The sequence below is a fragment of the Musca autumnalis genome, unplaced genomic scaffold (assembly GCF_047663935.1).
Source record: "Musca autumnalis isolate F117 unplaced genomic scaffold, ASM4766393v1 scaffold_1, whole genome shotgun sequence".
In the NCBI taxonomy this organism is placed as follows: domain Eukaryota; kingdom Metazoa; phylum Arthropoda; class Insecta; order Diptera; family Muscidae; genus Musca; species Musca autumnalis.
Genome location: NW_027411644.1, coordinates 104356356 through 104428444, shown reverse-complemented (window position 1 = coordinate 104428444; position 72089 = coordinate 104356356). Strand labels below are relative to the sequence as shown.

The 72089-nt window shown below is 36.1% G+C and overlaps 1 protein-coding gene across 1 annotated transcript; it reads left to right on the top strand.

Moving 5' to 3' along the window:
• Positions 1 to 28482: 28482 nt before the first annotated feature.
• LOC141390715 (synaptic vesicle glycoprotein 2B-like) lies at positions 28483 to 53056 on the top strand. The gene is made up of 10 exons (XM_073963652.1): positions 28483 to 28684; positions 43575 to 43944; positions 44024 to 44202; positions 44295 to 44476; positions 45571 to 45788; positions 45845 to 46010; positions 52263 to 52380; positions 52455 to 52614; positions 52706 to 52833; positions 52893 to 53056. The coding sequence occupies exons 1-10, from the start codon at positions 28624 to 28626 to the stop codon at positions 52940 to 52942; spliced, it is 1632 nt and encodes a 543-aa protein (XP_073819753.1). The 5' UTR covers positions 28483 to 28623; the 3' UTR covers positions 52943 to 53056.
• Positions 53057 to 72089: the final 19033 nt, after the last annotated feature.

Below are 72089 nucleotides of genomic sequence, written 5' to 3'. Positions count from 1 at the left end.
AGCTCAGTTTACATTTTTAGTTTTTTTTTTGTTAGGGTTTCGCGAATTTGCTTGAATACGGTAAGTCGTATCGACATGTGACCTCAGAAAATCTTAAAGCTGTGAAAATTCTCTACAAGACTGGCTTATGTAACTTATCCATAGTTGTAACATTTTTTTAGATATATAAGTTTAAGTTGGGAATTTGCAGTCATGACATTGTTTTATAAGGGGGCGATACAGAATTGAATTGAATTTGAATTGTCCCAATTTGAACTTCTATATCTCAAAAACGGTAAAACCGACGAGAATATCATAAAGGTCAATCTTGTAGAGAATTTTCATATCTACAACATTTGTTTTAGTCCCATTTTGATAGGAAATGTGGTTTCTAAGCAAAATCGCGAAAACCTAAACAACCCCTAAAAATGTCAACTTAAATCGCGATTTATTTAAAAAGCGCTCCGGCGATTTTTTTTTTTGTTTTTTGATTGTTCTCATCTATAAACATTGTAGTTTCAGAATCCGCAAAAATTTCCGAGGTGTAAGCACCTTCCATTTAAAATTGTTTCAAGAGCACCGTGTATACAGCTCACAACTTTTAAGATAGAGTTTTGTAATTTGATATAGAAGATTCTTTTACCCCTAGGATATTTGGTATTGAAAATGGGCTATATCGGTCCACGTCTTCATATAGCCCCCACAGAACGGTACCTCCTGATTTTCGGTATTTTGAAGGTTTTAGTCCCATTATCACGCCGAAATGGCTGAAATTTGGTATTTAGTCTTCCTTGGGGGTACCACACTTTCCACCTGAAATTTGTTGGTATAGGTCCACGTCTTCATATAGCCCCCCCCCCTAGAACGATATCTCCCGATTTTCGGTATTTTGAAAGTTGTGAGCTGGTATACAATTTTCCACCTGAAACTTGTCGGTATAGGTACATGCCTTCATATAGCCCCATAGAATGGAGCCTCCCGATTTTCGGTATGTTGAAGGTTGTATCCTCGATATAACACCGAAATTACTGAAATTTGGTGTTACTTTGTTGGACGGTACCTCCCGATTTTCCGTATTTTTAAGGTTGTGGCCTCAATATCCCACAGACATTGCTGAAATTTGGTATTTAGTCTTCGTTGAGGGTATACAACTTTCCACCTGAAATTGGTCGGTATGGGTCCTCGTCTAGCCTCAATATCCCACAGGAATTGGTGAAATTTGGTATTTAGTCTTCGTTGAGGGTATACAACTTTCCACCTGAAATTGGTCGGTATGGGTCCTCGTCTTCATATTGCCCCCATTGAACGGTGCCACCAGATGTTCGTACATAGTTTTGAAAGTCTTAGCCACATTATTCAACCGGAATAACAGAAATTTGGTTTTTACTCTTCGCTAAAGGTACAAGACATTTATACAGGTAAAACATCCCTTGCAAAAAATCAGACAGTACAGGTTCACGTTTTTGTATAGCCCCCATACAAGCGTAGCTACCATTTAAAGTTTTTTTAAGACTTTAGTCACATTTTTCTACGTTTATTTGATTTTTGTGTTCCCAGAAGATAGAAGAAGGAGCTTCTAGATTAAACTTACTCGCAAACAAACTGTCCATATAAGGGAAATTTTGCCAATTCTTTCACATTCAAATTCCATCCAAAAAATTACATAGGTTCAGAAAAAATCCACAGTACAAATCGGCTAACGAGCAAATTTTTGTTGTTGCGGACAAATGTTATAGTGGTTTTACTTCTGCTTATAAGAAAAAAAAAATTATTATAAAAACGCTAATTATTTTAATGAGCACAATTGTCACTAAAATGTTACACAGTACAAACTCGCGAAGTGTACAAAAAAAATTTAAATGTAATCCGATTTTTTTCAAAACATAGGTCCATTTTCCCATCAAAAATTACAAAAAAAGAGTTTTAAATCTAAAATTCACGGGGAATCAAATGATCGGGATAATAGTTTTGGTGTTATAGCCAAAAGAACCAAACAATCACAAAAAATAAATTTTGGTTTGAAAAAAAAATAGTTTTCATATGCATGCATTCTAGAGTTGAAAGTATTGGAAAACTTCTTTTATTTTTCTTGAAACTCCCTAGAAAATGGGAGGATTTTGCTTTATCTAAATTCACATAGAAGGTTTCCCATTGAGGAAAATGATCGGGTTGTTGAGATAAATCATTAGGCTTCTTAAACGGAAATAGAGTTCAAATAAACCGTTTTAATTTATATGCATTGTTAAAATATGTGTAAATCGCGTTATTATCAAAATCATGTTGTCCGCATCTGATTTTCATGTACAGCAAGACCATATCATTTAATTTGTATACATTTTTCGAAATATAATTTGGACGCTAAGATGTAGCATCGGCTGCATCTTAGCATTAAAAACCTATAAAACATCGCTATTTTGAACAAAGTGCAAAGTGCATACAATTGCATTTCATGCTGAAACGGATCTACATAAATATAGGGTAAATGCACCAGTAGTCGGCCTCTTAACTTATTTTTCATTTTTAAACTGATGTAACAGTTTATAGATTTAGTATTTTCCGGTAAAAAATTAATTTTACACTTCACTAAGGGCACGGTGCTCTTGAATCAAATTTAAATGGAAGGTGCTTACACCTGGAACGTTTTTGCGAATTCTGATTCTGTTCATAGATGAGAAAAATCAAAAAAAAAAAAAATTGCTGGAGCGCTTTTTAAATAAATCGCGATTCAAGTTGACATTTTTAGGGGTTGTTTAGGTTTTTGCGATTTAGCTTGGAAACCGCAAGTCCTATCAAAATGGGAATAAAGAAAATGTTGTAGCTATCAAAATTCTCAACAAGATTGACCTTAATGATATTTTCGTTGGGTTTACAACTTTTGAGATATAGAAGTTGAAATTGGGACAGTTCTGTATCGTCTCCTTATAAAACAATGTCATGACTGCAATTTCCCAACTTTAACGTATATATCTAAAAACAATGGTACAACCTATGAAAAATTACATAAGCCAGTCTTGTAGAGAATTTTCACAGCTATAAGATTTTCTCAGGTCCCATGCCGATAAGACTTGCCGTATTCAAGCAAAATCGCGAAACCCTAACAAAAAACCTAAAAATGTAAACTGAGCTTCTTTATCTCAAAAATGGTACAGCCTGAGAACAAATTATAAACGTCAATCCTGTATTCGATTTGTCGAATAAATATTCCGGTATCCCTTTGGAGCTAATATCTTTCCGGTTTTGGACAAACAATAACTGGTCTCATTGTTGTTAATGATTCTCGATGGGTCATTCAAAATATCAAAACAATTTTAGTCGAATAAAAACTGCTCAAGATCTGCGAACAATTTTCGGATGTTTTAATCCGTTACTACAGACCGCCCTTCGCTTATGACTTCGGCTTCCCTTTGCGTTAATCCTGGTTTTCAAAACAAAGGCCATCACTTCCGTCCAGGTCTACCATGACGTAGGACGATAGTCATCTTGTATAATTGCTTAAATCGTATCAAGCAACTAATATTTTTTGATGGCATAGGTATGCCGACTATTGGAACAAACCGTGAGTTTGATGTTCCTTTCAGATTATTTGTTTTAGTGAAACCAACTATGATATTCACACATTTTCCAAAAAAACACGAATTAATACGATTTCTTGCCTATTTTCCATTTGCTTACAAACTGGCAAATTTCTTAAAAATGCCCTTTTACACGCATTGGAAAAACAGTACTTACAGAATCGGACATAACTTTGGAAATACTGTTCTTAAGACCTTGAAAATTTGTGTGAAGGGAGAAGACATGATACAACAAGAAGGTAGAAGCAACTGCCGTTTTTGGTAACATAAGATGTCAAAATTTGACATAAATTCAATGCAATTGACACATTATGTTACCAACAGCTGGGCTTCAGCTGGGCTGATAATACTACCTTCTTATTGTATCATGGGAGAAGGGAATATGTTTTATGTAAAAGTGATTTTCCTACCTTGGAATTTGGAATAAGATGGAATTTCACGAGTAATGATTTATTAGATCCGGAACGTAAAAATCTAAAATTTGCAATCAAGTACGAGGAAATCGAATGACAATTGTAAAAATTAGGCCCGAAAAAGTTGGTTTTTGTACAAAAATTTTCGCACAAAATTTTCGTATTTGGATGTAGATTTCTATTAAGCTGTACAGACTACATTCACAATACACGTATCAAGTTGGCTTTTACTTTGACAGGAAAGTCGTCAAAAGTGTGGTTTAATCACAAATTGAGAGAAAACAAAAAAGGACACGTTGGCTTCAACCCATATTACCCATTTTTATACCCTACACCACACAGTGGTAAGTGGTATTATGTCTTTGTGCATTTGTATGTAACATACAAAAGGAAACGAAATAGACCCACAGTTCCTTTTGGGGATATACATATAATCACTTTCTGAGTCGATTTATGCGCGTCCGTCCGTCTCTCTGTCTGTCCGTCTGTCCGTCTGTCCATGTATTTTTGTTCGCAACATACAGGTCGCATTTTTTGTCCGATTCAGCTGAAAATTGGGGACTACAACTTTTTTAGCCATAGCTATTGCTTTTGGTGAAAATCGGTTCAGATTTGGATATAGCTCCCATATATATTTTCGCCCGATTTCACGTATTTGCTGCACCAAACACGCTATATACGTCCAATTTTGATGAAATTTTGAATGTGTGACTGAATTTTGTCTACAAATAAGTGTGCAAAATTATATTGAAATCGGTCCGGATTTGTATATTGCTCCCATATATATTTTCGGCCGATTTCACGTATTTCCTGTACCAAACACGCTATATATTTCCGATTTCGATGAAATTTGGAATGTGTGACTGAATTCGGTCTGGAAATAAATGTGCCAAATTATATCAAAATCGGTTAAGATCTGGATATAGCTCCGATTTATATTTTACATATTCACAGTGTTGGCCCCGCCCGACTTTGATCCTTTCCTTACTGGTTTAACATAAATATAGCCACAGCTACCACGCAAATTAAATTCTAAGCCCTATTTTTTGCCAACTTTAAAAACATTTCATTTTATCCAAAAGAATTAAATTTGTATAATATACAACCACAACTCGCGAGTTATAAAAGGGAAACAAACCTTGGCATCAACTATGCAAAATTTTAAAAAATATTGGCCATATATCCAGATATAAGTCTAGCTGGTATTACCCAGATTTATGTATTTCGAGGGTTTTTTGTCAAATTTTCTTACCGGTGTTGCTGTAATTTAATATTGTTGCCAGGAATTCCAAAGCTCAACTCGTAAAATTGTAAATATTGATCCGTGTTTTGGAAAGAACTACGATGACGCCCCATATGAGCTCTCTTGCAAGTGCTTGTTCCTATTCACTACAATAAAGTTCATGGTGGTAACGCCGTTCTTACTTATATAGCCACAGCTTCCACGCAAATTAACTTTTAAGGCCAATATTTTTTGCCAAGTCTAAAAACATTTAATTTTATCCAAAAACATTAAATTTATATAATATACAACCACAATTCGTGAGCTATAGAAGGTAAACCTTGGCTTCAGCTTTGTTAAATTTTCAAAGATATTGCCATATATAAATTTTCTCAATACAGAAAATAAGAAATTTTAAAATATTTGTCTTTATAAGAGAATAAAACCACTATAACTTTTTTGCGCATACGCCAATTTTGTGAACGTGAACAGATACGCATTTTTTTTTCAAATTTTTAAGATGGATTTGCAAAAGAAATTTGATTATTACCATATTCAGCATGTTTGCATAAATGTGTTTCTGTTCAATTTCGTTTCGTAGTATCGTATTTTGCTTTGAAGGAATTAAACGTGGGTGAGGTATGCATTCATTTCATTCGATTCAACATAAATACTAATTACATTTTAGATTACATGACAAGAAATGTATAATTCCTTGCGACTGTTGCATTATGTTTATGTATGACATATACACATGCAATATTAATTAGGAAGCATCATATGAATGAAATGTTCGTTAAGATTATTTTATTTGATTTTCTAGTTAAAATAAATGTAAAATATTGTATAGCAAATTTTACTTTTAGGCGATGGAATTGGTCACGTGTGATAATCTCTTTAGCTGTTGTACTTGAAAAGTATAAGACCGATGTTACTGCCATATATGAAATACAATGGATTGGGAAAGGCGTCATAACAGCACCTAAAGGTGACTCACTGTATTATAGCTGCCATGACATAAAGCATGAGTTTAGTTGGCCGGAGGTTAAAACATCTGGTCTCCAGCTTCACCCCAGTGAATGAAAAATTTGCTACAATTCGGATAAAAGCTAAATTTTTCAACATCAGCTTTATTTGCGCTCATGCTCCCACTGAAGACAAGGACGAACATACGAAGGAAGGACGAAGGACGAACAAAGATATATTCTACGTGTGCTTAGAAGAAACGTGTGACCGTTGTCCTGCCCATGATATTAAAACTATTGTAGGCGATTTTAATGACAAAATTGGAAAGGAGATATCTGCCCAACAGTTGGGAAATTCACTCTCCGCATAGACTTTGCAGCGCAAAAACCTTGGCGTCTTAGCGTTCTAAGTCACCATCAACTTGTCAAAACTTTCGTAGAAAAAGAACAAATACATGGTTATGTGTGTTAGACTTCGATAGACTCCTAACTTAATGTACCATTTAGATCATAACAGCTTAACTCGAAAGAGAATTAATTAAAAACAAGTAAGGACGTATCAGTCGGCTTTGCCGACAGAGATATACCCTCAGACTGTGTGAATTGAAATTTTCACATATTGACAATATTGCGTCTTATACCGGCTACGCAACCTAAGTCCTTTTCTGTATTTAGGGGGTTTTCAGATGTTGTGGATGTATGAACTTGCCGACAAAAAATATATTTGGATTTAATCTCAAAAGTATTGCGGAGGAGGTACTTGAAGGAATGGACGGACATAGTCCATTGTGGAAGTGATCGTATTTTGGGAGTCATTCCATTCGATAGATATTACGCCCACCAGTATGACTCAGAGGTTTTGGACCACAATCCCCACGAAAAACATAATATCGCTGTAAAAAGGGTAACAAGGGATAACATCGGTATAATTTCCAAAGTAATTTCGAACAACATATTACGAGATCCAAAGTTTGCGACATTTAAGCGACATTTTTTAAGTGTGGTCTGATATTAACCATCTTCGAACTAAATCTAAGATTGAACAAAATATTACGAAGGACCAAATCGGTTGATCAGTGCGAGAGTTATCGGGCTGGAGTCATTACACATGATGTCATAGGCGTTTTGTACAACGTTCAGACTATTTTTTAAGGAAGTATGGACTTACCCCTGAAAGAACTTGTACCGCCGTAATTGGGACTGCGAATACAAGATGTTACAACAAAAATCAAAATGATTTGAGAGCAGGATTAAACTGAAGATGTGGATTGATATCGTCCATATTGGAACCTCATCTATGTCTTTTAGAAATTTTACTCTGTTCAACGTATGGATCAAATCGGTTACTACCTTCAAGAGTTATCGGTCATACAATTTTTCCGAACATTTTTGAACTTTTGTGGGGGAGGTACCAGAGGAGTGGACCGATATGGGTCATCTGCGAACTTAAACTAAGTTTTGACAAAATATTACGAAGTCGAAATTTTGGGCCAAATCGGTTGATCAGTTCGAGAGTTATCGTGCGCTCCAGCCAGACAGACAAACGGACGGACGACTCCAAATTGCCTCAAACGGATTTCGTCCAAACATACTTGGGGTCTAAAACCATTATTTCGATGAAGCACATTTTGCCTTATGAAAGTGTATATACCCTCGTTAGCCTAAGGACTACACAGCACAGTGGCAAAATATTGCTCACTCCATGCAAACAGCTGCAAAATCCACACTTGGATAACAGAGAACTCGACCCATGGTATGACCCGGAGTGTTGTGCAGCATACAGGGGTAGTCTACAATCAGTAGCAATGCGTAGCGCACGAGATAGATATCGGGAGAAAAGGCAGGAGGAGAAACATATTGTTACGGAATTAGGTTTAACTAATTTCCGTGTAGACGTTGTTTTATTCCCCAGTACGATTTGTACCAAATAAAACAGGGTTCGTTTTAGATTACGTTTCTACAATGCTTTATTTACTTTATTACAAGAAAGAAGTAGCAACTAAACGATAATTACATGATTATGGCAAAACAAAATAAAAGCACATTAATGAAAGGTAAAGTAGCATCTAGAATAATGAAGAGAGTTCTACATGGTAGTTGTTGTTGCTTAAATAAAGTAACTGCGTAATAAAACTTTACGTTACAATTCAAATTTTTAAATTATCGGAAACTAAACTAAATTAACTTAAACCTATCAGTTACATTCGTAACAATATTTTCCGCAGGAAAAAGAGAAAAGTGGAAAAGCGCACGGAGTGAAACATTAAACTGATTGCTTTGGTACAGCACCACATACTCCTGTAAAGCACCACATACTCCTGTAGGTAATTTGGTAACAGATACAGATAGTGTGCTTAGGATATGAAAGACCATTTTCCCAAACTGTTGGTATCCAACAATAGCGGAGATGATGAAGATACCACAGATCCAACACCAGAAGATAGTAAAGACAGTAATAAACCTGCTGATGAATAATAAGGCAGCAGGAGTTGATAGCTTACCAGCGGAGCTGTTCAAACCCGGTGATAATGTGTATGCATCAGCTAGTTAGCACTATCCGGCAGAAAGAACGGGTACCCAACGATTGGAACCTAAGCATCCTGTGTGCTATAACTATCTGGCAGAAAGAACGGATACCAAACGATTGGAACCTGAGCATCATGTGTGCTATAACTATAGGGGCATAAGTCTTCTCCAGATCGACAACTACCAACTTTTTTCGATTTTCCGATTCGTCAGCTCCATACGTTCAAAGTTATTACAAACCATGTCTGAATTCGGTATCCCCGCAAAACGCATTCGGCTTTGTAAAATGACTTTAACTGTTACACAGTTAAAATAGGAAAGAACCACTACGAACAGTTCACTATCAAAATAGTTTCAAGATAAGGAGGCAGCCTTTCGTGTGACCTCTTCAACATCCTGCTGCAAAAGTTTATACGAGATTAAATCGTCAAAATAAATGGAACAATATACACCAACAGCCACATGTTACTTGATACTTTTTGTTGGGGAGGTACCCGAAGGTATTGTCTGACCTTCTTGGAAATTGATGCACGTTGGGAAAAAAATTTCCGTGTGTAAAGTTTCGGCCAAATCGGATACTCAAGTCGTATATTAGGCAAGGGTTTTAGAATGTTTGGGCCATTACCTCAGGAAGAAGGGACTTGCTCTTCAAAAAAAAAAAAAACTGTTCCATCGTAATAGGAGGAACGCGAAGATAACCTGCTGCAAAATAGTTTAAAACTATCCGAGACATCACTTTAAATTGTACTCTTGCGAACAATTTTGAAATGTTGTGTGAAAGGTTCCCGAAGAAGTGGATCGATAAAGTCCATATTCGAATATGTTGTATGTCTGAAAACATATTACGATTTGTAAAGTTTGAACCAAATCGCTAGATCCCTTCTAGAGTTATTGTGAAACAAGTCAAAATATCAGTCGGCTTTGCCAACAGAGATACACCCGAGAAGGTTCTTCTATGGACAGATGGATTACCGGTTACACAAACAAAATCATTTTCCCTTAAAATTATGTATTAAGGAGATTTTCAGAATTTTGTGGCTCTTTTTGACGTATGAACTTGCCGGCAAAAAATATAGCTCTGTGCCACCGTACTCATTATGTAGTAAGGAGTAAAATAAATAGTTTTGGCTAGCACAATTTTTAAATAAATAACCCATTATTTTTTAGCTTACTGGTTATGTGGAAAGTTTACATTACTTTGTAATGGGTTACATAACGACTAACGGATCCGAATTTTTGCTGGGACATAGTCCATTTTAGAATTGGATTTTCTTGGGAGTCATTCCTTTCCATAGATATTGCGCCCATCAGTCATTTCAGTAGGCCACCGTATAATTTAGACCTTTTAGACCATTATATCAATAAGCATGGACGTGCACACGAAAACATAATATCGCATTATACAGAATCACAAAGATCCTCGAACAGACCTTAAACTGCACTTGAACAAAAATTTTGAACTTTTATGAGGGAGATACCCTAAAAGTCGACCGATATAGCCAATTTTTGAACTTAAACTAAGTTTGGACAAAATATAACGAGATCCAAAGTTTGGACCAAATCGGTTGCTCCATTTAAAATAACTTTTTTGTGGGAAAATTTAAATTTAAATATTACGATATGCAAGTTTGAACCCACCCAGTATCCGGCGTCAAAGCTGTCGTGCGCACCAGCCACTATACATGGTGGCCGTAGGGGTTTTTTTATAGCTTTGGCCAATTTTCTCAGGAACTTGCCACTGAAAAAGCTTGTACCGTCGTAATAAGGGCAGCGAATTCAAAAATGAAAAACTATTTAAGAGCAGCTTAAACTGCACTTTTCCGAAATTTTCTTGAAGAAGTAAACCGATATAGCCCATATTCGATTTAAGTTTGGTAGAAATATTACGATGTGCAAAGTATGAACCAAATCGGTAACTCTCTTTGAGTTATCGTGCGCACCAATTCAGCGAAAAGTTTTGAACTTTCGTGGATGAAGTACCCGAAGAAGTGGACGATATGACCCCTCTTCCAACTTGATCTAAGTTTGGACAAAATATTACGACATCCAAATTTTGGACTGAATCAGTTCGATTTTTAAACGAATTTCGCCCAAACATACCAGGGCCCTAAAAGCATTATTTCGATGAGGAACATTTTTATTATATTTTTCAATTAACCTAAGGCTGAGGGTTTAAAAAATGTATTAACTTTTGTGGGGGAGCTATACGAGGAACTTGATCTAAGTTTGAACAAAATATTACTTACTTACTTAGCTGGCTTTTTACAGAACATTTGTTCCATAAGCCGAAATAGGAAAAGATATTCAATCCTCTCTGTTTGCTGCTGTATTTTCCCAATCTGGGATATGTAGCTTTCTGATATCTCGTTTTACTTGTTAGCTCCAACGAAGCTTTGACCTTCCAGATGTGCGTGAACCTCCATGCGGCCCGTATTTATACGCCTTTTTAGTGGCTTCGTCATCACTCATTCTTATAACATGGCCTAGCCATCGCAATCGTTGTATCTCGATTCATTCTCGATTGATGTCGTTGTATAGTTGACACAGTTTTTCATACGACGCACAGTGCGAAATATGGCAAGTTTAGTGGAACTTTAAGGAATTTTGAAAGTACATAAAATTAATTAAATTTTAATTGAATTCGTTAGCTAAGTACTCCACTGCAAATGACCCATACTCAGTATGGTGATTTACTTCGCGAAACGACTTAAAAATGCACTTAAAGTTGCACTTTTGTTTCACAATTTTTTTTCTAAAAAATATAATTTGTATTCATTAAAAAAAATAGCGTGACGCGGACAAAGGGTAAGTTAGTAAAATGCAAAAACTCTTATTGTTTTCGTGCAATTTTAATCGGAAAGTAGTGCTTTTTTGAAGTTTCCAAAATATTTTTTTTTTATTTTCCGTGGATATTTCAAAAGTGATTCCCGTACATTCACGTTTTAAGATATATATGATCTGAAAGATTGGGGTCTCCTCTGTTCGCAAAGCCATAAAACAGCTGCGGTAACGTGCGGTCTTCGGAGAAATTCAAGTTTTTTCAAATGACTTCGGAAACTTCATATAATTGCATTTTCGAAAGTGGAAGGTAAAAGCGGCGATGAACGCCGTTGTTGACAGTGTTTTGAAGAAATGGACTCACTAATATTAACAAATGATGATTTCTGTTAAATAGGGAATCCTCTCGCAATTTTTAATAGTTTTGACCTGTAAATGTTGGTGATTTATATATAGTGCAACATTTTTGAATTCTGTGGTGCAAATACCAATATACGTTAAAAATAGTATTGCAGTTCCAACCTGAACTTGATCTGCGAGACATTATTAATAAAATTAATGGCACAGATCTGCTAAATAGACCGATAAACATTATAGATACAAATGAAAACAAACAGTTATTGACATTTTACACCTTAATGGATGTGTAGGGTTGTGGGACTTCGCCCAGGAGTGGACCTATGTTGACAACTTTTATGTGAGGAGGGTTTTTATTCGCTATCATCTTAAAATTTACATTTGCATCAAAATCTGTTGCAATTTTTGTCTTGAACATTTAAAATACATACCTAACCGTCATATGGGGGCTATACCCAAAACGCGTACCTACGATGTTAATATTTCGCACAGAGGTTTTATATCTACGAAGAACATAAAATGCCAAAATACAACCACATACGTTGGAAAATGTGTCTGTAACATTTAAAATATGTCCCATCGAACGGTACCGTTCAATGGGGTCTATACCAAAACGCGAACCTATATTGCAAATATTTTGTACATAAGTTTTCTATCCGCTGAAAACTCAATATACCAATTTGCAGCAAAATCGATTGAAAAATAAATGTAAAACGTAGAAACGACAGCCGCTGTTGCATGAACGCTACGGGAAACCGCGGGCCTATGTAGCCCAATTTGAGCCCCACAATAACCACTAATATAAGAAACATTTTTGCAAAATTTTAGGAATCTACACCCTTTACTTTAAAAGTTATTAGTAAAGTTCCGCTAAAGTGCTCATATTTCGCACTGTGCGACGTCGATATTCGCTTTCAACGCAGATTAACCCATAGATTTTTCGAAGAATTTTTCTCTCGAATACACGAAGAACTGCCTTATCTGCTTGTGCAAGTACCCATGCTTCGGAACCGTACATTAGCACGGGCAGTATCAGAAGTGGACTATATTTCGTCCAATCTGGTCGAGATTTTCAATGCTTGCTTAAACTTTGCGTATACTCCATTGGCCTGGCAAGAGGCAAGGGTAGTATTCATTCCCAAGCCCGGCAAGTCAAGTTATGCAATACCAAAATCTTATCGTCCGATAAGTTTAACTTCATTCTTACTCAAAACAATGGAACGGACGGTCGACACCATGATAAAGAGTAACATCCCTAACGATATGCTCAAGTACAAACAACATGCATACGTAAAAGGTAGATCAGTGGAAACCGCATTACATGAGGTAGTACACCACATAGAGAGAATCTTCGAGATGAAATTGTATACTCTCGCAGTTTGCATCGACATCGAAGGAGCGTTCAACAACGTCAGCACTGAAACGCTAATCCACTCCTTAGACGAGTTTCAGGTAAACCGGGCCTTGAGGCACTGGATAGACCACATGCTAAGGAATAGATGGATAAGCTGCGCGCTACAAGACGTAACAAAAAGAGACAAAGTTGGTCAGGGGACGCCACAGGGAGGAATACTATCACCTCTCCTATGGGTTACCACCATAAATAGTCTACTAAGGAACTTAACCGACGAAGGATTTGAACCCATCTGCTATGCAGACGACGTTATAATACTTCTTAGGGGAAAGAATCCAAATATACTCTGTAGAAGGGCCGAAACGGCTCTAAAAATAGCATACAACTGGGCTAGACCGAGAGGTCTAAATGTCAACCCGGAAAAAACAGAATTATGTCTATTCACTAGGAAAACGAAAATAGGAGCTTACGAAGAACCCGTTTTCCTAGATAAGATGATAAACATTTCTCCAACAATTAAGTACCTGGGAGTAATTCTAGACAGGAAACTTAAATGGAGAGACCATATTCAGGAAAGGGCTAATAAAGCCCACAGATGTTGGTCAACCTGCAGAAGAGCTATAGGCTCAAAATGGGGTTTCAATCCTAGGATGACACACTGGTTATACAGAAGCGTAATTAGACCGATTCTAACTTACGCTTCTGTGGTATGGTGGACAGCTACGGACAAGAAATGCAACGTAAAAGTACTGCAAAAAGTCCAAAGAACGTGCTGCTTAAGTATTAGCGGGGCAATGAGGACTACACCAACTAGGGCTTTAGAGACAATTTTATTTGTCCACCCAATAGAAATTCAGGTAAGGTATGAGGCAGCCATCGCAGCTATAAGACTTAAGTCGATGAGCGAGTGGATCGTAAGAGACCACCAAACATACCACCAAAACATATTACAGGTTACAACGGGTGAGTCAATAGATCATATTGTATCAGACCGTATACCTGAAACAATTGAATCCGCCTTGTGTGAAATTTTAATACCAGACAGGGACATGTGGATCGATGGAACCCTAGAACGGATGCCAACTGGAAGCTGTGGGTTCACAGATGGGGCCGTTCTAGGGGGGAGAACGGGTCTGGGTCTATATATCGAAGACCAGGAAACTAGAATCTCCCTTCGACTGCCGGATCATAATACGATCCTACAGGCCGAAATCCGAGCGATCACAGAGTGTCTGAACTGGTTTAAAGCTAACACAAGGCCAATCACTGTAAACATCCTAACGGACAGTAAAGCAGCGATTAAAGCAATAACAAGCAAGACGGTGAAATCAAAAACTGTCCTGCAGTGTAAAAAATCAATCAACGACTACTCCCACCATGGTTCTGTTAACATTATATGGGTACCAGGACATAAAGGGATTAGGGGTAACGAGATAGCCAACTCCTTGGCAAGGCAAGCCAGAGAGCAAGCTACGATAAGCCTAGATAATGCTAAGCCTTTAAAAGCGACGCGTCTAGAGTTAAAAGCATGGGCAGAAAACGCCCATACATCCCTCTGGAACACTGAAGAGAAAGGGAAAAATACAAAAATCCTCTGGGGAAACCCAGACCAGGATAAAACAAAGGAACTCCTGCAAATGAGTAAAAAAGACATTAGTAGACTGACAGGCATCTTTACAGGACACCTAGGGCTACAAGCACACCTGCACAAAATCGGTTGTGCAGAAAGCAGCGAATGCAGAGCATGCGGAGAGGACGACGAAACGTTGGAACACTATCTCTGTCATTGCCCAGCCTTCGCGACGCTAAGAAACCAATTTCTAGGAAATAACACTATACCAGAACTCCACCAAATTAGGGCAAGCGAGTTCAAAAACTTAAGAGATTATGTCAATGGCACAGAATTTCTTAACTGATAAATTTATTTTCTTTTCAATAAATTAAGCAATAAAAAATTTATTCCCCTTAGGCTTCCGAAATTAGAGCGCACAACAGGCCTATACTGGCTTAAGTGTATGCCCCATACGGGCATGTGGCGATTCTTATATTCGCCCCTCTTTTCAACCTAACCTAACCATCAGTGTTTTGTAAAGTGTTACTTTTGTTTGACGAGATGTGGCTTTATTCATAAACTGCTTACTCAGCCCAAAGTAGCATCTATTGGCCAACACAATTCTTCTTCGTATTTCACAATGTTGTGGTTTATTGTGTTTATGGCGGTGCCGAGGTAGGCGAAGTCCTTTGCTACCTCAAAAGTGTAGGTGTCAACATTCACAGATGATGCGAGATCTGTGGACGTATTACGCATCGATACCATCAACTTGGTTTTATCGCCGTTTACTGCCAGACCAACTTTAGCTGATTCATTTTCGACTTTTGCAAAGGTGTCAGTTACTTCCTTACCCGATCGAACCATTATGTCAATGTCGTCGGCATAAGCAAGTAACATATGGCTGTTTGTGTATATTGTTCCACTTCTTTTGACCTACGTGTCTCGTATGACCTTTTCCAGCAGGATGTTGAAAAGATCACACGAAAGGCCGTCTCCTTGTCTGAAACCTCTTCGTAGAGGTTTTTTTCCTATTTTAACTGAGGACCGAGTATCAGTTAATGTCCTCTTACAAAGTCGAATAAGCTTTGCGGTAATATCAAAATCAGACATGGCTTGGAACGCCTTTGAACGTATAGGGCTGCCAAAAGCTGCTTTATAATCGACAAAAAGATGGAAGGTGTCGACCTGCATTTCTTGGTTCTTTTCCAGGATTTGTCTCAAGGTAATTGGAGCACACAGTCTTATCTCCCTTCTTGTGGACTGGACTGCTCACGTTCCAATCGTCGGGTATGCGTTCTTACTGCCAGATGGTGCTAACTAGCTGATGAATACACCTTATCAGCGTGTCGCCTCCGGATTTGAACAGCTCGGCAGGTAGGCCATCTGCTCCTGCTGCCGTATTATTATTCAGCCGATTTATTGCTGACTTTACCTCATCTTGGTCGGGCGGTATACATTCATTACCATCTTCTGGGATTGGATCTGTGGTATCTTCGCTGTCTTCACTGCTATCGGATACCAACAGTTTGGAAAAATGTTCTTTCCATATTCTGAGCACACTATCTGTATCAGTTACCAAATTACCTTGTTGGTCTCTACAGGAGGATATGCCTGTACCAAAGCCATCAGTTTGATGCTTCACTCTTTGGTACGAACAGTTCACTACCAAAAGAGTTTCAAGATAAGGAGACAGCCTTTCGTGTGACCTCTTCAACATCCTGCTGCAAAAGTGTATACGAGATGAAATCGTCCAAATAAATGGCACAATATACACCAATAGCCACATGTTACTTGATACCTTCTGTTGGGGAGGTACCCGAAGGTGTTGTCCGACTTTCTTGGAACTTGATGCACGTTTGGAAAAAAATTACCGTGTGTAAAGTTTCGCCCAAATCGGATACTCAAGTCGTATATTAGGCAGGGGTTTTAGAATGTTTGGGCCATTATCTCAGGAAGAAGGGGCTTGCTCACAAAAAAAACTAGATGTGGCATATTTTTGGTCGTATCAAAGAGTATTTACCCTGCTTAGCCTAAAATCACGGTATTATGAATTTGAAGACAAAATAATGAAATACGGATGTCACTTAATATGACAAATGTTCCCTAACGGGCCTATGAAGGCGTTGCACAGTGTCACGACCGTGGCCAAAAATTTTCAAAATCAAGTACTTCGGAATACAAATTTATTTATGAGAATTTATAGTAAACATTTCAATTTGAAGAAATTTAAATTATGGTATTGATTTGTCAAGTAGTTTTGTCCATGGGAAGGTACAAATCCGATAATTTTTGAAAATAGTTATTTTTGTCCTTATTTTACTAAAATTAATAACTTGTAAAAAAAAATTAATAACTCCAAAATTTTAATATTTAAAGTAATTTATCGTTCTAAAATAAGTTTTTGTAGTTGCTTTGGATGTAATAATCATGTATTTAATTTTGTTTGGAAGTAAATAGTGATCATATCGTGTTTAAAGCTACCCAAGCCTGTGGTATTTAGTACATCGATTTTGTGAACCAAATTGTAAAATTAGTGGAGTGGGAAAAAATTGTATAAAAGTGTATATCGATGTTATTTGTTGTTTAAGTTGTGCAAAGTGAGTACTTATAACGTATACAGGTTCCAGCTGCAGAGGTTTGCAGACGAACATTTTATTTCTCTTTTTCAGCGACCACCTGACTCAGGGATTACCCCCTATTTTAACAAAGCGCTTTGCGGTGTTGGCTGTAGCGCGAAAACGAATGAACCTATCTGCATATATTTTTGTAGGCTTATTAAGTACGTAATAATCTTGCTTTAAAACGAGAGACTTTTAAAAGTATAATTTTTTTCGAAAGTCATAATTCGATTTTTTTACAAAAAATTTACCGGTTTTGACCATTAATGATCAAAAACGTTTTTAAAGGAAAATTCTCGAATTAAGATATCTTGGAATCCATGCATTTCACATATATAGTGTCTTTGGCAACTTTACTCAGGAGGGTATGGGGAATATCTTTTATAAAAATTTTAACCCTCATGCGGTTCATCAAAGGGGTCTTTTTGTCCTTTTTTTGAAAATCTTTCAAAAACTCCTTAAAAATGTGATCGTATCAAATCCAAATATTCTACAAAATTGTTCGCCATAAAATTTTGCTATAGATCTCAGAATACACCAAATCTGTAACTCTTGTTTAATCGCCAGGAATCTCTAAAAATGAAAAACACGTTTTAGGGTTAAAGTCGGACTTCATCTGAGTTTATTCAAAATTGTCCCACAAAACATAATTTTAGAGAGATGATGTCAGAGACAAAAATATTCTTCATCAAATTTCACTGTGGGTCACCAAAGAAATGAAATGTGAGTTTCAAAATAAATCATATATCTATGTATACTATTTCCTTAAACAATTGATTACAAATTTATATATATTAGGATGAAATTATATGTTTCAATTTTGGACTGTTAATTTTACATAATTCCATACTGGATCAAAATCTAGCAAAATCCTTTACTTTTTGGGAATATTGTTAAAGAAAGAAATGTTCCAAAAGAAATTTCATTGTGAGTCACTGAATAAAATAAATATGTAACCATAACGTATAACATTCTTAGCAGCAATTGTTTTTGGAGTAGGGTTTAGGGCCGTATTTTAAAATTTTTAACCAGATTGTCGTTGTGGTTAAAAAATATAATGGGACTCACTCCTACTTTGGTGGCATTTACGTAATTAACTATAGCAATTGGCGTAAATAGATGTATCATGAATGACCATAACGAACCCAGTTAGGATATATTCATTTATGTCAATTGCTATAGTTAATTAGTATACATAGATAGTATACATAGATATATGATTTATTTTGAAACTCACAGTGAAATTTTGTGTAGAATTTTTCATCCTTTCACACTTTTCACCTATAACCAAGTTTTATATTACTTCCATGTATCAACTCGAAAAAAAGAAGGACAAATTTTTCATCAAAAAAATTGGGAAATATTTTCATGTTTTTTCAGCAAAATTGATACTGATATTTTCATGCTATAAAATGTAAATAGACATTTTATTTCTTTGGTGACCTACAGTCAAATTATGTTTTGTGGGACAATTTTTAATAAACTCAGATGAAGTCCGACTTTAACCCTAAAACGTGTTTTTCATTTTTAGAGATTCCTGGCGATTAAACAAGAGTTACAGATTTGGTGTATTCTGAGATCTATAGTAAAATTTTATGGCGAACAATTTTGTAGAATATTTGGATTTGATACGATCACATTTTTAAGGAGTTTTTGAAAGATTTTCAAAAAAAGGACAAAAAAGACCCCTTTGATGAACCGTATGAGGGATAAAATTTTTATCAAAAATATTCCCCATACCCTCCTGAGTAAAGTTGCCAAAGACACTATATATCTGAAATGCAAGGATTCCAAGATATCTTAATTCGAATATTCCGACGAAATTAAAAATGGGCGGAACTTGCCCCGCCTATTTTGGTTACTTTCCGACGTAAACTTTAAAAACGCCGATACACGTGTCTCATGTTTTTAGCTCTACTTTCATAATCTACTCGATTTTCCTTGTCATTTTTGTTGTCGCACAGTGATATTGAAGCCACAGCATTCAAAATACCGAAAATGGGGAGGTACGTTCTATGGGGGCCATAGGAAGACGAGGACCTATACTGACAGATTTCTGGTGGAAAGTTATAAGCCCCCAACGAAGACTTAAACAAATTTTCAGTCATTTCGGTGTGATAATCAGGCTAAAACCTCCAAAATACTGAAAATCGGCAGGTACCGTCCTATGGAGGCTATATGAAGGCATGGACCTATGCAGACAAATTTCAAGGTGAAAGTTTTATGTCTCCAACGAAGAATAAATACCAAATTTCAGTAGTTTTGGTGTAATAATGAGGCAAAAATCTTCAAAATACCGATAATCGGGAGGTACCGTTCTATGGGGGCTATATCAAAACGTGGACCTACACCCAAAATTCTCAGTTGAAAAGTTTCATACCTCTGCTGAAGACTAACCACCAAATTTCAGTAATTTCGGTTGGTCATTATGACTAAAACTTTCAAAATACTGAAAATAAGGAGTACGGTTCTATGGGGACTATATCAAAACGTGGAACGACCATCCCAGTTTTTTGTCCTGAAGATTGTAAGTCAATAATAGGCACGTGTACCAAAATTGATGCACGTACAGTAACTCCTTCAATTTTTGGCCACAGTTAATATGAACTCGCGACACAGTGCGTTGTATACCGCACCAACTTCATCTAGTTTGATTAATATAAAATATTTGCCGTTGTACAAGGTAATATATTTTCGCATAGCAGTTTTTAAATTCACTCTTACTCGTTTCTATTCACGTGCATTCCATCATATTTCATTAAACCCACGTACGTGTAACTCTTAAAACTTTATATTCCAACAAAGTAGTTTCATGCATTTAGTTTATGGGTTTTCCCTACATTGTGAACGTTCGCGTTTAGGGACCAATTAACCCATTTTGTAATTAAATTTCTGCTGCATTTAAAAAGTTTACTGTTACAGTTTGACATGCCTCCATTGCAAAAATTGCTGCTTAAATTGTATCCTTTGTAATTGCACCCTGTGGAGCAATGCTGAAATTTTTACTTTTAATGAATCTAAGAGCGAAATGCTTAATAATTAAGAGACTATGTAGTAAATATTCTAAACTGCAATGAATTCTTTAAAGTTTGGTACGATACGGCGGAATAATCCCAGCAAACCAAATGGAAGTTTTACAATGTGAAGTTGGTATTTCACTATGTACTCCAATTTGGTCATGAACACATTAAAGTTGATGTATTCAGCGCTATGTACATATAGAGTACTACCCAGTTAAGTAAATTTATCAACCAGTGATCGCAAAGTCGATACCTGAATGTGTTGGTCTACTAAAGTCCATCTTCGAATGTGATCTATGTTTGGAAGAAATGTTACGATGTAAAAAGTTTGAACACAATTGATTTTACGTTTCGGACGTTGGCGCGCATATTAGCCAGATACTCAGACATAGCTACAACAACTTCAACATATGTTAAAGAAGTGCTCCTGTAAAAGAGGGTATCTGCATGTGAATCGTATTGCATCCTTATCATCAAATCTAAATTACTTGCACAGATGACAATATGTTTCATTGGGATCAAACATTTAGCTGGGAAATGTTCACTTTGTTCGTGAGGTTTTTTGTTCAATGACGAGAAACTTAAACTTTTAAATTGCTTGTAAAAGTCTTGGAAAATGTTGCAAAGTGCATTTCAAAGGAATAACGCTTTAAAAAGAACATTTAATATATGACGTAGGAAAATATATTTTTACATCGGATTGGATTTAATGGAAAGAAAATATTACCTACAGTTCCGTAAAAAGATAAGATAAACAGAAAACAGCTGCCACAAAGCTAACAAACTGATAAGTTGATACAGACTGGGGAAGATTTTTACAAGTGAAAAGATATCTGAGAGAGATTAATTATAACATGTGCATCTGTTTCGAATACCATTATACTGTTTTGATTAGAGTTGAAAAATCAAGTTTCTAGTTCACTGTACTAGTTCCAAAACGAATGAGTAACGTCATACAGGCAATGTGGACGAATGGAACTACGTAGTAAACTAGGTCGTTCCATATTGTTCAATTGGGAAATAATGTTGCAAAGTTATTACAATACCTATAGAAGACAGGAACATGCTTGTTTGTTTTTTCTACGCGAATATCTAACAGATAAAGTTTCCAAATTATGTCCAAGTAAATTGGGAATATGTACACGCTATTCCTAACAAAATAAGCGGGATGGGACCAGTGAGAACCGTTTTCTCCTCGCGCTCCTAATATCAAATAAAAAAATCTCAATCAGCTGTGCCGACAGAGATATGTCCGCAACCTCTGACCTAAAGAAAAGAAGCAAACACAATATTTCTGACGACCACAGGGATTTTTTGAGTTTTTGAGCCAATTTCTCAGGAAGTAGGGATTTGCCCCCGGAAAAAATTTTACCTACCGCCTTAACTAGGGCCGCATACACAACATGTTGCCAAAGATTTAAAAAACGATCCCAGACGAGTCCTTAAACTGCACTCTTTGCAAACTTTGTGTGGGAGGTACTCGAAAGAGTGGTCCGATTTAGTCAATATCTTACGTATTACCCAGTTTAGTTGGTGCCGGCAGGCTTTTTGGAGATTTTAGGCTGATAACTCAGGAACTATGCACTTGTCCTCGAAAAAAATTGCGCCGCGGTAACAGAACCAGAAAGAAGAACTTTTTGGAAAAAATTCCAAAACGATCCGAACGAGACGAGCTGTTATACTGCACTTTTCTTAAATTTCGAAGGAATGGACCAATATAATCCATATTTCAACCTGATACATGATACGATGTACACATTTTAGACCAATCAAAAACTCCCTACAAGAGTTATCTTGATGATTTGCCATTATAGTTGGTGCCGTCAAGGTTTCTTGGAGCATTTAGGGCATTATCTCAGGAAGTATGGACTTGTCCCAAAAAAAAAAGCATGTATGGGCGTTACCCGAAGGACTGGACCGATATATTCCATATTCCAACCTAAATAAATAATACGATGTGCATTTTAGTTGGTGCCAGCACGGTTTCTTGTAGCTTCTAGGGCATTATCTCAGAAAGTATAAACTTGCCCCCGAAAAAATTGTACCGTCGCACAATGGTTCAGGAATCGATTTTCCTGGCCAAAAATCAAAATTTGGTTTTGTCAAAGATATTTCATTTCTATATGAGATTCGATAGTAAACATATTGAAACTAAGGAAACCAAAAAATTAGGCCCAAATATTGGTAGGTGTGGGCGTGGCGTGCCCCTAAAGACGAGCATTTTCCCCATTTTTGGGAAATACGTCATATTTGCAAATTTCTGGAGAAAAACGAAGCTATTTCTCTGAAACTATAACAGTTATTGTGTTCATTGTTTTTTTGTAAGGTAGGTAGGATTGTTGCCTTAAGAAATCGTTTTAGTAAATTACCGTTGCGTTTACACCAGGGTTTCGGAGTCGAGGTATTTTTGGCTCGACTCCGACTCCGACTCCAGACGAGTTTTTTTCACGACTCCGGCTCCGACTCCGACTCCGGGTCGACTCCGAGAGTGAATTCCTATAACTCTAAAAATGAATAAAATGTGCACACATATTTAACTTTTGCCTATATTTTGGCCTATATAGTCTAATATGTTAGTTTTTCCTTACATATTCATTAGAAAGGACATTCGTTCGAATACATTCGAACATATCAATATTGTTTCTGCCGAATCTTACATTGAAAAAAGCAAATTTAGAAAGTTTTTTTTTTTGTTGAAAATTTTGCCTTTTTAGTATTAATTTTTAATTAATTTCTCGTTGGAAATCGAGCTTAATGATCAATAATGCTGCTGAAAAAGGAAAGCCGACGACTCGAAAGTTTTCGTCGGTTTTCCTTTTTGCACGAGTATATTCTGGACGGAATTCTTCCGCGTGAGAAAATCTTTAAGCTTTCAAAATATGTGAAAATGAAGAGGCAATACAAATCATAAGGACTACATGCAATAAAAATTATAGGCAATTCAAACTGGATTTAACCCAACATTTTAGTGCGCTTAGCCTTAAAAGGAGACCCCCAGTTGTAAAGTTCAATAAAATCCATTTTTCATGATTTTTTCCGAGAAAACTACGTAACTTTTTGCGTGATTTTTTTCTTCATCTGAAAGCGAAAAATATTACAAAGTTTTGAGACCGTCTACGAACTCCGGTTTTATTAAAGCATTTTGCCATTTGATAAGCCAATTGTCATATACTTTGGTGGCCGATTTCCAGAAAAACACAGTTTATTTGCTGCATACAAAATAAAATAAATTGTTCCCATCCAACGCTTATACTATGTCAATATAGTTCCGATCGACTTAAAAATTTGATCACATTTTGAACATTGGTGTGGAGCGGATAATTTTATTAAAATATTTGAGATATATTGTGTAAACAACCCATCACGTAGGCAGACAGATGTTTTCTGGATCTGAAAAATTAGCACATGAAAAAAATTAGCATGAAAATATTCTACAAAAATGTTGCTAGGAAAATTTTATGTAGGGTCGGTCCACTAAGACAAGAAATCGATATTGTCATGTTTCCATTGTCCTTTATCACTTTTACCCGGTCCTTTCTCATGAAAACTATATGGTTATGTATTTCATTGAATTTCGTATATGCTTTTGATTGTGTAGAAAACTCGGATACACATGAACTATGTCTGTTCCTGGCGGACAGATCCCGTTATTTGAATGTCTACACCTAATGCCCTCAGATTCGCCGTTTGTCAGATTCACCGTTTGTCAGATTTCTGAGTTATGGCGGGATGAATCTGTCGTTGACAAACAACGAATTTAATCTGAATTTCATATATAGTTAAAAGATTATACGAAATTTACCGAAATATATAGAGACCACAATGTCTTTAATAGAGGACAAGGATGATTTCTCATAAAAAACAGGATGAGAATACCAATAGACCTTTGTGAGAAGACCAGTAAGACTTCTGACGAAAGATGTTAAATGTCCAATCTTAATTTTATTGTCATAGAACTTTACTTTTGTTTGCAAAAATGTAAAGAATCATTTGGATCAACAAAATAGGGATAAATAGACTGCACTTCAGAGGATACAGATAGAGGATTAGTATAAAATACCGTTTGCATATATTTTTTCTTATAATTTACTTTTAAAATAAATAATGATTTAAAAAATATGTTCTTGTTCCAAATTTAATCTTATGTTTCTATAACGTGGAAAAAATTTTGCCCGGAGTCGGAGTCGAGTTATTTTTTCCGACTCAGACTCCGACTCCAGCAAAATTGCTCGACTCCGACTCGTAGACTCCGACTCCGACTCCGAAACCCTGGTTTACACAACATGATCTATTTTATTTTTTCTCGGGTACTAAATTTTATGAAATTCCAAATTTAGTGGACTAGAACTTTAGTGAAACAAAATGGAACAAAGTTCTGTTTTCACAGAAAGATGCCCGAAAGTCTCCTCTTCCAGCCCATATATACTTTTTTACCCGTCCCGTTCCGTCCGTTTAACACTTTTTTCAATTTATTGCAATTACATGGGTAAAAATGTGTGTTTTTCTATACTGTTTCCATATGAATTACAGTTTTTTTGACACAAATTACAACTTTTTTGAGTCTATGAGTTTTTATACGAGTTATATAAGTTTTATTAAAACCCAAGGAGATTTTTTTTAGTTTTTGAAAAAATTTAAATTTTTTTGTAAAATTTTTGAAAAAAAAAAAATTTCGACATTTTTTCGAATTTTTTTTTTAGTTTTTTTGGTAATTATTTTGTTTATTTTTTGGTGTTTTACCAACTTTAATACATAGGAAGATATAAAAACCACAAAAACACTCATATTTTGATGAAAAATAGTTAAAAAACTCAAAAGTTTAACTTTGACCTTGAATTTCTCTGCAACTACCGGACCGAACTTGACTGCTTATAATTCGTCTGAAAACTGATTGTGTTATCCGTCTAACAAAAAGAGAATTATGAATATATCTCTATCCGTTCACAAGTTACAGAATTTTGACCAGGAAAAAACGATTCTGAACCACTGTGCGTCGTAAAGAAGGCCGCAAGGACAACCTTTTTATTTTTTCTCGGGTACTAAATTTTATGAAATTCCAAATTTAGTGGACTAGAACTTTAGTGGAACAAAATGGAACAAAGTTCTGTTTTCACAGAAAGATGCCCGAAAGTCTCCTCTTCCAGCCCATATATACTTTTGTACCCGTCCCGTTCCGTCCGTTTAACACTTTTTTCAATTTATTGCAATTACATGGGTAAAAATGTGTGTTTTTCTATACTGTTTCCATATGAATTACAGTTTTTTTGACACAAATTACAACTTTTTTGAGTCTATGAGTTTTTATACGAGTTATATAAGTTTTATTAAAACCCAAGGAGATTTTTTTTAGTTTTTGAAAAAATTTAAATTTTTTTGTAAAATTTTTTTTTACAAATTTTTGAAAAAAAAAATTTTCGACATTTTTTCGAATTTTTTTTTTTAGTTTTTTTGGTAATTATTTTGTTTATTTTTTGGTGTTTTACCAACTTTAATACATAGAAAGATATAAAAACCACAAAAACACTCATATTTTGATGAAAAATAGTTAAAAAACTCAAAAGTTTAACTTTGACCTTGAATTTCTCTGCAACTACCGGACCGAACTTGACTGCTTATAATTCGTCTGAAAGCTGATTGTGTTATCCGTCTAACAAAAAGAGAATTATGAATATATCTCTATCCGTTCACAAGTTACAGAATTTTGACCAGGAAAAAACGATTCTGAACCACTGTGCGTCGTAAAGAAGGCCGCAAGGACAACCTGCTGGAAAAAATTTCAAAACATCAGTGAGGAGCTCTTAAACTTCACTTTTTCCGATGTTTGTGTTGTTGTATCCAAAGGAGTGGACCGATATAGTCCATCTTCGAACGCGATCTAAGCCTGTAAGTAATTTTACCATTTTAAGCACCGGAAGGAGTAAACCGATATGGCCCATAGTCGAACTTAAACTAAGTTTGGGCAAAATATTACGAATGTCAAATGTTGCACCCGATCTGTTACTTCGTTCGAGAGTTATCTTGGACATCAGACCGATTGACGGACGGATAGACATGTCTAAATCGACTCCAAATTGTCTGAAACAACATTATTTCGATGATGCCCATTTTTGGTCGTATCAAAGTGTATATACTCTCTTCAGCTTAAAGGCTGAGGGTATATAATATATATAATATAATTGTTCCACAAACATCCCATAAGGGACAAGGGAGAGGGTATAAATACTTCAAAATTCCTAAATCAGGTGGAATCTTAAAAAACATGTAATCGTGTGGTACCGTTATATGGGACTATTCCAAAAAGTGGACCTATGTCCACAATTTTTTGTGGAGAAGTCTATTAATCACTAGGAACCCTACATGCAGAATAATAGCTGATTAGGCAAAAAATGTGGCTAAAAACTCAAAAATACCGAAAATCTGGCTGTACAGTTATATTGGAAGTATTCCAAAACCGATATAGTCCATTTTCGAGTTTGTAAACAAAGCAAGCGTCTGTGCAAAATGTTAGCGTCCTTTCTCAATTTGTTTGGAGTGATAACAAAAAATGGATGGATGGACATGCATATATCGACTCAGAATTTGACCCAGATCAAGAATACCGTAAGGTTTTGTAAACCTTTCGCTCCATTATACCACGAATAAGTTATATCATGGTTCACTGGTACTATCTGAGATAAACATTTTAAAACGATTGCTGAACATACGTTAAAATTGTACTTAAGTGATTTTTATACCCTCAGCTTTTTCCACCATTCCCACCCCCAAAAAAGTTCAAAATTTGTCGCAATAATTGTGCGCATTTTTAGATTTACTTATCGACCATGTACTCTCCAGTGTATAAACTGAAATTTCTCTTCAAAGAACCTGCACATTCCTACTGCAGGTTGCTATATATTGGTTCCAATATGGTTAATAAACTCAGTTGTGGCTTAATAATCCGACGTGTCAACTTAAGTTTTTATACTCTCCACCATAGGATGGGGGTATATTAAGATTGTCATTCCGTTTGTAACTACTCGAAATAATCATTGTAGACCCCAGAAACTATATATATTCTTGATCAGCTTGCAATTCTATATCGATATAGCCATGTCCGTCCGTCTGTCCGTCTGTGGAAATCACTCTAACATCCGAACGGATTGACGTAGGTGGATGAAATTTTGGGAAAATCTATTATATGTACGTAGGACTTTTGGTATTGAAAGCGGGCTATATATGTCCACGCTTTCGTATAGCCCCCATACAAAATGATGCGTGACGCGTCGTCGTTTTAAGGAATTTTTAAGATATTTGTCCCATTTTACCACCGAATTGTTGTAATTTGGTATTTTGTGTCTCCAGAGGCCAAAAAACATTCCTACCAAATTTGGATTATATAGGTCCACGTTTTTGTATAGCCCCCATATATCGCCCCATATAAAGTACGCGTCATTTTTAAATATTTTGAATGTATTAGTCCCATTTGACAACAGAATCGGTTGTAACTTTGTATTTTGTGTTTCCAAAAGCTAAGAAACATTTCTACCATAAAATGTTTATATAGGTCCACGTTTTGATATAGCTCCATAGGACGATATCTCCCGATTTTCGGTATTTTTAAGGTTTTGGTCTCATTATCACACCGAGATGGCTGAAATTTGGTATTTAGTCTTCGTTGGGGATATAAAACTTTCCCCCAGAAATTTGTAGGTATAAGTCCACGCGGTCATGTAGCCCCCATAGAACGATACCTTCCGATTTTTTTATTTTTGAAGGTTGTGGCCACATTAATCCACCGAAATGGCTGAAATTTGTGGTGGAGGGTATAAAAAGTTCGGCCCGACCAAACTTAACGCTTTTCCTACTTGTTTTCATTCATATGGTTAAACGAGTTGCTCGGTACATTAAGGCCCCCTTTCTTTAGCGGAGAGATGCATCTAAAAATGTTGTAACAACAAAGACATTTTTTTACTACAATGAATGTGAATTATCGCCTCCACACTTTGGCTTGTGACGATGCTTCGTCAATGCGGTTGTTTGTACCGATATGCGGTAACTAAAAACAAAAGATAAAGATAAGAAAAAACAGTAGACTTTATTATAAGTAGATTAACATTCAGGTGTCATGTTATACAGAATTATTTTGACATTGTAGACGCGCATCTATCGATAACGTACAAAGTGTCGGAAATAGGAAAAAAGGGCAAGACAGCTTATACAATTTAAATTATTTTGTGTCAAAAATCAGATTTTTTGTGTACTACATCTCACATTAAACAAAAATTGTGATGACGAATGTCAACAGTAAAAACGATAAGAAAGAAGAAAAGACATCTGAAACAGATAAAGGTATGATAATGACAAACAGAATTAAGCAAATGCTGTGAACAGATATGTTATATGCAATGATAAAAACGTGTTATGTTGGCCAGAACGAATATTGTTTATGTAACCCCCCGTTTACACATGCAAGTGGCAGTTCGAAAAATACCAATACCCTCACACATGTTGACTGACACACATCAACCACACTGCCGAGAAAATTTCCTTGTGATGTGAAAGCAATTTTTTCCGAACGTTTACACTTGCAAGTGTCGTTTACACTAAACAATTTGTCTTGAAATACAACCCTGATTTACTAACACTTACATACATTTATCGTTTGCCTCCCAGCTGTCCATAATTTTTTCACATACAGTAGGGGTAACAAATTTCTGATATTTTTTGTAAAAATAAGTGAAATATTAATTGAAATCCGTTGAAAACAAACGAACGTGAACAAACGAATGAGAACGAAAAAAAAAGAAATCTATGATTTTCATTTATAATTTTACAACTGTTTTTGTTGAAAAAGAAGAAGGAACTACCTAATACAACTACTTTGCTTATTGTAATTGAAAAATATCTAGTTAACAATGTTCTGTTCCAGAACTTGCAAGAAGCTACTATTTTTTACTACGATAACATTTATCCTTTATGTCATCAAAAAAAAAAAAAAAAAAAAAAAAAAAAAAAAAATTAAAAATTAGTAGATTCTTGCAGTTCTGTAACAGACCAATAGTTTTATGTAGTTGTCATGTTATACAGAAAATTATTAAAATAAATTTTCGTTGGTTGAGAAACCTTTAATAAAATAACAGGTTATGGTCCTTCCCGCGTTTTAAACTCGAAAATTAAGATTATTTGTGCTTATACGAGAAAAATAGCAAGAAAGGAATATGCAATTGGAGAAACTTCGCGGAAGCGAAAATTTCGAAGACTGGAAGTTTGCAGTGGAAGCATATTTTTAAATGAAACGTCTGTGGAAATCCATTCCAGGGGGCGGAAGATAAAGAAAACAAGAATATTCAAGCCAAGGCAGAACGCAGAACTAATCTTATTGGTGGATAAGACTGTTTATCCTCATATACCAGAATGTACAAAAGATATATGGGCGGCATTAGCGAAAATGTATGAAGACAATGGCTTGGTCAGGAGAGTTGGATTAATTCAAAAATTCTGCTCAACAAGTTGAAAGATTGTTCAAATGTTGAGGAATATGTGAATGAGATAATCAACTCGGCGCACAAATTAAGGTCTGTTGGTCTTAACGTGGATGAAGAGTGGATCGGATCAATGTTATTAGCAATCAGTATGGCCATATAGCCTCCAAATGCCCGAAAAAATCTTCTAAGAAAGTATTCTCAAAGAAAGATGGTGGGAATTCTGCGATGGGAGCGTTTACTGCGTAAACTGCAAAACAATGATTGGTCCTTCAATTCTGGTGCCACAGCCCATATGTGTTCAAGTAAGGAATTTTTCAGTGATCGACATGAAGAAAAAAATTCTGAGGTAATCATAGCAAATAATTATACAATGCGTGTCGATGTAATTGGAGATGTCAACATGGTTTCATAGGTGGGAAACTCCAAGAAAGAAAACGCTACTTTTAAAGATGTTCTGCACATTCCGGATTTGTATATTAATCTACTGTCTGTTTCTAAAATTGTTGAAACGGATTCAAAAGGCTGCAAATTATCAACAATTGTGAGGATGTTTTTGTTACAGGAGATTTGGATGAAGAAATGTTTCGCATGCATTTTTCAAGTAACAACGCAATGATTTCTCAAAGTAAGATTGAAGAAGGCAATTTGTGGCATAAACGAATCGGTCATGTAATCAATGAAACACTGAAGGAAATGGCATCAGGAGCCGTAATTGGAATAAAATGTGAGAAAGGTAAAGAAAATTGTATTCCTTGCTGGAAAGTGAAAATATCAAGAAAACCATTCAATGACACAGGAACTAGAGTCAATGGTATATTGGATTTAATTCATACTGATCTCTGTGGTCCAATGGATACAGATTCCATTAGTAATTCTCGATATATATTAACTTTTATAGATGATTACTCGCGAAAAGTTTTTATATATTTTCTGAAACGGTAGTCTGAAGTTTCTGAAAAGTTCGTCGAATTTAAAAAAAATCGAAAATCAAACAAGACGAAAGATTAAAGCCTAGAGGAGCGACAGCGGAACTGAATACTGCAATGAAAGAATGAATGTTGAAAGAATGAACACGCATTTTTGTTGAAAATGGTATTTTTCAGCAAACTACGGTACCATATTCGCCTCAGGAAAATGGCGTATCTGATAGAATGAACAGGACCATTATAGAAACAAAGTAGGTATATTTTAATTCAGTCGTGCTTGCTCAAAAAGTTTTAGGCTGAAGCAGCAGTTCATTGAATAAACGTAACACCGATGAAAATTCTAAATGAGATTTCTCCGGAAGAAGCATGGTCAGGTAAGAAGCCCTGTTTAACGTATCTCAGAGTGTTTGGTTGTAGAGCCGTGATCCACATCCCTAAGCAAAAACGTAAGAATTTGGATGTAAAGGGAAAGAAGTTATATTTGGCTACAGTAATTCCAAAAAGACATATCGTTTCTTTGATCCCGGTAGAAACAGCTTTGAATTAAGTAGAGATGCCAAAAGATGATACAAAATTCTATTATTCCTGCCGATGCGATTCAGTGGAGGAAATAGCATCAAATGTCCTTAATAATGATGATGAGACTAATGTCCCTAATGATGATTATGCAAATGATGATACATTGCAAGGTACAAATGATCAAGTAATAGAAGAGAGACAAGGTGATCAAGAAAATTCAGAATCTAAATAATATTCAGACGAAATGGATTGTTCATCCTTCATGAAGAACTACAGATGAAAAAGCTTTCTGCAAGATGGGTGCCGCATTTGTTAACAGTCGATCAAAAACGCATAAGAATGAACATTTCTCAAGCTTGTTTGGAGCGTTTTAAGCGAAATAAAATGGATTTTAAGTGTCGTTTCATAACTGTTGATGAGACATGGATCCACCACTATACTCCAGAGACGAAAGAACAATCCAAACAATGGACTGAAGCTGGAGGAAGTGCCCCAAAGAAGGCAAAAACAATTCAATCGGCAGGTAAGGTTATGTCAACGGTTTTTTGGGACTTCAAAGGTATTTTATTGATTGACTATCTACAAAAGGGTAAAACAATAAATTCAGAGTACTATTGCAACCTTTTGGATCAATTAAATGTACAAATTCGAGAAAAACGTCCGGGCTTAGTCCCAATTTACATTGGGCGAGTTTACTTGCGGCAATTGTCAGTTTGTAGGTGAGAGAGGGTGCTGAGAGGCAAAGGGTTACCATATGCCTCACCTCTCTCTCCTACAAAATGACAATTGCCGCAAGTAAACTCGCCCAATGTAAATTGGGACTTACAACACAAAAAAAATATTTTTTTCTTCAAGACAACGCACCAGCGTACAAGAGTGTTTTAACAATGGCTAAAATCAACGAATTAAAGTACGAGTTGCTTGACCACCCACCTTATTCTCCTGATTTAGCTCCCAGTGGCTTTTACTTGTTCCCAAATCTAAAAAAATTCCTGGCAAGCGTTTTACCTCAAATGAAGATGCAATTACAGTTGTAAACCACTATTTTGAAGACCTTGAGGAAAACTATTTTAATCAAGGTATAGAATTCCAAAAAAACGTTGGACTAAGTGTATTGAAGTTTCAGGAGATTATATTGAAAAATTAAAATATTTTTGAAAAACTAACTATTCTCTTTCATTGATAGGCTAAGAAGTTTCCGAACCGCCCTCGTAGGATTATAGGGCTGTCGTCAAAAACATAACATGTGTCGATCTACATCTCTTAGGTCTTCACAGAACTTGCCACAAGGTAAAGATCTGCTCTCTGATGGATTTGTCAGGTCTAAAGCCACATTGGTAAAATTTTATTGATCATAGGCTTTAGTGCCGGATACGGTTTTATATGCGATTTTATGCATGATGCATATACCTTATCAGCATATAGCTCCCGGTCTTGAACAGCTCCGCTGATAAACTGTTTGTCTTATTTTTCTTCTTCGGGATATTATGTATAATTAACGCAGAAGTTGTGGTACAGACCAAAGCGTCTCCCTATAGTAAAACGCTGGACTTATTCTGACTTTTGTGAAGGATATATGTAAGAAATGTCCTTAAAATTAGGAACATTTCCAGGAACATATCAGGGGAAGTGTTGGCTTCCGCTAGAAGACCAGTTGTACTATTTTAGTTATGATCACAAGGACTATCCGCTATGAAAGCACAATAGTGTTGAACTTTTGCGGAGGAGGTACCTGAAGGAATGGATTGACATAGTCCATCATGGAACTGCATCGACCTTTAGGTAGTTATCGTGTCCACCAGTCGTTTTAGTTGGTCACCGTAGGATTTATTAGAGCTTTTGGATCATTAAGTCAGGAATTATGGACATGTCCACGAAAAACATTATATCGCCGTAAGCAGGACCACTAGGATTACCATCGGTAAAAATTTTAAAGTGACCCTCGAACAGCAAACTTAAACAAAAACAAGTAAGAAAGGTCTATAGTCGGACGGAGCCGGCCATGGGATACCCTATACCACTATCCCTGGAAAATCGCTTTCCGCGGAACTTCTTTTCAATGATTGTGAAAATTTAATTATCAAATATCAGAGATGTAATGTATAATACTTATGACCAAAACCAAGAAGTTATCTAGCATGACAAAGACATTTTTGTAGCAGGAAAGGAAAATTTAATTCACACAAACTAAAATGTAATGAAACCCACTTATGTAGTACTACTACTTCCGTTGTTTAACTGCCACGTTATTGAAATTTTTACCAATTTCACACAAAAGTTTCAGTCCATTTAACCCGCTAAGTATTATCTGAACTTCACGTTGGTTTGTACGCTTCTTCTTCATCATAAACTCAAACTTTGTTTAAAATTTTGCGGGTTATTATTTTGACCTACCGAGCCGCTACAAAATTGGTTAAAATTTTGTTTTTGCTCCATTTCATCCCCTGAACATTTCACGATCATCACCAAAAACTAATCATTTCTATTCTGGCCCGAACCCAACCTCCTTAAAAAATTCATTACAATCGGTCCATAATTGCGGCCTTAAGCTTGTTTACAATTTTTAATGGACGGACACACATCGCTAAATCGCTTTATCTCGTCGAGATATGAATTTTGGCATACCAAGTAGGGGGTCTAGGACGAATATTTCGTGGTGTTACGTAAACTTTTGGAGAGACAATATGTAGCATGGGATAAAAATGTGGTTCTCTACACAGAACCCATTATATATTAGGCAGTAGGCCCGTTATCTAGCAAACACTTTATTGCAATTTACATCAGAGGAAAGGTCAGTAGTTTTTTTCCATATGTAGGCTACTTTGCGAAATATATATGTATGTCCTCAAGGAATTAAAATATCGACCAAAAATAAAATTTTTATATTTTTCATACAAAAGTAATGGTCCATTTCACCCGCTAAAGAATATCAGATCATCATTCAAAATTGTGGGCATCTTTTTCGACCTATACTCTTACCCGGTGCGAAATTTCGTGACTATTGATATATAATTGCGACTTCTAGCGAGTTTATTATTACACTACAAACAAATAACGGAATATATTAGGCTGAAACTCTGTTATCTGATCATGCACACTAACATAATTGGCATCAATTGAAAGGTCAAGCGTTCCACTTTCAAGTATATCTCACTTGTCCCGAATGTCACTTCCAGGAATTAAGATATAAGCTGTATATTAAAAATGTTCACAATTTTCACACAAAAGTTTTGGTCCATTTAACCCTCTAAATATTATCCGATCGCCATCTCAAATTGCAAGCTTCTCCTTTGTGATATACTCTTACCTTATTTAAAATTACGCGTTGATCGGACTATTATTGAGACCTACAGAGCCGCTAGAAAATTGGATAAATATTATGTTTTTGGTCCATTTCACCCGCTAAATATTTCACGATCATCACCAATAAGAATAGGGATCTATTCTGATCTGAACCCGACCTCCATACAAAATTTCGTGACGATCGGTCCATAATTGCGGCCTGGAGCGTGTTTACAATTTATAATGGACAGACGGACGGACGGACGGACGGACGGACTGACGGACGGACACACATCTCAAAATCGCTTTATCTCGTCGAGATATGAAGATTGGTATACCACATTGGGGGTCTCCGACGAATATTTCGCGGTGTTACATGAATTTTTACCAAAACAAACTTATAATACCCTTTTCCACATTGTGGTATAGGGTATAACAAGTGAGAAAAGGCTATAGTCGGTACGGGGCCGACTATGTGATACCCTACACCACTAATCTTTTCACTCGAAAACATTTCTTTTAGGGAGATACGAAAGTTTTCACCTATCTGGCTTTTATATCAAATGACTTAAGGCGAACTAAACCAAAATAATTAATATTTAATTTTATATTGGACTACTATCGACATCACCAACATCAATATTCTTCTATCTCTGTGAGAAAATTTCGTGATGATCCGATCAAAATTCCGACCTGTAGTGTGATTGCAGAAAAAGTGGAAAAAGGGATATATTACCGACTATTGCGATATCTCTATATTTGACCACCTACGCCAACCTACTTTAATTTTAAAGATGGGATTTTCTACTTTCTTAGTCGGGCTTTGCTTTAAGATGGTCCCCAACCAAAGGTGTGATATTCGTCGTTATAACTAAAATCGCAAAAATTAAAGGTTGGGTTCTATTAGCGACTATTGCGATATCTTCGTTGTGTGACCGTCTACGACAACCTACGTAACATCGTTTCAAAGGCGATATTTTCTACTTTCATTGCCAAGTTTTGCTTTTTATATACCCCTGAGATATTTGCTTTGGAATAAAATGTGACTTTTTCTCCAAATAACTTTTTTGCTCATTCCGACCCCTAATTATTATCCGACCATCACCAAAATCAATAGGTTTCTTCCCCTCCGGGACCCCCATCAACACCCAACGACCTGTAGCGTGATTTCCAAAAAAGTGGAAAATGGGATGTATTACCGACTATTGCAATATCTCCGTTATTTGGTCACCTACGCCGACCTAGTTTGCTTCATTGTAAAGATGGGATCTTCTACTTTCATAGTCAGGCTTTGCTTTTGAAAAGTCCCTAACCAAAGCTGTGATATTCGTCATTATAATTAAAATCACAAGAATGAAAATTTGGTTTTATTTGCCACTATTGTAATATCTCCGTTGTTTGATCACCTACGAGAACTTACTTTACATCATTAGAAAGGTGATATTTTCTACTTTTATTGTCAGGTCTTGTTTTGGTATACCCCATACAGAAGCTGAGATATTTGCTTTGGAAAAAAACGTTGTCCTTTTATCCACATAAGTTTTTTGCCCATTCCGACCCCTGAACATTATCCGACCATCACCAAAATCAATAGGCTTCTTCCCCTCCGGGACCCTCATCAACACCCAAAATTTCGTGACGATCCGATCAAATTTGCGACCTGTAGCGTGATTATAAGGTTTAGATGGACAGACGGACGTTACAAACTTTTTGGTGCAAAACCAACTTATAATACCCTCCCCACATAGTGGTGTAGGGTATAACAAGTAAGCAAAGGCTATAGTCGGACGGGGCCGACCATGTGATACCCTACACCATAACCTCTAGGAATTAGCTATGTGCAACCGCTTTGCACGCTGAATGTCCGGTTCCGATTCCCAGGCATGGCCACATCAAATTTTCAACGGCGCAAAATATCCCTTAGTAATGTTAGCGATATTTCCTGAGTATTTCAGCCATGAAAAACATCTCTACAAGTGGATTCGGCGACAAAAGCATTAGCATTAGATTAGCATCCCCTGCTACATATTTAAATTGTTTTTAAAAATCAGGTTCCTTTTTGAAATACACCTAATATAAATAAATATATATAGAATGCAATCTGCCATATCTCTGAAATTTGATATTTGGGAAAATTGTGAGTTTATTGCAGATCTATCGTCCAAAAGTTGTGCAATTGTACCTCACATATGCTTGATAATACACGCAGTTTTGTGATTTTCAGGGCATTGCGAAAATAGTTAATATTGGTTATATATTGTGATATCAAACATATATTTTATACCGGTAGAAATAACTAATAATGAATAGAAATTCAAATAATTTGCATGCAAACAAACTTATAAATTCCAAAATTATTCATATTCAATTACATACCAAGTAAGATAGTATAGGTCAGCTGCGCCCTCAGCATCTGACCAAAAAAGAAACAAACACAATAATTATGCCGCATAAAAAATATATTGATTTTGTATCACGAGTTTGCTTCAAAATACGTGGAATCTGCAGGTATCGTAATATAAGGCTATACCAAATCATTTTTGTAAGCTAACATCTGATTTTTAAAAATGTTTTGGAAGTATGGACGTACTTTGGACAAATTGTACCGTTGCAATAGGGATGTGCAAAGCTTGGACCAATCAGAAAATCCACTTGAGAGTTATCTTGCGGATTTGCCATTTTAGTTAGGTTTCTCGTTTGTTTTTCAGGGTTTCTTGGAGCTTTTCGGCCATAATGTCAGGAAGTATGTAGTTGCCATTGCAATTGTACCATCGTTAAGAGACCGCAAGGACAATCTGCTGAAAAAATCATTGGTCGTATTTTGTATATATTTCCTTTATCCTAAAGGCTGAGGGTATAAAATAGGTGGCGAAGCGGCCCCATGCTGCAATATTTGTATAAAATATCCAATTGGATAACTGAACTGAAAATTTCTCTGTCATAGAGATAATTTCTAGTATGGGAGGGAATTGCTGTTCTCCACACAAAACTCATTATATAGTAGGCAGTAGGCCCGTTATCTAGCAGACACATTGTTGCAATTTGCATCAGGGGAAATGTCAGTAGTTATTTTTCCATATGTGACCTACTTTGCCGGTATATGCCCTCCGGAACTTAAAACATGGACCAAAAATAAAATTTGTATATTTTTCATGCAAAAGTAATGGTCCATTTCACCCGCTAAATAATATCAGATCATCATGCAAAATTATAGGCATTTTCTTCAACCTAAACTCTTACCTCGTGCAAAATTTCGTGACAATTGAGCAATAATTGCGACCTCTAGAGTGTTAATTACTACACTACAAACAAAGAACTGGATATATTAGGCTGTAACTCTGTTATCTGATCACGTATACCAACATAATTGACCTCAATGGAAAGGTCAAAAGATCGTCTTCCAAGTATAACATACTTGCTCGGAATGTCTCTTCCAGTAATAAATTTATAAGCTGTATTTTTGTTCTTTCAAAATAGTCTGGCTTAATCCCATTGTTGTGGGTGCCACCGTGGTGCAATGGTATGCACGCCCGCCTTGCACGCAGAAGGTCGGTGGTTCGATTCCCCGGCCAGGCAACAGCAAACATTTTTCAACGGTGGCAAAATACCCCTCAGTAATGTTGGCGACATTTCCTGAGTATTTCAGCCTTGAAAAACTTCTCTACAAGTGGTGTCTTAGGACACGCCGTTTGGACTCTGCGATAAACAGTAGGTCCCATATCATTGAGCTAAATATGAATCGGGGTGGACTCATTGATATGAGAGAAGTCTCCCTTGTCCCGTATGGGATGTTTTGGAACAATGTTTTTTATGTAATCCCATTGTTGTTGTTTTAATATTTTTAAACAACTAGTTTATTAGTGGAAAAGATTTGGCATTGTTCGCCGAGGGGTAAGGCAGGGAATACTATAGTTTTGATTCTCGCCACAGAATCTCATCAGTTCCCTTGTTATACCCTATACCACAATGTGGAAAAGGGTATTATAAGTTTGTTTTGGTAAAAATTCATGTAACACCGCGAAATATTCGTCGGAGACCCCCAATGTGGTATACCAATCTTCATATCTCGACGAGATAAAGCGATTTTGAGATGTGTGTCCGTCCGTCAGTCCGTCCGTCCGTCCGTCCGTCCGTCTGTCCATTATAAATTGTAAACACGCTCCAGGCCGCAATTATGGACCGATCGTCACGAAATTTTGTATGGAGGTCGGGTTCAGATCAGAATAGATCCCTATTCTTATTGGTGATGATCGTGAAATATTTAGCGGGTGAAATGGACCAAAAACATAATATTTATCCAATTTTCTAGCGGCTCTGTAGGTCTCAATAATAGTCCGATCAACGCGTAATTTTAAATAAGGTAAGAGTATATCACAAAGGAGAAGCTTGCAATTTGAGATGGCGATCGGATAATATTTAGAGGGTTAAATGGACCAAAACTTTTGTGTGAAAATTGTGAACATTTTTAATATACAGCTTATATCTTAATTCCTGGAAGTGACATTCGGGACAAGTGAGATATACTTGAAAGTGGAACGCTTGACCTTTCAATTGATGCCAATTATGTTAGTGTGCATGATCAGATAACAGAGTTTCAGCCTAATATATTCCGTTATTTGTTTGTAGTGTAATAATAAACTCGCTAGAAGTCGCAATTATATATCAATAGTCACGAAATTTCGCACCGGGTAAGAGTATAGGTCGAAAAAGATGCCCACAATTTTGAATGATGATCTGATATTCTTTAGCGGGTGAAATGGACCATTACTTTTGTATGAAAAATATAAAAATTTTATTTTTGGTCGATATTTTAATTCCTTGAGGACATACATATATATTTCGCAAAGTAGCCTACATATGGAAAAAAACTACTGACCTTTCCTCTGATGTAAATTGCAATAAAGTGTTTGCTAGATAACGGGCCTACTGCCTAATATATAATGGGTTCTGTGTAGAGAACCACATTTTTATCCCATGCTACATATTGTCTCTCCAAAAGTTTACGTAACACCACGAAATATTCGTCCTAGACCCCCTACTTGGTATGCCAAAATTCATATCTCGACGAGATAAAGCGATTTAGCGATGTGTGTCCGTCCATTAAAAATTGTAAACAAGCTTAAGGCCGCAATTATGGACCGATTGTAATGAATTTTTTAAGGAGGTTGGGTTCGGGCCAGAATAGAAATGATTAGTTTTTGGTGATGATCGTGAAATGTTCAGGGGATGAAATGGAGCAAAAACAAAATTTTAACCAATTTTGTAGCGGCTCGGTAGGTCAAAATAATAACCCGCAAAATTTTAAACAAAGTTTGAGTTTATGATGAAGAAGAAGCGTACAAACCAACGTGAAGTTCAGATAATACTTAGCGGGTTAAATGGACTGAAACTTTTGTGTGAAATTGGTAAAAATTTCAATAACGTGGCAGTTAAACAACGGAAGTAGTAGTACTACATAAGTGGGTTTCATTACATTTTAGTTTGTGTGAATTAAATTTTCCTTTCCTGCTACAAAAATGTCTTTGTCATGCTAGATAACTTCTTGGTTTTGGTCATAAGTATTATACATTACATCTCTGATATTTGATAATTAAATTTTCACAATCATTGAAAAGAAGTTCCGCGGAAAGCGATTTTCCAGGGATAGTGGTATAGGGTATCCCATGGCCGGCTCCGTCCGACTATAGACCTTTCTTACTTGTTTTGGAATATTTTTAAGTAATTTTATTATCCTTTGTTAAATTTATGTTCAATATAATGTTTTTTGTGCTATTAGTGATTTCTTTTATCAGGTAACGCACTGAAAATTCGTGAAAGGGAAATAAAAAGTTTTGGGGGTATACACCTTAATAATTATACCCTATACCACAATGTGGAAAAGGGTATTATAAGTTGGTAAAAATTCATGTAAGACCGCGAAATATTCGTCGGAGACCCCCAATGTGGTATACCAATCTTCATATCTCGACGAGATAAAGCGATTTTGAGATGTGTGTCCGTCCGTCCGTTCGTCCGTCTGTCCATTATAAATTGTAAACACGCTCCAGGCCTCAATTATGGACCGATCGTCACGAAATTTTGTATGGAGGTCGGGTTCAGATCAGAATAGATCCCTATTCTTATTGGTGATAATCGTGAAATATTTAGCGGGTGAAATGGACCAAAAACATAATATTTATCCAATTTTCTAGCGGCTCTGTAGGTCTCAATAATAGTCCGATCAACGCGTAATTTTAAATAAGGTAAGAGTATATCACAAAGGAGAAGCTTGCAATTTGAGATGGCAATCGGATTATATTTAGAGGGTTAAATGGACCAAAACTTTTGTGTGAGAATTGTGAAAATTTTTAATATACAGCTTATATCTTAATTCCTGGAAGTGACATTCCGGGCAAGTGAGATATACTTGAAAGTGGAACGCTTGACCTTTTAATTGATGCCAATTATGTTGGTGTGCATGTTCAGATAATAGAGTTACAGCCTAATATATTCCGTTATTTGTTTGTAGTGTAATAATAAACTCGCTAGAAGTCGCAATTATACATCAATAGTCACGAAATTTTGCACCGGGTAAGAGTATAGGTCAAAAAAGATGCCTACAATTTTGAATGATGATCTGAATTCTTTAGAGGGTGAAATTGACCATTACTGTTGTATGAAAAATATAAAAATTTTATTTTTGGTCGATATTTTAACTCCTTGAGGACATATATATTTCGCAAAGTAACCTACATATGGGAAAAAACTACTGACCTTTCCTCTGATGTAAATTGCAAGTGTTTGCTAGATAACGGGCCTACTGCCTAATATATAATGGGTTCTGTGTAGAGAACCACATTTTTATCCCATGCTACATATTGTCTCTCCAAAAGTTCGTCATAGACCCCTTATTTGGTATGCCAAAATTCATATCTCGACGAGATAAAGCGATTTAGCGATATGTGTCCGTCCATTAAAAATTGTAAACAAGCTTAAGGACGCAATTATGGACCGATTGTAACGAATTTTTAAGGAGGTTGGGTTCGGGCCAGAATGGAAATGATTAGTTTTTGCTGATGATCGTGAAATGTTCAAGGAATGAAATGGACCAAAAACAAAATTTTAACCAATTTTGTAGCGGCTCTGTAGGTCAAAATAATAACCCGCAAAATTTTAAAGAAAGTTTGAGTTTATAATGAAGGAGAAGCATACAAACCAACGTGAAGATCAGATAATACTTAGCGGTAAAATTTCAATAACGTAGAGGTTAAACAATGAAAGTAGTAGTACTACATAAGTGGGTTTCATTACAGTTTAGTTTGTGTGAACTAAATTTTCCTTGCTAGATAACTTTTGGGTTTTGGTCATAAGTATTATACATTACATCTTTGATATTTGATAATTAAATTTTCACAATCATTGAAAAGAAGTTCCATGGAGAGCGATTGTCCAGGGATAGTGGTATAGGGTATCCCATGGTCGGCTCCGTCCGACTATAGACTTTTCTTACTTGTTTTTTGTTTGTGGATATTCTCCGCCGAAGTTATTTTTCAATAACTTCTTCAACAAAAAACTTGTTATACCCAAACATCAATCGTCAGCTCGAAGTATAAAGGTAAGCAAAGAAAAAAGTTCAATGAGAAGTTTTTCCTTGGCAACCTCACACAAGCTCATCAGTCATTTTAGTTGATGGCCGCAGGGGTTTTTAGAGTTTTTAAGATATTATCTCTGGAAGATTTTTCCACCCCCTGAACGTAATAGGTGCCACGAAAACCTGCAAATGCAAAACGATCTGAGTCATGTCCAGAAACTGCGAAAAACTTTGAAAGGTTGTGTGGGATGTTGCCAAAGGAGTGGCCCGAAATACTCCATATTCGAACCTAATCTGAGTGTGTAATGCTTCTTACAAAGTTAGGACCAAATGGAGTTCTCCCATTTTCCGTACCATAAAATTTTGAACTTTCGTGGGGGAGGTACCCGAAGGAGATGAGTGTTCGAACATGTTCTAAGATTAGACAAAATATTACCAGGTGTCAATTCGAGAGTCGTCGTACGCACCAGCCAACATATTTAGGGCCTAAAAAATATTTCGAAGATGCAAACTTTGATCATCGCCGGCCAAACTAATCAACGTTTTCATACCCACCACCATAGTATGGAGGGTATATTAAGTTTCCATTTGTAACACATTGAAATAATCATTTGCGACTCTATGAAATAAAACTAGCTGTAATTTGACATTTTGAGGTTCTTAATAGTTCCAAAACTATTCCACTAAAAATAGAGGTTTATATATAGGTCCATGTTTTGGTATAGCCCCAATATAACGATAGCCCCCAATTTTCTGTATTTTTCAGGATTTTAGCTACAATTTTGAACCGAAGTAGCTGTAATTTGACATGTGAGGCTCCTAGAGGCCATAAAAGTTTTCTACCAAAATTTGTCAACATAGGTCCATGTTTCGTTGATTTCAGTATTTTTGCTACATTTTTTTACAGAACTGCCTGTAATTTCAGAGTTGAGATTTCCAATGATCACAAAATGTTTCTAGCATAAAAAAGTTTAACATAGGTTCATACTTTGATATAGACCCCAATATATCGACACCTCCAAATAATAGTTTGCTAATTCTGAACAGTGAGTTTTGCAGGACAAGCTCTAAAAGTTTGGAAATTTCTTTGACCTTCAGTACTATGCTAAGTAAATATTTGTTTATAACTTCTGCTCGGATTGTCCGATTATTACCAAAATTTGACAGAATTTAAGTAAAAGGTCGTTAAATATAAAAATGTAAAGAACTTGAAAACATGCTAAGTCGACTTAGCATACTATTGTTTGGAGGCGTCGATATGTAGGTGTCCCCCGATTGAATACATTTTTAGGTACATTTTCTGACCTAACTTAGGCATTGGATGTCCGTGATCATAAAATATATCCACCTGATGTTGTGGGCAGGAAGGGAAACTAGTTATTCAATTTTAGTTCAGAATGGGGTATACCAAACTTAACGCTTTTTTGTTTACTTTTTTACTTTCGTTTTAATTTCAGATTACAATGAACCGGCAGATTTTGAAAAGGCTCTAGCGGCAACTGGCTTTGGATGTTTTAATTTCTTATTAATATTAGCTGCAATTCCAGCAAAATTGTCCATAGTATTCTCCACGACAACCATGGCCTATATATTACCCATTGCTGAATGCGATCTCAAATTGACGTTGTTCAATAAAGGTGTCCTGAATGCCGTCACTTTTGCTGGTATGATTTCATCGGCCATTGTTTGGGGTTATATGGCCGATACACAGGGAAGAAAGAACATTTTAGCGTTTGGCTTATTGGCAGATGCTGTGTGTGTCGTGTGTAGTTCGTTAAGTCAAAATTTCGGAATGTTGGTGACATTTAAATTTTTGGGTGGATTGATGTATGTAAGATTGGACCTCATTTTCTAATTCTGCTTCTGTAATGTGCAGCTTATGTATATTTAATTATAATTATTCCAGAGTTAATGGACCAAGTGCGGTGCTGATCACATATTTAACAGAATTACATGCTGCCCAACATCGTCCTAGGGTTTTGATGATTTTGGGAATTATTACATCATTTGGAACGTTAATGTTGCCGCTTATGGCATGGCTGATATTGCCGAAAGATTGGGAATTTGCCATAAGGGGATTTAATGGTGAGTTGGATTGGAATTGTGGAATAACATTAAAAGAAAAATAAAATGTATGAATTTGTAATACATATTATGACATTTAAATTTTTTTGCAGTACACACCTGGCAGATATTTCTATTATTCTGTGGCTTACCCAGTTTCATGAGTGGCGTTATACTTCTGTTTCTTCCCGAAAGTCCCAAATTCTTAATGTCTCAAGGACATAATCGCCAGGCAATGAAATCTTTTCAAATGATGTATTCCATGAATACTCGAAAGCCTAAGGATACATTTCCGGTTTGTGAAAAAAATTGCATATTATTTTTTCAAACAAATTTTTATAAAATTTTTTGTCTTTGTGCATTAGTTTGTAACATGCAAAAGGAAACGAGATAGACCAATAGTTCCTTTTAGGGATATACATAGAATCATTTTCTGAGCCGATTTTCGCATGTCCGTCTGTCCGTCTATCCATGTATTTTTGTAAACAAAGTACAGTTGCATTTATTGTCCGATTCGCATGAAAATTGGAGAAGATTGTTTTTTGGCCAAAGGACGAACGCTATTTATTTTGGTTCAGATTTGGATATAGCCCCCATATATATCTTCACCCGATTTAAGGCATTTGGTGCACGAAACACGCTATGTATGTCCGATTTCAATGAAATTTGGAATGTGCGACGGAATTTAGTCTAGAAATAATTGTGCCAATTTATATAGAAATCGGTTCAGATTTGGATATAGCCCTCATATATATCTTCGCCCGATTTAAGGCATTTGGTGCACGAAACACGCTATATATGTCCGATTTCAATGAAATTTGGAATGTGAGACGGAATTTAGTCTAGAAATAAGTGTGCCAAATTATATAGAAATCGGTTCAGATTTGGATATAGCCCCCATATATATTCACGCCCGATTTAAGGAATTTGGTGCACGAAAAAAGCTAGAAATAAGTGTGCCAAATTATGTTGAAATCGGTTCAGATTTGGATATAGCTCTCATATATATTTTAGGCAGATTTGAGATATTTGATGCACGAAACACGCTATATTTGTCCGATTTCAATGAAATTTGGAATGTGTGACGTTGGTTAGTTTAGAAATAACTGTGGCAAATCATATCGAAATCGGTTCAGATTTGGATATAGCTCCCATATATATTTTCGACCGATTTGAGTTATTTGATGCACGTGCTATATATGTCCAATTTTTATGAAATTTGGACTATGTGACGGAATTTGGTCTACAAATAAATGTGAAAAATTATATAAAAATCTGTTCTGATTTGGATTTAGCTCCCATATATATTTTACATATTCACAGTGGTGTAGGGTATTATATAGTCGGCCCCGCCCGACTTTGATCCTTTCCTTACTGGGTTATTTATAGATTAAACGCCTAATCGAAGAGATACCCTCCAGGGATATAAACAGTAATGAAGTCGTCTTTACTATTGAGAAAACGAACGAAGAACATTCAAGACGGCTTCATCGTTCTTTGTCGCAAAGTTTACGTGATGGTTGGCAGCAAACAAAACCAATGTTCAGCAAACCACTGTTAACACGATCTCTACATGTTTATTGTATGCAGTTTTCAATATTAATGGGGTAAATTTATAGTACAATCTTTTGCAGGTTATTACAATTTTGTTATTTATTTGCAGATACAATACCATACGTTTATGGTTACCTCAACTGTTCGCTTCTATATCCGAATATGAACAAGAATTTGCCAACACAGAAGAATCAACAAATCTATGTGTAATTTTGGACTACAGTGTTAATAAAACAGCTTCAATAGTTACCAACTATGATAAAGATTGTGCTGAAGTAAGTAAATTTTTGGGGAATAGGTGGACAATCTTGGGTTTTAAGTAGGACAGAATTGATTACTCAAAATATTTGAATCGCCTGTTCCATTAAGACTTTTTTACACTTCAAGTGTAGCCCAGTCTTATATGTATGTGCCATGAAGGAGTTATTTTTGTAGGTGACAAAAGAAGTTTTAGAAGAGTCCAACGTAAAGTTCTAGGCGTTTGATACCTTCCCTATCATATAAACAGTGGCCAAAATATTCCAGAACCAATAAAAACAGTCTACAAAAAAAAAGAAAGTATCAGTCAGCTGTGCCGACTTAGATATACCCTTAGCCTCGAAACTAAAGAAATGATGCAAACACAATACTTCTGACGTCTATAAGTTTTTTTTTTGAGTTTTTGGGCAAATTTCGCAGAAAGTATGGATTTGCCCCGAAAAATTGTACTATTTTAACTAGGACTTTTCCATGTTGCCAATAACTTAAAAACAATCCTAGACGAGTCCTTAAACTGCACTCTTTCGATATTCGGACATAATTCGAGGATGTAAGGAATAAAACAATGTTTGGACCAAATCGTGTTTTTCTCCCTTGCAGGGTTATCTTACGTACTACCTAGTTTAGTTGCCGGCAGGCTTTTTGGAGGTTTTGGGCCATTACCACAAGAAGTATGGACTTGCCCCCGAAAAAAGGGCCGTCGTAACAGGACCCGCAAGAAGAACTTTTTGAAAAAAAAAAAAATTCAAAACTATCCGAGATAAGCTGTTAAACTGCACTTTTCTCAAATTTTATGTGAGACCGATATAGTCCATATTCCAACCGAGTACATGAAATAATACGATTTGTAAAGGTTGAACCAATCAGAAACACCCTGCTACAGTTATCATGTGGATTTGTCATTTTATTTGGTGCTGTCAAGGTTTCTTGGAGCTTTTAGGCCATTATCTCAGGAACTAGCCCCCGAAAAAAATTGTACCATCGTGAGAGAGTCTGCAGGGACAATATGCTGAAAACTATCCGACAGGAGATCTAAAGGGAAGAACTTGGGTAAATTTCAGAAAAAAGAAAAACCAGCAGACCCCGGTCCGCGTTGCTGGCCCGTCGTAGTGAGATTTAATGACAACTTTTTATGGTCTTTATGCTTGACAATTCTAAAATTGGTATTTTCCACCTCACTTCTTCAGAAATTGGATATAAGGGAAATAGTTTAAATAGTTGCTTTAACCAGATCTGAGGTGGGGTAAGGTTGTTTAAGAGGACCTGGGCAGCTGATGTTCGCTGTCGAAAAATTTTTGAAAGATGTTATTTTAGGACTGTACACATTGACAATTCATTTACCGATGTAGAGAGCAGCTGCTTCAGACCTGTCGCTATTGACCATCTGTTAAAGTTAGGTCTTGGTTGTCTGGACGGAAGATTATTATGTCTATTCGGATATGTCGTGGAGGTGGATCCCCCATCAAAGTGACCAGCCACATGGCAGCCTAGGAAGAACTGCCCCGGTTGAAACACATTTGCTCTGTTCCAGAATGTGACCTGCAAGAATCTACTATTTTTATACCCTCCACCATAATACGGAGGGTATAATTAATTTTGTCATTCCCTTTGTAACACATCGAAATATTCATTGAAAACCCTATAAAGTACATATATTCTTGATCAGCATAAAATTCTAAGTTGAAACAGCCATGTCCATCTGGCCGTCCGTCCGTTATTTCGTCTGTCGAAATCAAGAAATAGCTCTCAATTGTTTAAGATATAGCTTTATAATTTTGCATGGAAGTTTATATTACTACTAGGATGTTTGGTATTTAAAATGGGCTATATCGGTCCACGTTTTTATATAGCTCCCATAGAATGGTACCTCCCGATTTTTTGGTATTTTGAAGGTTATGACCTGAATATCACACCGAATTGGCTAGAATTAGGTATTTAGTCTTCGTTGGGGGTATAAAACTTTCCCACGGTGTGCCTTAACCAAATTTAAATGGAAGGTGCTTACATCTGGGAAGTTTTTGTAGATTCTGAAACTAAAATGCTCATAGATGAGAAATATCAAGAAAAAAATTGCCGGAGGGATTTTCAAATAAATCGAGATTTAAGTTAACTTGACGGTATAGGTCCACGTCTTCATATAGCCCCCATAGAACGGTACCTCTCGATTTTCGATATTTTGAAGGTTGTGGCCTCTATACACCACTCAATTGGCTAAAATTTGGTATTTAGTGTTAGTTGGTGGCATAAAACATACCACCTGAAATTTGTCGGTATAAGTCCCCATAGAACGGCACTCACGGATTTTCGACTTTTGAAAGTTTTAGTCAGGGATACAAAACATTATAACGGGTACAAGAGAAGATTTTAGTCACATTATCCTACCGACGTGGTTGTTAATTGGAATTTTTTGTTCCATCAAGATAGAAAAAATACTCGCAAAAAACTATCCATAGGTTTTAGTCTCACCCCCATGGACCGGTGTTGACCTTCATGCACAAAATTATCAGTATAAAGTTATTATCACCAGTTAAGATATTATTCTCCTCCAAGGAATTATTCGTAACGTAGCGATAGAGCTTAGTGGTTATTAATTGTTCATATTTACTTCAATTCAATGGTGGGGGAGGGTATAAAAAGTTCGGCCCGGCCGAACTTAACAATTTTAAAGATGTCAAAATAGTAGACTCCTGCAGCTTATGGAACAAAGCAATGATGTTTTTATACCCTCAGCATTTATTCTAACGAGGGTATATACACTTTCATACGGGCAAAATGTGCCTCATCGAAATAAGGGTTTTAGACCCTTAAGTATGTTTGGACGAAATGTGTTTCCGACAATTTGGAGTTGATTTAGCCATGTCCGTCCGTCTGTCTGGCTGAAGCGCACGATAACTCTCAAACGGATCAACCGATTCGGTCCAAAATTTGGCTTTCGTAATATTTTGTCCAAACTTAGTTTAAGATCTAAGATGGGTTATATCGGTCCACTCCTTCAGATACCTTCCCCACAAAAGTTCGAAAATGTTCAGAAAATTTGTGCGCACGATAACTCCAGAAGGGAGTAACCAAGTTGGTTTGTACTTTGCAAATCGTGAAATCTTCCAGACTTAGATGGACAGACAATATGGATTCAATCGGTGCATTCCTTCGGGTACCTCCCACACAAAATTTCGGAAAATTTCATTTTAGGACCTGCTCTCGAATCGCTTTGATTTTTGTTGCAGCAACTTGTATTCAATGCCCCCCAAACGATCGTACAAGTTTCATCTGCGGCAAGTCCACACTTCCTGAGAAAATAGCCTGAAAGATGCAAAAAACCCCAATGACACCGTGAATAGTGATTGGAGCGCACGATAACTCTCGAACGGATCAACCGAGTTGGTCCAAAATTTGGCTTTCGTAATATTTTGTCCAAACTTAGTTTAAGTTCAAAGATGGGTTATATCGGTCCACTCCTTCCGGTACCTCTCCCACAAAATTTCGAAAATGTTCGGAAAAATTGTGCGCACAATAACTCTTGATGGTAGCGACCGATGTGGTCCATACTTTACACATCCTAATATATCTACCAGATATACATCAAGTTCGAACATGGACTATATTTATCCACTCCTTCGGGTACCTCCTACACAAAATTTTGGATAAATTCACTTTAAGACCTGCTCTCGAATCACTTTGATTTTTATTGAAGCAACTTGCATTCGCTGCTTCAATTACGACAGTAAAAGTTTTTTCAGGGGCAAGTCCATACTTCTTGAGAAAACTGCCCGAAAGTTGTGAAAACCCCCTATGGCACCATATGTAGTGGCTGGAGAGCTCGAACCGAATACTGCATTCGTCCACACTTTTGATATCGTAATATTTCTTCGAATATTAGATGTAAGGTGGTGCCTATAGGCCCACTCCTTCCGGTACTTCCCTCACAAAAGTTCGAAAACATTCGCTAAAATGTTACGCGCGATGTCTCATAGGTAGCAACCGATTTGGTCCAAACTTTGGATCTCTAAATATTATCGAAACTTAGTTTATACTCTAATTTGGGCCCGATCTGTCCAATCCTTGGGGTACCAATGTTCAACATTTTTGTGTGGTTAAGGGTCTGTTCGAGGATCCTTTGGACATCTTTACCGAACATTTTCCTAGTGGTCCTATTTACAGCGATATTATGTTTTTCGTAAGCTATTATGGTAAGAAAGGCCTATCTATCGATATCACCGCAAATTTTTAAGCTTTAATCCTATCCATATTTTTGTCGGTTCATACGGCCAAAACCCCCCTAAATACATAAGTTTTTTGGGGACATAAAGTATTTCAATCCACACAGGCTGAGGGTATATCTCTGTCGGCAAAACCGACTGATACTTTTTTACTTGTTCTAATAGTGCACAGTGGTCGAAATCACTGATCTAGCGGCGCGAAATTAATAACTTGGAAACGAATGGAGATATCTTTCTGAAATTTTGCACAAACTCAGTCTGTGTCCGTGGGTAATAATGGACTAAATATGAACAACATCGGCTAATATGTTGGTATAGCCCCCACATAACGGTACCTGCTGATATTCGGTATTTTGAGGATTTAAGCCACCCTTTCCTTCCAAATTAGTTGTAATTTGGTACTTAGGGTTTCTAGTGATCACTAAACGTTTCCACCAACAATTTTGGACATAGGCCACGTTTGGGTATAGGCCCCTTTTAAGATACCTCCCGATTTTCAGTATTTTGGGGGTTTAAAGCTACATTTTCCGTCCAAATTAGGTGTAATTTGGTATTTATGGTTCCCAGTGGATACAAACATTATCCACCAAAAATTGTGGACATAGGTCTACGTTTTGATATTGTCCCCATATAACGGTACCTCCCAATATTCGGTATTGTTAGGATTTTGTCTACATTTTCAGACCAAATTAGCTGAATTTTGGCATAGGAGGTTCTCGTTGGTTATACATCTTCTCCACCAAAAATTGTGAAAATTGGTCTGCATTTTGATATAGCCCCCATATAACTGTACCGACAGATTTTAGGTATTTTGATTTATCAGCTATTTATCATTTATCAGCAAGATTTGCAGCAATTCGCAGCTAAATTGTGGTTATTCGGAATCCAGGAAGTCCAATTTAATTAGTACAAAAAAATGGAGTGAACCTCAGTGGACCTTGGTAGTTACGCTCCATTCAACAAAAGTATATTGCACTAAAAATATAAAAAATAATAACAAGTGGAAGAGGTTTGAATTGTTTTCGCAGACACTTTCGTCGGAGTTGTATGAGGTTGCCAAGGAAAAACTTCTCATTGAACTTTTTTCTTTGCTTACCTTTATACTTCGAGCTGACGATTGATGTTTGGGTATAAAAAGTTTCTTGTTGAAGAAGTTATTGAAAAATAACTTCGGTGGAGAATATCCACAAACAAGAAACAAGGGAACTGATGAGATCCAGTGGCGTGGATCGAAACTATAGTATTCCCTGCCTTACCCCTTGGCGAACAATGCCAAATCTTTTCCACTAATAAAATAGTTGTTTTAAAATATTAAAACAACAACAATGGGATTAAGCCAGACTATTTTGAAAAAACAAAATTGCAAACGCTATCCCAATAAAAAAACGCCACAATGCTTCAAATTGAAGACACTGGCACGACGTGTGTTGTTTTTGCTGTAAAGCAGACCAACCAAATTTTGGTGTGTGCATTCGTCGAAACTCGACGACACATACAAGTGGAAGAGGGTTGAATTGTTTTCGCAGACACTTTCGTCGGAGTTGTATGAGGTTGCCAAGGAAAAACTTCTCATTGAACTTTTTTCTTTGCTTACCTTTATACTTCGAGCTGACGATTGATGTTTGGGTATAAAAAGTTTCTTGTTGAAGAAGTTATTGAAAAATAACTTCGGTGGAGAATATCCACAAACAAGAAACAAGGGAATTGATGAGATCCAGTGGCGTGGATCGAAACTATAGTATTCCCTGCCTTACCCCTTGGCGAGCAATGCCAAATCTTTTCCACTAATAAAATAGTTGTTTTAAAATATTAAAACAACAACAATGGGATTAAGCCAGACTATTTTGAAAAAACAAAATTGCAAACGCTATCCCAATAAAAAACGCCACAATGCTTCAAATTAAAAAATTATCTTTAATTTGACTCACATGTAATTGATACGTAACTTGTTTATTCACATCGGATTGATGAAAGAGACGAAATAATCCTTTTACCGGTGAAGTTTACCACAACTCACTCAACTTTAAATTGTCTAATTGTCTATCTTTGTAGCATCAAAATGTTTCAGTTGATATGTACATGAACAACATGATTGTTTCCTTTTCCGGAATTGTAGGATACTGCTTTGCTGGCATGATTGTACGTGCTGTGGGTACTAAACGTTTACTAAGTAAATAACGCCGAGAAACAAACTATTTTGGAACATAAAACAAGAACATTGTTGTAATTCTTTTCATGTTTCAGCATTTGGCTTACTAATCTCCGGAGGATTGGGTTTGAGTTTGTATTGGTCCAGTAATGGTTTGACTACATTAATCATATCCTCATTGTTTATAACATTGTGTGGTATATCGACATCGTCTCTATTGGGAATGGTTGTCGGTTTATTTCCGACTACAATGAGGTAAGGAAATCTATTATGGTTTGTGTGTTTGTTAAATTTTAAATAATTATGTGGTCGGTTTGTTGTTTTTGATGATTTTCCTCCTTTGCAGAACCATGATTGTTTCATTGTCGATGATGTTTGGACGCTTGGGTGCACTATCGGGTAATTTAATGTTTCCGGTATTGGTGGAAATTGGTTGTATACCACCATTCGCAATGGTTGGATCTGTGTTGATATGTAAGTGTGTGTATTTTGAAATTTTGATGTTTATGTAACCTGTTTTTATTTGTTTATAGTTGCTGCTATTTTATCATTTATTCTTCCCAAAAAGTCGACATTTACTTAATTATCTCATAACCACAATGTGATTTTTAATATTTTCGATTGTTTGAGTGGAGTATTCCCCCATTGGCTCAACTTCATTTATTACCCTCTATTACAGAGAGTAATGTTTTTCAAAACGAACTGATATTTTTAATATTTTTTTAAATAAAAATATATTTTATCAATATATTATTAAGATAAATACACATATGATTTTGGACTATCTTTTTATACCCTCCACCATAGTAAGTTTGTTTTTCCGTATGTGACGCATTGAAATAATAATCTAGGACCCTATAAAATATATTCATGATCAGAATAAAATTCTGAGTCGATGTAGCCATGTCCGTCTGTCCGCCTGTTGTAATCACTCTAGCGTCCACAATAATTGAGCTAGAACGCTATATTTTTGCACCCTAGAGTCTGTTTCTATAGGTAGTTCAAGTTTGATGGGCTTTATCGGCCCACGTTTTGATATATTCCCCATACAACGGTACCACCCGATTTAAGGTATTTTGAAGATTTTAGCTACATTTTTGACCGAAATAGCTGAAATTGGACATTTGAGGTTCCCAATGGCCAAGAATTTTTTCCAATAAAAATTGTGAAGACAGGTCCTCGTTTTGCTATAACGGTAACGGTAAAATATCCCACCGAAATGGCTAAAATTTGGTATTTTGTCTTCGTTGGGGATATAAAACATTAACCACATATAGTGCCCATAGAACGGTACCTTCCGATTTTCGGTATTTTTAAGGTTGAGACCTCAATATCCTCCAGAAATGGCTGAAATTTGGTATTTACTCTACGCTTTCCACCTGAAATTTGTCGGTATGGGTCCACTTATTCATATAGTGCCTATAGACTTTTTTCGGTATTTTGAAGATGGTGGCCTCAACATCCCTAAGAACTTACTGAAATTGGGTATTTAGTCTTCGTTGGGGGAAGTTTTAGACAAGGTTGCAAAACATTATAACAGGTACAAAACAACCCTTGCAAAAAGTCAGACAGTATACGTCCACGTTTTGCCAAAGGCCCCATGTGAGGGTACCACCAGATTCAAGATTTTTTGATGATTTTATTCATATTTTGGCGACGTTACGCTGACTGATCCGAAGAAGTGCGCAAGTTATTTCAATCGACAGTTTGTTGAGCACGCCGGGAGTGACAGGGCGAAGAGAAGAGTACTATGTTGCATTAGATCTCTTCCTGTCGACAACGAACCACCACAAATTACAACGGATGATGTTGCGAATGTCATCAGGAACGCTAAATCATCCAAAGCGTTGATAATGATAATGCTGGAACAGCTGGTTGTGCCGGGAGTCGAGTATGTCATTAAAGTTCTCAACATGTCGCTAGCCAATCGAAGTCTGAAAAATGGGCAGGGTAGTCCCGCTATTGAAGCCAGGCAAGGATACCAGCAAACTGCCGATCCAGTTGGCGATCGTCAGCATGGGTTCCGTATGCAGCACATAACGACAACAGCGCTGCACGCCATCTACACACATATTAGTCGAGGACTCAACCGGACCAAGCCGTGTGATATCAAATTCTTTTGATGCCGTCAAGCACTCCACACTTTTTGAGGACATCGAGAAGCCAACCCAGCGGCTAAGTTTGAAACGTTGCATAACTAATTATATGTGTCGAACGTGGAATTCAGGAACAAGAAATCCAGGTTCAGTAGAGGGAAACAGGGAGTAATTGCTCAGGTGTTACCGTGAGAGGCATCGTAATCATGATCCAGAAATAGAGGTCCAGCGTTACAAGATAGAACCCCTAGATAAACAAGCCTATCAAGCAGGTTTAAATAGCATTCACACGAATGCAGTCGCAGATGCCATAAACAACTATCGTATGAATGCCTCGGAGAACATCCCCCATTTATCGCAGCTGTGGAGCATCAGTGAAATACGTATTAACATAAAACGAAAGCTTGGTAATTAATGAAAGACTGAAGCCGGTCACAAAATACAGGAATCCATGGCACGACTAGTAGAGTCGTGCAGCTAACGTAGAGAGAAATGCAGCATATAGGGCTACTCTGCAATTTGTAGCAACACAAGGCTCACGAGAGAGGTATCAAAAAAAAAAAGAAGGCAAACATGTATTTTGCCTAAGAGAAAGTGAGAACTAGTAATCGCTAGTGATAAGTTAGAGTAGCCAGAAAGAACTTCGAAAATTCTACTAAAATGAACTCAACCATAACATACCGTCAACCACAGGACTCACTTTTGTCCCGTTTGTCACCGTCTCATCCACCATAGTCAGGTGGCGTGGATACCCAGCAAACCAAATGTCGGATGACCAATTTCGGAAGCAAAATCGTTCAGATTTCCTTCCGATTTCTAAACGATTTTTCAGAGGGGATATAGTTCAGATTTTGTACCATTTCGTTCAGATTTCGTTCCGAAATCGATCGATTTTGCTCCGACATTTCGACTTAGCTTCCGAATTTTGTTCCGATTTCGTTACGATGTCGGTACGAGTGGTTTGCTGGGTGGAATAGTTCAGGCCTGACCTTCCTGAGGGAATATAGGATACGGAGTATTCTGCTTCGTGCTGCTTCAACTTGATCCCCAGTGATTCTTCGACATCGTCATCGCATTATAAAACTCCCCCGCAATCTCCCCAACAGCAGCAAAATCGACAGTCTTTAACACCGCGTATTGTTGTTCCAGCTTCTTACAATGCGACATTCCTGCAGTTTGACTGAGTCGAAGAAGTATAATGGTCGCGGCGATTCAGGAAACGAATCTGAACAACACCAGCTGTCTTTGGAGTTGTGATGGATACAATGTTCTTCGCTTGGATATTACAAGAATTTGGGTGTTGGACTTATATCGCTTAAGCTCGACTCTAATGACCCTACATGGGGTTGTATGTGAGTTGCGGTAAAGTGTGGTACCGCAGAGATAGAACTGCTAAATGTGTATATCCCACAGATTAATAGCTGTGTGCTGGGTCATTCTCCTGACATCAGACGACTGTTGGAATGTGATAACCGGCTGGTCTTAGGAGATTTTAATGCGCATCATGAGTTATGGCATTCAACCTTAGGGAATGACTGAGCAAATAGATAGCTTCACATTTTGTACCGTGAACGAGGATTCAAGGAAACTGCATAGTTCGTCTGACATATCCGTCATGTAACCTGGATTGACGAATGACGTGACTTGGCAACACGACATATTCCTTGGGTCGGTCCACTTCCTCATCTCGACTTCATAACATTTGAACGCCGTACTTTCCTTAATCATGAGAAAGCTAAATGGCAAGGATTCAGATAATTCCCCAACCAACGCTTTAGAGAACTGCCTAATCCCTCTGATGTTCGGGTAGCAGAAAGTAATTTCCGGCTGCAGCCGCTCGCCATATTCCTGCTAGTCAAATACCTGAAATAAGACCTAATTTCATAGCAGAGGCGACGGGATTAGCGAATGATCATGATGAGCTTCGACGTATGAACCCTAGCGACCAGAGAGAGAGAGAAAATTCGCAATGAAAGTCAATAAGTCAGTCGGTGAAAAAGGTAAAAAAGGTTAAAGCATTTGTTGATAATCGTTAAGGCGGTATGGAACCCTGGTTCTCTGTCATGTTTAACGGCGTAATTATGACAGGTCCGAAGACAATTCATCAAATATCCCGATAGCGGCCGGTCGAACAGAAGTGTTTTATGTCGTTTGCGATCTCTTTCAGCCGAGGAGGAACCATCACAATTTACGATGTGTGATGTTGCAGATGTTATCAGAGGCGCAAAATCAACCAAAGCGCTTGGACCTAACGGAAATTGGGCAGGGTGGTCTGTTGCTGAAACCTGGCAAGGATGCCAGTAAAGATGAATCGTACTCGTACAGGCCGATCTCACTTCTGCCACCAGTAGCAAAGATGCTTTAGGTGCTACTCCTTCGCAGCATCAGAGCGTGTTATCTAGTCTCGGATCAACAACACGGGTTCCGGAAGCAGCTTAGTAGCAGCACTGCACGTCATTTCCACATATATCATTCGAGATCCCAACGTCATAGAAGAGTAATGGTAGCATTGGATCGGGCTAAAGTTTTCTGCTAAGATAAGCTGCAAAGATGTTCGAGGATGTGTGGTCGCCAGTCATACGTGGAATTCAGAAACAAGAAGTCCCTCTACCTGCAATTCAAAGCCTTGCCGACAGCACTGAGTTAATTACGTACGATGATTGTACGCACATGGCCTCAGGCCGTGTAGCCACCTCAATGATACGCTGCACCTTTTCAACTGCCCAGTCAAACCAACTTACCTAACTCCACTCTCACTATGGACCAATACTTCCAGTTTGCGTCCTTTCTGAACTTGTAGTTAGAGACAGAGCCGATTCAATAACATAAAGACATGAACATATACATATCAAGCTTTTTGTAGAAAATTAACTTATGTTGAAACTGAGGTATGGGCTATTGTAACTCGCGATCAGTTTTACTATACCATAACTTTTGACCGCATTTCGGTAAAATAAACTGTTTTAGCCCGATTCACCGAGGGGTTTCTTAAAATAATAATTTGAGCGGAAGCTGTGGTCGTAATAATGTAAAAAAATCGGAAAAAATCGTTGAAGGAAACGAGTCTCATTATTTTATTTTCCAGTTAGTGGTTTTACAACACAATGCAGAGTTTAATGCTCAAAGGAGAAGTTAAAGAGTACACTTCAGAGTTGAAGTTTCTAATGTATGATTTTTTAATATATCCGCTGTATCTACCTCAAAAATTTTCTCAAAAACTTGTTTTTTGGTTTAAAATTTACAAACGTCATTCGATTTCCGTGGAAACCCGCGTAAATTTAGTTTTTTTTACGTTCTGAATCTAACAAGCCACGACGCGTAAAAATCCACCCTAGTGGGTGGATATGATACCTCTCAAATTTCGAAAATTTGCAAAAAATTATTTTGAAAATATAAATACTTAAATAAATAGATCGATACGTGTGTTTAAACTGCACGAAAACAGATATTTAAAATCTCTCGTAAATCCAGAGATATACTAGATTTTTTCTAAAAATTGAGTGCGATGCTACATCCACGGTTCTTGATGGATCGCATTGAAACGAATGATGTATCTTTAATGGTGATTATTGAAATCGGATGCGCATAAAATGTAAATGAACTTCGCGCAAATTATGACCATTTTACTATATTTTGCACCCTGATATGCATCGGATGCTACATCGTGGCCGCCAAATAGAATTTGACAAACTGTACATCAAATAAAAGGGATTGATTCGCTGCGTTGGAAAATCGGATGCGCATCATGTCATTTTTATAATTACGTGGTTTATAACCGTCTCAAATGTTGTAATATTCTATATAACATTATTTTAACGTTATGTCACAATTGGAATTCCTTGTAATTTAATAAAGTTCTAATAATGTTGTCCAATAGGAAAACTATAAGCGAAAAATTTGTTACAACGGAATATCATCATTACTGCGTGAAATTTTGACGAAAATGCCGAAGAACTCAAACATTTTTTTTCTCCAACTTTTCCTATGAAACCATAAAAAACAAGTAAGAAAAGTCTATAGTGGGACGGAGCCGACCATGGGATACCCTATACCACCATCCACGGAACTTCTTTTCAATGATTGTGAGCATTTAATTATCAAATATCAGAGATGTAATGTATAATGTTTATGACCAAAACCAAAAAGTTGTCTAGAATGACAAAGACATTTTTGTAGCAGGAAAGGAAAATTTAGTTCACACAAACTAAAATGTAATGAAACCCACTTATGTAGTACTACTACTTCCGTTGTTTAACCGCTACACAGAAAAAAAGCCAACCTGAAAATTTTGATTAAAAGCTTTATCACCATATTTTTGTCGAATGGTGATAAAATATTACGTATATTTAGGGAAAATGTTTATCAAACATGAAAATGTTACTAGAAAGCGATCGATAAACGATTTCAAACAAAAAATTTATTGAAATTTGTTTATGGTTATTAATGAATTTCTGTTGTTAAAATGGGTTTCAACGTTTGTCGCATGTTCTCGCTCTCAAGAGCTAGAGAAAAAAACTTTTTTACTGCATAGAGAGAGAGAGAGAGAGAGAGAGAGCGCTACAACAATGTGCTGTGTTTTTTCATGAGATGTGAGTGTCGTTGCTATGTTTATGGGCATTTTTGCGGAATGGAGGAATGATGCGTTTGTTTGGCATTTGGTTTGTTTATCTACTTGTGCTCGGGTGAAGGCTTGTATGTATACAATAAGTTTCTTACTGTTTTTTATGAACCTAACAAACGAAGAGGGAAGAAAAAAATGGTACGAGTTCTCATGTTTTGTTCTGTTTGGTGGTTAAGTTAGGCAGATAATATTTTTTACCGTCAGTTTGGTTAATTTTGGCAGTCTCGTTAAAGCAGTAGTTGTGTGTGGATCGGTAGTGCAGAAATAAATAAGTGGTTCAGAGTTCTTAAAGTAAAGGTGTCTTTCAAGTAAATTAAATGCCCAATACATTTTATAATTGAATTCACGTTTCTGAAAAAGGAGAATAAGAATATTTTATTGGACAAAGAAGCAACCGCATGTGATATTGGTAATAACGTCAATACATTTTATATATATGAAATATGTATGTAATATATTTGTAATTACAGATATCCATTTTTCCGCTGATAATGTTCAATGTGGCAGAAGAATGTGTTTTATTTCACAACTAACGAGAAGCGTTCAACGATGTTCCCTGTATTTTATAATTAAAAGTGATTTTTTTTTGTTTTCTTTTATTAAATGAAGTGTGGCACCAAATAATTATTTACTTCTGTTATTTATTATTCCATTCCGTTTTTCTTTCTTTCATCTGTTATTTCTTGTATGTATCTGTTATTTGTATGTACTCGTACCTATGTGTGTGCTGTTGCTTTTTGTTTGGCATTTTTATGCGTTTTAATTAAATAAATAACCACCAGCACCACTTTTATAAATGTGTGTATGTATCTTTTTTGTGGCTTTTGGGTTTGTATTTAACAAAAAAAAAAAAAAAAAAACTACGAAATAATTGTAAATATGAACATTTTTTATCGATTGAAAAAAATGCATTCAACAATTATTTTAATCAAGAAAATATTTTGCTTTTATCAAGCAAAATGTGGAATATTTTGATAAATATTGTTGTCAATATGTGAAATATTTTATCAGTTCAAGATAAACAAATTCGACAAATATTTTAGTCAATATTACAATTTTATTTTATCAAACTGTATTTTTACTTTGTGATCAAATAATTTTATGGAATTTTGTCAATATGACAATTTTTTTATTGGCGGAAAATCGATAAATTTTTGGTTGAATCTTTGAATTTCTTTATCAAATGGCTACAATTTTTTTCTGTGTCCGTTATTGAAATTTTTTCAATTTCACACAAAAGTTTCAGTCCATTTAACCCGCTAAGTATTATCTGATCTTCACGTTGGTTTGTACGCTTCTTCTTAATCATTAACTCAAACTTTGTTTAAAATTTTGCGGGCTATTATTTTGACCTACAGAGACGCTACAAAGTTGGTTAAAATTTTGTTTTTGGTCCATTTTATTCCCTGAACTTTTTACGATCATCAAATACTAATCATTTCTATTCTGGCCCGAACCCAACCTTCTTTAAAAATTTGTTACAATCGGTCCATAATTGCGGCCTTAAGCTTGTTTACAATTTTTAATGGACGGACACACATCGCTAAATCGCTTTATCTCGTTGAGATATGAATTTTGGCATACCAAATAAGGGGTCTAGGACGAATATTTCGTGGTGTTACATAAACTTTTGGAGTGACAATATGTAGCATGGGATAAAAATGTGCTTCTCTACACAGAACCCATTATATATTAGGCAGTAGGCCCGTTATCTAGCAAACACGTTATTACAATTTTCATAGGCTACTTTGAGAAATATATATGTCCTCAAGGAATTAAAATATCGACCAAAAATAATTTTTTTATATTTTTCATACAAAAGTAATGGTCCATTTCACCCGCTAAAGAATATCACATCATTATTCAAAATTGTAGGCATTTTTTTCGACCTATGCGCTTATCCGGTGTAAAATTTCGTGACTATTGACGTATAGTTGCGACTTCTAGCGAGTTTATTATTACACTACAAACAAATAACGGAATATATTAGGCTGTAACTCTGTTATCTGATCATGCACACCAACATAATTGGCATCAATTGAAAGGTCAAGCTTTCCACTTTCAAGTATATCTCACTGGTCCGGAATGTCACTTCCAGGAATTAAGATATAAGCTGTATATTAAACATTTTCACAATTTTCCCACTAAAGTTTTGGTCCATTTAACCCTATAATAATTATCCGATCGCCATCTCAAATTGCAAGCTTCTCCTTTGTGATATACTCTTACCTTATTTAAAATTACGCGTTGATCGGACTATTATTAAGACCTATAGAGCCGCTAGAAAATTGGATAAATATTATGTTTTTGGTCCATTTCACCCGCTAAATATTTAGATCATCACCAATAAGAATAGGGATCTCTTCTGATCTGGAACCGACGTCCGTACCAAATTTCGTGACGGTCGGTCCATAATTGCGGCCTGGAGTTTGATTACAATTTATAATGGACAGATGGACACACGGACGGACGGACACACATCTCAAAATCGCTTTATCTCGCCGAGATAAAGGGGGTCTCCGTCGAATATTTCGCGGTGTTACATGAATTTTTGCCAAAGCAAACTTTTAATACCCTTATAATACCCTACACACATAGTCGTGTAGGGTATAAAAATTGGTATTACAGTATACATATAACGATATTTTTATAACCTACACCACACTGTGGTAAGGGGTCTCAAGAACATAATAATCTGCTAAAAACACGACGGCAAACAATCTTAATTTAGATCACTTTGATGATTTTTGATGATTTTTCCAACTTTTATTGACAATTTTACGACTTTTATGACAATTTTCGGTCAAAAGCTGTTTGCATATTTTGTGCATATGCAAAATATGCAAATATGCCACAAAAATACAAAATATGAATATGATATGATTTAATTGCAATCGAAACATATGACATATGCAACAAATATTTCAATAATAGGTACACAAATGTTTGTATGTACAATTTTTCTGTGTAAAATTCTTTTCAGACATGTCAATAAAATAGAGAAATGTATAACCACAGCCTCAACCTTCAAAATACCGAAAATCGGGAGGTGTTGTTCTATGGGGGCTATATAAAGACATGGACTTATACTGACAAATTTCATGTGGAAATTTGTATACTCCCAACGAAGACTATATACAAAATGTCAGCTATTTAAGTGAGATGTTGAGGCCACAACCTTCAAAATATCGGAAATCGGGAGGTACCGTTCTATGGGGGCTATATGCGGACAAATTTCAGGTGTAACGTTTCATACCCCTAACGAAGACTTAATACCACATTCCAGTCATTTCGGTGAGATTTTTAGACCACAAATCCTTGTATATATTTTTGCATATGGTTTTGCATATGCTCATTTTATGCAAATAGGTAAAGTATGTCAAAATAGGCACGATAAGCAAAATATGCAAAAATTTCTGTGCCTAATTCGTTTTATTTTGTGATAAAACGAGTTTGTGTCTAATCAAATTTTCTCTACGACCATCCTAACCATATATGCATTTGCATAGGATTCCGCTGTCTAGTTATTTCCTAACCAGTCTACGGCTTTGCAATTTCTTTTTGTTATCTGAGTTTGTGGTTGTCTCACTCGTATCCTAACATACCGAACTTGTAAACCAATTTATGTCTGCCTACACCCCCACTCAAAGATCTTTAAGGGATAAACAATTGTGGTGTAGTAGGAAAAGTTTGTTCATTAACATCACTTGTATGCCACATTAACATGCAGACGAGACATTTTAATTAATCATTTGGTAACTTGGAGACTTGTGAAGCGGAAGTGGGCGAATAAATTATTGAATTTTACTGCAAACATTTGTCAAGAGTTAATTACGAGAACATCGCGGAGTCTCAAACTTTTCATGAATCCACATCAATTAATCCGTGAGTGTGTGTTGGAAGGATATTGAAGAAGCTTGGCATCAAATTTGGCGTTAATCTTAATTAGTGCCAGCTGACATCCTTACGTTTACGAAGTTCTAATATTGTCGTTTAAATAAAGGATTGAAATAACATGCATGAATATTTATTATCCAAAATTGAATTAGATTTTCAAACAAGTTGCTATGTCTTCAACCAGCAGGTACATCATAGCTACATGTCTTCAACAGGTAGGTACATAACGAACGTGAACCCTTGTCAATCATCTTTGTCATAGTTAAGAAAATTACTCAGTGGCGTCTTAAAAAAGCTATAATCTCTACTGAAACAGATGCTGTTGGTTGGATCGAAATTCGTCACAAGTGGCATCACTAGGCATTAACAAATAGATTGAACATCCTTTATATTTATATTTCGTGAGTTCAAAGGGTTTGGTGCGGTAAGGAATCACTTGATCTGTATGTATGTAATAATAATTTTACGCAGAAAGTCAGAATATACGAGGGCTGCATGAAAACTATCTGGCCTAGGCAACACCGCGTGTTGCCAGGCGCCATTTGATTTTTTGGACAGTTTGACAGTCTTTAGCCTATAAATACTCAGGGCAGTTGGTCAAAAAATCACTTTGCCAAAAAAAAAAATGGAATTTACTTGTGAACATTTTCGTCCAATCATTTTTCACAACTTTCAACGTGGATAAACACAGCAAGAGTGCATCGATCAAATTAAATCTTTGTATGACGATAAAGGACCATCCTATAGCATTATGAAAACCTTATTTAATAAATCAATCAAGTCGGGAGGGTCGTCATAAATCGTCCTTTGTGCCAGAAAAAAATTAAGCCGTGCGTGAACGGATAATGCAATATCGCCATGTTATATACCGTGAGATAGAGGCATCCTAGGGCATTTCTTCCACCAACTAACATTTGATTTTGCATGAACACCTGGCCGCAAAAATTAATTTTTCTCGTTAGATCCAGCAAAATTGGACACTCGGTCAAAACGAGCGATAAATAAAAACTATCGTTGTGCTTTAAACGACGTTTATAAGATCGTAACAGACAACGAATCTTGGATCTATGATTAGGAGCCCGAAACAAAACAGGAATCGACCGTTTAAGTCTTCGAAAGCGAGCCAAATCCAACGAAAGTTGTTCATGTAAGAATCACTTCAAAGCAAATGGTCGCCTGTTTCTTCGGCAAAACTGACCGCGTGGCGAATATATGGCTTCAGAAATATAGGACGGTTAAGTTTGAGTGGTACACTACCATTTGTTTGCCATAAGTCTCCTGAGAAATTCGACGTGGAATTGATGTGTCATCCGCCGTACAGCCCTGACTGGGATTCGAATGACTTTATTTGATTCCAGCATATCAAGAAAAAAAGGGCGTGGTCAACGATTTTCGTAGCCAGAAGATGTTGTAAAAGTGTTCAAAACCCCTGTTTTGGAGATGTCGAAATCGGACTGGAAAAAGGGATTCAACAATTGGTTCCAGCGCATGAAAAAGCGTATAAGTCAGTTTGGAGACTACTAAAGAAAACAATAAAACTATATTTGCTGGGAAATATTCGCGTTTTCATTGTTAGGCCAGATAGTTATCGTTCAGCCCTCGTACAATTTTAATGATTTTCCAAAATGAATAAAGTTCAAATTGTTGTTAGGTAAAAATATTTATATTATTACTAGCTGAAACCGGTGAGCTTCGCTACCCCGACTAAGATAAATTAAAAAGGAATGACTTACTTACTTGGATGTTACCATTTCTAGATATTTTATTTAAAACTATTTTTGATATGAAGACGTTCTGTGCGCGTTCAGATCTGTTTATGGAGCTTATGATATGATATAATTTGACATAATAATTGTTCCACAAACATCCCAGACGGGACAGGGGAGACTTCTCTCATATCAGTGAGTGCACCCCGATTTATATTAGTTCAATGATATGGGACCTACTGTTTATCGCCGAGTCCGAACGGCGTGTCTTACGATACCACTTTATAGAGAAGATTTACATTGGCGACATTCCCTAAGTAATTCAGCCAACATTCAAATTTCATTGAATTTACATATACAAAGTGTGTTTATGCATCATGAAATCGGCCGAAATTATTTATGGGAGCTATATCCAAACCTGAACCGACTTCAATATAATTTAGCAAACTTTTTTCTAGACTAACTTTCGTCACATATTCCGAATTTCATTGATATTGGACATACATAGCGTGTTTGGTGCATAAAGTACGTGAAGTCGGTCTTACTTATTTATAGACCAAATTCCGTCACACATTCCAAATTTCATTGATGTTGGACATACATAGCGTGTTTGGTACATAAAATACATGAAATCAGCCGAAAATTTATATGGGAGCTATATCCAAATATGAACCAATTTCAATATAGTTTGGCAAATTTATTTCTAGGACTGTATCTGTAACCGTTCATCAGATATCTGCCTACAAAATCTAAATTTCTTGGTGGTATCTCCGATCTTGAGGCTATATCTCCGGATCGGCGCGGAATTTCAAAATTTAATATAGCATATTTTACTTTCAGACGATGTTGCAATATACCCTCATATTTTCAGGAAGATCTCTTCAGTGGTTTTCGAGTCCATAAATTACAAACAAACAAACGTACTAACATTTTCCTCTTTTATTTATAGATATAGATTAATTAAATAATTTCTTCGGCTGGAAAACAACATCTTTTCTCTAAACTATTGGTGGAGATAATAATTTCGTAATAATTAAAATTTCTTTAAATATTGTTACGGCAATAGGTTTAATTTAATACCCCGGTTACACTTAACCAGATTAACCCAGTGGGTGTCGGTTTCAAATGTCAATTCCATAGCGCAAACGTCAAATAAATCCTCTCGAAGTGGGTTAACCCAGCAAACAACTCTAGTGTAACCGTACTATAACTCCGCCTAGACGTTGGTTTAGTTCGCGGTGTGATTTAACACTCACTCACCAACTTGCTACTCTAACGTATTTATATTTGCTAGCTGTTCTAGCATACTCAATCTACAAAGGTTTAGCGAAATGGCAATCGATTCGAAAATCCACATACACACATGCAAACAGACGGATGAATGTAAACAACAAATGGGCAGAGGTAATACAAACAAGAGGGAGAGTAAAAGTGGTATTAATAAATGACGTCATAATGCAGAAGAGCAATAAATTTGTAACTGAATGATCAAAACAAATATGGGAGAGACTACAACAAAAACAAAAGCAAAATAAACATGGGGAATAGTGACTAAGCGATAATTGCATGGTAATAGTAAATTCTATACATTTGTTGTTGTAAAACTGATTCAAATAAAGTAAGTAAAGCTATGCTGACGGAGATATACCCTCAGCTACTGACCAAAAATAACAAAACAACAACAGCACAACCAAACCATTCACAATAATTATGCCGTATATAAAATACTAGCCGAACCCGGTGCGCTTCGCTTCGGTACATTATAAAGCAATAATCGGCCGAAAATATATTTGGGAGCTGTATCCAAATCTGAACCGATTCCAATATAATTTGGCGTACTTATTTATACATCAAATACAGTCACACATTCCAAATTTAAATGAAATTGGGCATAAATAGCGTGTTTGGTGCATCAAATACATGAAATCGGCCGATAATATATATGGGAGCTATATCCAAATCTGAACTGATTTCAATATAATTTGAAATAATTATTCTACACCAAATTCCGCAACACAATACAAATGTCAATGGAATTGGACATACATAGCGTGTTTGGTGCATTAAATACATGAAATCGACCGAAAATATGTTCAGCAGCTATATCCAAATCTGAACCGATTTCAATAAAATTTGACATACTTCTTTCTACACCAAATTACGTCACACATTCCAAATTTTATTGAAATCGCACATACATTGCGTGTTTGATGCATCAAATACATCATCGGCCGAAAATACATATGGGAGCTATATCGAAAACTGAACCGATTTCAATATAATTTAGCAAATATATTTCTAGACCACATTCTATCTCACATTCAAAATTTCAATGAAATTGGACACTCATAGCGTGTTTCGTGCATCAAATATATAAAATCGGCCGAAAATATATATGGGAGCTATTTCCAAATCTGAACCGATTTCAATATAATTTGGCATACTTATTTCTAAATCATTTGCCATCACGCATCCAAATTTTGGAGACTATTTATGTTACCGTTCTATAGATATTGGCATACAACTTTTAAATTTTTTTGGAGATACCACTGATGCTATATCTCCCGATCAACGTGGAATTTCAAAGATTTATATAGTCAATGTCACTTTCAGGCGATGTGGCAATATACTCCGAAAATCTTTCTTCAAAATATTTTTTTTGCAAATTTTAGCGGATATTTCGCGATATCTAAAAAATATCCAAACTTCTGCAGAAAGAACTCCAAATATTAAATTACGCTAAACTAAGTTTGAAAGGTTTTCGAGTTATCTTGCACATTAGCCATTTTAGTATGTGCCGGCAGGGTTTTGGAGATTGGGCCATTATCTCAGGAAGTATTAACTTACTCCGGAAAAAATGTACCATTGTAAATGAGGCCGCTAGAAACTATGCGATAGGAGCTCTTAAACTTCACTTTATCCGAATTTTGTGTGGGAGATACCCGAAGGAGTGGACCGATATAGTCCATATTCTAACCTGATACATAACTGGAGGAAATAATACGATGTGCAAAATCTGCACCAATCAGAAACTCCCTGCGAGAATTATCTTGTGGATTTGCTATTTTGATTGGTGCCGTCAGCGTTTCTTGGAGCTTTTAGGCCAATATCTCAGGAAGAATGGACTGGCACAAGAAAAAAAAATTTACGGTCGTAAAGGGAGCCGCAATGATAACTTACTGAAAAAAATTTTAAAACGACCCAGGAGGAGCTCTTATACTTCACCTTATCCTAATTTTGTGTGGGACGTACCCGAATAAGTGAACCAATATAGTCCATATTCTAACGCGATCTATATCTATTAGGAATAATATGATGTACACAGTTTTAGCCAAATCGATTGCTCCCTTCGAGAGTTATCGTTCACACCATTTTACAGAACAATTTTGAACATTTGGGGGGAGGTACCCGAAGGATTGGACCAACATGGCCCATCTTCGAACTTAAATCAAGTTTGGACAAAATATTACGATACCCAAAATTTTGTTTGAATCGGTTGATCCGTTCGCGAGTTATCGTGCGTACCAGCCAGCCAGACTGACAGACATTTAAATTGTATCAAAGTGTATATACCCTTTCCAGCCTAAAGGCTGAGGGTATAATAATGACAACTCAAGCTTTTAATAACGTAATTTCATCTAAATTATGTTAAGTCCACCTCTTACATTCGTAACAATATTTATGTTTTTCTATAAACATATAGTCTTATTACATACTTTTAAAGTATTTTAAGACGCACACATCACTTCGCATTCTTTATGTCCTTTTTGTTGTCAATTGTATAAAAATGTTACTTCTTAAAAAACATATGTATTTTAAATGAAAATATTCAACCTACATTATGTCAACTCTGGGTTTGGGAAATCTTTTGGCAGCCTTTCATTCAAGTGTAGCAGAAAAAAAAGCAAAAAACAAATATGTATAATACCTGTCTGTTTGAAACAGACACAAAAGGATACACAGAAAAACCCTTGTCAATGATGTCTGCGGTTAATGATTTGCAAATTGCTACGTGTCTATTGAATGTTTTTTTAATCCAAAATCATAATAAAGAACAGAAAATTGACATCAAATGAAAGGCAGTTTATCATTTTATGAAATGTGTGTCTGGCGATCAGAAATATGTTTAACTTTAAATAAGATTTAAGGATTTTGCCAAGGACATACATTGAAGAGCATCAGTATATAACAAGATTACCTTGTAACTTATGATCCTTATTATAAAATGTTGAAGGATTATGATATTTTTGTAGTATGAACTTTATGAAAAACGAAAGAATTATTTAGTTTACATGTCGTTTTGTTTGAAAACTTTATTATAAAATTAATTTTGAATAATTGAAAAAAATACAAATTTTTAATAGAGTTAATTATCATCCAAAACTGTTAACTTCAATTGTTGAAATGACCATTACACAACACAGAAAAGAAGAAGCTTTTATATCCTCCTTTTTATATTAAGTTTGTTTAGCATTGCATTGAAATAATCATTTGAGACCCCAGAAAGTATATATACTCTTGATCTGGAATTCTGAGTCGATCTATGCATGCTAGTTTGTTTTACTTTTCGTCTGTTGCAATCACCTAGCATCCAAAAAATTGAGCTAGAACGCTATTCTTTTGCAACAGATTGTCTTTTTGTTATAGGCAGGGCAAGTTCGAAGATGGCTCACGTTTTGGTATAGCCCCCAATATAAACGTAACTCGCGATTTTCAGTATTTTTGGACTTTAACTACAATTTTTAATAGAACTGGTTGTAATTTTACATTTGAAGTTCGTAGTGGTCACAACACTTCTCCACCAAAAATTGTCAATATAGGTCCATATTTTGGTATAGACCTCATACATAGTTAACTCCCGATTTTTGGTCTTTTGAGAATTTTAGCTGCCAGAATTTTACCCTGAGCCTTTAGGCTAAAGAGGTATATGAGTGAAAGACAAAAAAATTAGTTTATACACAAGTGTACGAAAAGTATTAATTAGATATGAATACTCAAATTAGATATGAAGGTCGCTGTGGACTTAGCTATGGAGGTGGTATTGGAAATACCCCCTATAAGGGTGTAGGATTAAAGCTGAAATGATGTAATTAGGAATAATCCTATTAGTGTACGCAAAGTTGTAAAGGGTTATATTTAATAAGTGTTTTATAATTACCTAATTGTACTACACATTGAATCACTGATATGAATTGATAAATCCAGGGATTAGATCACAATGGTTATGAAAATTCGCACTTAAAATGTATGGCATGTTTCTACATGTAATGCCAAAGGCATTGGAAAAACAAGTAGGGATAAAACTGTAACATTTGAGATAAAGTCCGGGCATTGAAAAATTGTATTGAATATTGTACCATTGGTTTTATGTGAACGCAAAGGCGGTATTAATTTTTCAACAAAATTTTTCTGAACGCTTCACAAAGTACATTTTGAAACGTTGACCTACGCGAGATTTTTTATGCAAGATCGTTTTTACACCCTGAGGACAGAAAGCCATAAATGTAAATACCTCGCTGATGTTTTGTACGGGTGAGATACATCCAATTTTTTGGATAGATATCAATTAAAATAGGTAGTAATACAACAACATTTTCAGTGTTCACTGTTTCAGTATTGTTCACGTTCGTGAAGGCTCAAAGTTTAGGACTCCCTGTTGGTTATGTGAAACTATCACACATGGATGGATCTGGCAACTCTGTGCGAGGCTTGGGACATTTTTTCATATACAGTAGAACTTCGATAATTCGTAATTCAAGGGACCAGCCAATTTTTACGAATTATCGAAGATTACGATTTATCGAGATTACGAATTAACGAGGTTAAAATAAAAAAATACGAATTATCGAGGTTTTTTCATTTATTGAAAAACTTATATAAAAATTCAGAAAAAAAACAAAAACTGTTATTCATACAGCTTAAATAAGTACACTTGATTTGAAAACTAAAATAAATGAAATTAAACATGAAAAAAGCCTGTGATATGAGGTTGTTTAAGGTTATTTTTTCGTATTTTATCTACTGAGTTTTCTATATGTACTAAATAGTTAAAAAATGATTCGTCATGACTTGATAAAAAAGAGCGTAGTTTTTGAATTGATGATTTTGCATCTTTATGTGTCACAACTTCTTCGTGATTGTCACCATCACCGTCATTACTTTCTACATTTTCCCCTGAAACTTGTTTCAAAATATCGTCATCTCCCAAATTTCCAATAACACCAACGTCATTATCCACATTTACGTATTCTTCAAAGGTAACGACAATCTCGGAATTAAAAGGAATACGTTGAAACTCGTTATTGATATTTACAATCGATTCATCGCATAAATTGTATGCGATTAACAAAACCGCAAGCTCGGAAGCAATTGACAGCGCTTGGTGATTGTATAATTTCGCAAGAATTATTGATGCTATGCATTTGGTGCGTAAACATTTGTAATAAAAAGATGTTAACAACAAAATTGTAAAATTTTTATGAAATTTGAAAATGTTTTGAGGTGAAAAAATTACGAATTATCGAGGGACCAATATGCGTGTAATTTTTACGAAAAATAGCGATTTTTTCAAGGGACCGGCAGTTTGTTACGAATTATCGAAGATTACGAATTATCGAGGTACGAATTATCGAAGTTCTACTGTAGTTGCTGAAATTGCGCACTCGCTAGTTTCGATTTAGCGAATTTAAACATTTTTGGATTAAATTGTCAATTGTTGTTTTATTGGTTGTACGGAACAGACGTCCGAGCGATTATAGCAAAAAATAAAATTGTAAATTCGAATTCGGAAATTTGGTTTTTCTGTATAAAACGAAACGTTAATAAAAACAAGTGAGCCAAGGCTATAGTCGGGTCGGGACCGACTATGTGATACCCTACACCACTTCCCCTGTGCATAAGCTTTTGACTGGTAAAATTCAAAATATTAAAATTGGGATAGCTTAGCGCCTTTGCTCTGAATGTCTTCATTAATACAGGTCAATTTTATTGAAACGCGTTTAAGTGCATCGTCAGAATAACTCAAATAAAAAAATAGAAAAGTGGGATGTATGCCAACCATCACATTCCGACCCCAGAATAATATCCGACCATTACCAAAATCAATAGGTTTATTCCTCTGTGGGACCCCCATTAACACCCAAAATTTCGTGACGATCCAATCAAAATTACGACGTGTAGCGTGATTACAAAAATTAAAAAATGGGACGTATTACCGACAAACGTTACAAATAAGTTGTTTGCCCATTCCGACCTGAATATTATCCGACCATCACCAAAATCAATAGGCTTCTTCCTATGTAGGACTCCCATTAACCCCCAAAATTTCGTGACGATCCGATCAAAACTGCGACCTGTAGCGTGATTACAAAGAAATGGAAAAATGGGATGTATTAACGACTATTGCGATAT

What these genes read in the sequence shown, in the direction of transcription:
- LOC141390715 (XM_073963652.1), top strand. Translation starts at nt 28,624, where the DNA reads ATGACGAATGTCAACAGTAAAAACGATAAGAAAGAAGAAAAGACATCT. An exon ending in AAATTTTTGGGTGGATTGAT is followed by an intron (nt 43,945 to 44,023) that starts GTATGTAAGATT and finishes TAATTATTCCAG; the next exon opens with AGTTAATGGACCAAGTGCGG. An exon ending in TGCCATAAGGGGATTTAATG is followed by an intron (nt 44,203 to 44,294) that starts GTGAGTTGGATT and finishes ATTTTTTTGCAG; the next exon opens with TACACACCTGGCAGATATTT.